The sequence below is a fragment of the Vigna unguiculata genome, chromosome 11 (genome assembly GCF_037176805.1).
Source record: "Vigna unguiculata cultivar grain cowpea cultivar isolate G323 ecotype 2 chromosome 11, ASM3717680v1, whole genome shotgun sequence".
Taxonomy (NCBI): domain Eukaryota; kingdom Viridiplantae; phylum Streptophyta; class Magnoliopsida; order Fabales; family Fabaceae; genus Vigna; species Vigna unguiculata.
The window spans coordinates 25,758,632-25,826,292 of NC_140802.1; the positions used below are offsets into that span (position 1 = coordinate 25,758,632).

A 67,661-nucleotide genomic window follows, 5' to 3' on the forward strand; every position below is an offset into this window, starting at 1 on the left:
CATTTTAATACTTACTTTTGCATTAAATAGAAAAGTGATAAGCATAAAATGAAAGTGCATGTAGAATATTTACATCAATAATCTTATAGACTAAAAAAGTAAAGCCAAGTTATTCTATTTATAGGACTATAATACTAGAAACAGAAAAGAAACTTTACATACACATCTCACTAAGATTAACTACCCTAACTATTTATTACTCCAATTGCAAGTCAGCAATTCAATTGACTTTTCCGGTTCCAATGAATTAATGTGTAGTTGATAGGCTGTCTTAAGTTGCAATGGACTAGGCTATGTTGCTTCTTTCACTTCTAACTTGGCAGCAAGAAGTAGTCTTCACTGGTTCAACAGGTACACGTTCCAAGTGCAACTCCTTTCAATTGGCAATTTCAGCTCTTCAATAATGAATGACTCAACTTACATCTTGAACAAATTATTTCAAGTTAACTACACCATAGAAAAAGGAAAAATAATGGAAGTTGAGTTCTAAGTTCTAAGCTTCCAAATTGAATCTATCTTAACCTGATAATAAACACCACCTAAACTACTCCAATTGCTCTCTTTTACAATTCTTCACCAATTTAGAATACTTAATAGCAGAAAATATCATTTAATATTTCAAAAACCCAAAGCAAACAGTGAAAGAAGAAAACCTGTTGTGTGAATGTTTGTAACTTTAAACTACTTTCCTCCTCTAAGATGCCACACCCTGATTATTTACAACCAAGTCACATAATCAAACCAATGACGACTAAGTAATGACTAAGGAAAACAAAATTAACTAGAAAGAAAACCATAACTGTAACTTAGAGTTAATAAATATTCGCCCCTCCTAATATTCCTTGATATAAAATGCAATTCCGATAACACTTGTATCGTTGTACAAATAGAAAACCTTAGGAACTGAAACTTTGGTATGAGCACTCAATGACTGGAGAACCTATGAATTATAAGGGCACACAATCAATCATTTTCTAATTAATATATTATCCATTGCCCAAACTTCATACACTTAAGTGGGAGCTTGGATGAACATTTACAAAGTTCATTTTGAATTAAAAATAATTTTGAAGTTAAGATAATCTATATTTGAATCTTTTTATTCTAAAAATTAGATTGTAGTAACTAAGTGCCGAATCTCTTATTCATAACAAAAGATATCCAAAGTTGTTGCAATTCAATCATTTGTTGATCGAAAATCAATTTATCATATATGAAATAAAACATATAAGTATTTTCCTAACATCATCTTATTACTACGGTAAATAAAATTTATATATAATGATAATTTTAATAAATGTAACAAAAAAAATGTTTACTAAAACTAATAAATTTGGTAAGGAATGTTATTATATAATTATTAATATAAATTAATAATTTATAATAAATCTAACTAACCAAATGTCATTGTAACTACATTTATTATAGATTATTAACTTATTTTAATAATTATATATATGAAACCAGTGGTCTATATAGTATTTAGTAAGATAAAATAGTAAATCGCATTAAAACTAAAGTAGGAAAATAAACTTATTTAAACTTGATAATGGTTGACAACAAAAACGAGGAATTCATATTTAACAACTATGCATAAATAAAACCATTTGTTTCTTAAATGACATAAATCAATTGAAAGAATGAGATAAAAAGGGTTTCAAAATTCATATACCAAATCAAAACCTTTTGCTTTACCTCTAAAAGCTGCTACCAATTACAGAACTAACACGGGATCATACCTTTCCACATCTTCGAATTTTAATTCCAATTTAAGTTCTGATTCAAGTCCTTTCCAACTCTCAACATTTTCTCCTCCAATTGGTGGAGTGAAGAGAACACCAAGTTCTTTCTGAGACAATAAAGAGAAACCCTCATTCAATATGCATAAACTTACAATTCAGCAGAAAATTTCATAGTCTACTGCAACTCTACATGTACACAACTAGTAGTAGTTATAAATTCCACCTAAGTATGTTAACGCAATCTATATAACATTATAGAATTGATATAGCTTATTCACTTCTAATACTCTAATAATTAGACAAAACACATGAAAATATAGTGGCAGTAGTAGCATCAAAATTTGTTCTTTTGTTCAGGAATAATGTTCAAGTAAACAGAAGCAGAAGCTACAAATTGGTAGCAATAAATCAATATCACAACTCAAATTCTCAATTTTTTTATAACACCACAAAAACTGAAGCAACACTATTTTTCCAATCATTCTTAGGATTGAACATACACTTAGTTGCCCAAATTTGGAAGCATAAACAAGTCATGCATTTCACGAATTATAAGTCCAAATGTAAGCAACAGTGTTGAGTTAAATCTCTAATGGTTTCTCAAAACACATTGAACCACGATACCTGATAAAACTCATCTGCTTACTCTGTGCGAACCATATGAATATGTAGTCCCTTGGGCCCATAAAATGTGAAACAAGTTTTTGGGAGACCCTGAAATTATGAGGACTGCTGAAATTATTTAGAAAAGGAAAGGGAGTAAATTGAAAATTAAATAGTTGTATGGCAAGATGTAAAAGTTGTAAGTGTATAATCAAAACCTTCAATACATCAATTCAAACAAGACCTCCCTAGAAAACTGAAAATGCATTCAAGCCATTCTCCATGGAAGCTACTCGCTCTACGATGTCCGCAGATACAGGGGACCTTTAGCAATAAAAAAAAGGATGAATATTTCTCTTTAGGCTATTAGACATCAAGTTAATAACTAAAGAAAATAAAATAAAATAAACTGATAGAGCTTCATTGATCCCTCTGGGTTGTAGAGAACATAAATGAGCTACAAAAAGGAAGAAAATGAAGTTTCTTAATAAATTTTATTAACAACATGTGGTATTTACTCCGAAAGGAAAACTCCACTATTTCAAACTTCAATGATTCATTACCATTAAAAGAAAACACAGAAAAAACTGGAATTTTTATACACAGTCAATGATAGGTATAATCCTATTAAGTGTAATGCAAATTCTAGAAGAATCTAGAAAATCCTAAGATAAAATTATTGAAATGTAATGAAAGTTCTAGAACAAAGTAGAAAAACCTAAGATATGAAGAAAATATCAAGAACATTCTACATAGGAAAAAATCTAGAACATTTCACACAAGTTGTGACTAGCACTTTCTAGAATACTCTATAGGTCTATAAATACCTGTACTCAATTATTTGATGAATGATAAGAACTACGACCACTTCTAGCACAGCACTCACCGCTACAACTACTACATACTCCTTCCAACTACAACTTCCACATTCTACTATCTCCACAATTTTTTTAGGTTCAACTAAAAAGCAGAGTGGACAAAATGTAAATCATGCTCCCAATTGTTGTAGTAAAGATTCAACCACTAACACAATGATAACATTTTCTTAATGGATCAAATAATACTTGTAGAAATTTTCTAATTGGGTAACATCACAAAAGAATTGGCATTGGACTTGTATATTAGTAATGATAGGTCATAATACATACACAGACCTAAGCTGGAAATTATTGATTATGTAAAAAATCCAAAAATCAAGGAAAAAGAAAAAGAAAGTGAGCAAGATTTACTTAAAGTAGCTAAGAATTGCACTTTGATCGGATATGCTTAGAAGTTGCTCTAGATAGTCAACTCCCAAATCTTCTAACCCTACTACACTTGCTTTGATTTCTCTTTCCCTTTACACTTTTTGGATTTTGATAAGTGTTTTTGCTTGTAGTGCCTCACTTTGAGTGCAAGTGTAGGAGAATGAAGCATTGTTTGAAGATCGAAAATGAACTAACAAACTAAAAATGCCGCTGCAATAGTTGCCCCAACCGATCCTCTGGTACCCGAATCACAAAAACTAAATAAATAAACATCTAAAATCATGAAATTTAATAATCTCGCTTTCGAATTCTTTACTTGAGAAACTAGTTAAAACAGAAACTCGAACCTCACTCAATAAATTAAATCAATGAAAAATAGTTGTGTATTCCAATAGTTCAAGAGAAACTTGTTGCCTGACCCTAGAAGAAGATGGAACGAGAAACCCCAAGTGTGGTGGCAACAACGATGATTGTTGCGACGACGATGTCACCTTTTTCCAAGGGCATTACAAGGTGAACGACGACAACACATGGAGGCTCGTCAGAGATGAAGAACTCGCCACGGCGACTGTTGAAATGGTGGCTACTGGAGGTCAAGGAAGCTTCTCACGATGGTTGTTGCCACTTGTTCTACGTTTGGATTTTTGAAGAAAGTGAAAAAGGGAACATCGCGGGGCGGTCGGCGAAGGCTTTGATGGTGATCGATGTCGTCAGCGACGGACTTGGTCATGTAGAATCAAAACCTTTTTGATCGGAAGTTGAATAACTTCGGTTGGGGGTTTGAGACCGAGAGAAGAGAAATATAAAACCTAAACCTAGGCTGAAATGAAAATATGCAGAAATAGTATTTTTAATTAAAAAATGATATAAATTTTACGTACGAACTTTTGTCGTAGGTAATTTTTTTTTTTAAATATTTTATATATATATATATATATATATATATTATTATTATATTTATTTTTTACATCTATTTTCATAAATAATTTTTTATATCAAAGATTTTGATCATGTTTATTTACGAAATTTTCGTATATAATTTATTTTTGTTTTATCAACGAATTTTAATTTTATTTATGACCAATTTTCATAGATAAAATAAAATTATTTATGAAAAATATTTCGTAGATAATAGCCAATTTTCTTATAATAAGAAACTTTCACAAATATTTGCAAAAAGTAAAAACACAGTTGGTTAAGGAAAAACTCACTAGTTTCCAACTAGTATATTTAGTACTTCCTTCAAGCAAAAAAGTTATTATACATGGAATCTTCAATGTGAGTAATATGTTTATATCGTTGACAACCAAACCAAATCTATGCTTTGTTGATGACCCATACCAAATATAAAGGAGTTTAGGCTGCCATTTGCCATGTATTCATAAACTAGCATTTTTTTCTTGTCCTTGAATGTAAACAACCAAAAAGTTTAACAAGATTTCAATGTTGAAGCTTTGCAATCAATTTGACTTCATTTATGAACTCTATCACTCCTTGCGATGAGCTCTTTACGGAGTCTTTACAACAATCTCTTGCTTATCTACTAATATTTCCTATATATATATATATATATATATATATATATATATATATATATATATATATATATATATATATATATATATATATATATATATATATATATATCAATGTTCTTTTATTTAGTTACTAGGCTCAAAACTATTACCTTGTATACAAGTCCAAAACCACCTTGGCCAATTTTATTTTCATCGAAAAAGTTGTTAGTGGCTGTTGTAATGGTGAATAGATCAAACATTTGGACGTCCAAATTGTCTTCGCATTGTTCTGTCAATGATTTTTCTAAAAACCAATGAAGGCCTTTAGAATAATGTTATAAAATATGAGTAGCAAATTAAAGATACTTAGAATAGAAAAAATACAGTTTACTCAGCTAATTATTAAAAATCTAGAAGTCCAAAGATTGTGATAATATAAAATTTAAGTCCGATGATAATTTATTATTGTCCATGCAAAAAGAGTTTTCATTTGGGATAAAATTGTGAAATTTTGGAGGGAACCAAAGATTAGGGGGAAATAAAAAAAATAAAACTAAAATTAAAATAAAACAAATAGTATAATTAATAATTAAATAATTTAGTAAGTGATTTATTGTAACTAAAAGTTTACTAAATTATAAAAGTAATTTTGGTCACTATAATTGAATTTTTCAAGTATTGATTTCAGTTACTATTTAGCAAATTTCTATTTGTGTGTTTGTCTCCATTTAGCCTATGCAAACGACTTTTGCATCTAGGTAATGGACGTAGTCCATGTTGTCGTTGAACCACGCTCTCATCCAATTATCATTGTTTTTTTGGTAATGACATCCGTTTTTATTCGAAGAAAAGACAGTAAATTCTTGTAGTGAATAAAATCACATACACATGTAACGTTACACAAAACAGTATAAAATACAGCAACAAATTAAAACACGACTACAAAAATAATGTTAAGAGTAATTTAAACATTTTTGCTTGGTAATTTGGCGTTAGTTTTTCAATATCAAAGTAATTGTATAAGCTAAAAGCCCTGGCTTACATAATCTGGTTTCACGTTTACCAAACATTTGAATGAAATCAAAGTGTAAAATGATTATCATTTAAAAGTCTTCATGGTTCGATTGAATTTTTATTTTTAACAGTTTCCTGCGGTTAAATTATTTTTAACTAATTCATGCTATAGTTATAGAAATCTCCATGCTAATTAATTTTAACTAAATCCATGCTAGTTATTCTTAACTAACAGTTTCCTCTCTGTGAATGATTGTCATTATCAATATTTAAAAGTTTCATTCTCTAAGCTTTAAGTTCATTGAACAATTTGTGTAATAAAATTTGCGTTACATATGGTATGTACTTTTCCTCTATTTTCTTTACACTCAATCAGTCGTGTCGCATGCTCAACGAGTTACGAATTGTATCTTACCTCTGCCATTGTAAAGATCCATTCAACTCAAAATGTTAGCCAATAGAAAATTTTAAAAAGTAAATTAGAAGTATTTTAGTATAATTCTACTGCGAGAAAAATAATGAAAATAAGAGGAGTGACCGACAATAAACACCGTTTTGAACTTGGTATAATAGTGACAATTGGTTGGTTGTGTATTGGTTAAGGCATTCATCCTTTCCATCCAAGTGCAATTAAAGTTACACCTTCATACTGCTTCTATAACCGAATCATAAACAACTGTCATTTTAGATTATCAGGTAATAGTGCAAGAATAAGCTTTGGCTACAATCAATGGGAGGCCAATTCTTCAACCTACTTTTAACCGAGTTCCTAAGCTTCAGCGCATAAATTCAAAAATAATGCATGAAATGAGTAATCATAGAATTAGAACCAAGTTCGTCAGTTGTCATGAAAATTATCATAATTCAATCCAAGCATAACTCAAGCTTAGTTCATCATATGTACTTTACTGATTTAAGAATAACCGACATTGTCTTACGAGATTGTTATACGATGAATGTTAGTTTCAAAGTAAAGCATTACACAGTATGAATTTAAATAACAATTTAAAGAACTTGTTCTGTTAGTTCACTCTAGTTAAATTGACAAGGAGTATATGTGAGGATTTCTTGTGGCGATGTAGAAAACAGACAAACCTAGAAGCTTGGTTTTTTTAACCCTACAAAGTTATATAAACAGAATTAACAAGTAAAAGTATTGGAGAAATAACTATTTCTTCGTGATATACTAAACCAAAAACAGCAATACCGATACGTCAAGATGACTTGGAATACATCAGGTTAAGAAAACTGGAGTATACAAGAGCAACATCATTTACAAAACAACAGAATGAATATATATTCCTTTGACTTTTTCTCAGTCAGGCACATAACAAGGAAAGGGAAAAGAAGCAAAACAATTGAACAACCATTACTATAGCACCATTCTCAATAAGATACACATCTTTATATGGAGTTGTATTAGAATATTACTTTTAAATAAAATATATATAATATTACATTGTACTGAAATAATGATATTTAGAAAATCTCCCATAAGCCCGTATGTAGTTACGTAGCATAACAGAAGTAAACAACAAAATCCCAAGATGAAATGATTCTAGTCCGTTCAGGTGTGAATTCTCGTTTCCTCTTCCTTAAATAAATAATAATAAATAACATAAAATAAAACAAAATTTTGTAATCATGTCTTTAGAACTAGAAGGAACATTAATAGGATCCCAAGGAGAAGAGCAGAGAGTAAAATGGTAAAGCAAGAAGCAGAGTAAAACAGTAAAACCTCATTTATTTAGTAAAATCAAGATAAGCACTGAGTTAGGATATGAGTAAGAAAGATGAAATAGAAAGAGAGCAATGACGCAGACCGATGATATCAGGGATACGAAATTGAACTGAGACAAAAATAAAAGTATGGAGATGAAATCGAAAGAATGATGACAAAATTGAAAGCATTGAGACAAAATTAAAAACAAGAACCATGTTTATTACCTTGAGCTTCAAACACACAAGGAGAATGATGAAAGACATGCTGAAATAAAAAGGATGAAATTGAATTAAGACGAAAATGAGCAAACATCTTCTTCCTAGGACACCAGTCAGGTTCTGCTTTGTCTTCTTCCTAGGGAGATGAAATCAAAGAGACTAAAATGAAATCGAAAGCAAGGAGATGATGAAACGAGAGATACACAGTTTACCTTGAGCAAACACTAGTAGTCACGAACCTACTTCTTCCTACCACACCAAGAAAGAGAAAGAGAAAATGTCTATGGCCAAAGTAAAATTTTTAAAATTTTCAAAAAGGAGAAAAAAAAAGTCAAAATAATTTTACTACAACTCCTTAAAAACCATGCTTGATAAGGGTTTCTAAAACCTCTACTATAAAATATATTATTATAATTTCAACTAATAAACTTCACTCGAATTCTATATTTTTGTAGTGGTATAGCTATAAATAATTTTTTTCAACGCTAATTTCATTGCTAATGAATTAGCCACATTTTTTTTTTCTTTTAGGAATGTAGTCTCTCCCTTACGAAGAACTATGTGACCGAGAGTGATTTAGACACAAGAGACGTTAGAACACTGAAATTGAATGAGATGTTGCACATGCTTTTCTTTCACCCTAGAGTAAGTATTTAACTCTTAAATGAGTGAAGACATAATTGTTCACAAATCATAATAACAAATAGGAAAATAATTTTTTAACAGTTAAATTTTGATAATTTCTTTTTATAACTTGAACACTCAGTTTTTAAGTAGTCTCTCATTTTTCATTTTCTATTTTTTAAATTTTTTAAACCAATTAAAAAATATTATTTTAAATAGTAAAAAAAATTGTCAAAAATTTGATTCTCAGACAAATATATATCCATTACAAAATTTAAAAAAGAAACAGTAGCAAAAACTCATTCAAATGTTCGCTCTAGTGGAACAACAGCAAAAACCTCCACATAACTCACCAAAATCACACCAACAAATCACCGAAATCTCACGAGGTTGGGTCAGAACCGTACCGCCGTCGTGCCGGAAATAAACAGCGTTCAAGCGGAGAGAACGCGAAAGTCACAACAATGATGACGATGAAGCCATATTCTCTCATGATAGTAATTCAAGGTTGTGAAAGGGATAGTTGAAGGGATAGAGAAAATGTTGTGTAGATAGTAGAGTGTGAAAGTAGTAGTTGGAGAAGTGTATTTGTAGTTGAGAGTAGTTGTATTGGATGTTGTGTTAGTTGTTCTTGATATTACAAAATGGTAGGATACATGGGTATTTATAGTCCCATAGATTATTCTAGAAACTCCTAGCTAGAACTAATGCAAATACTTCTAGATTTTTCTACATAGTTGAATGTTCTTGATTTTTCTTTCTATCCTAGGCTTTTCTCCAATACTCTAGAAGTTTCTTTACATTTCAATAACTCTATCTTATATTTTTTTAGATTCTTCTAGAATTTGCATTATACTTTAATACTCCTCCTTGATGCAAATTCGGTAACTCCAAGCATAGCGCGTAGTAGTTCAAATCTTGGTCTTGGTAAGGCCTTTGTGAAGATATCTGCAATTTGATCTTCTGTCGGGCAGTACTCAAGTCGTATCTTCATATTTGTTTCCGCTTCTCTGATGAAGTGGTATTTAATTGCTATGTGTTTTGTTCTACTGTGATGTATTGGGTTCTTCGTCATTGCGATAGCTGATTTATTATCACAGTTGATTGTAGTAGGTCCACTTTGTTTCTCTCCCATATCTTTGAATATCTTTCGAAGCCATATAGCTTGACTTGTTGCTTCAGCAGCAGCCACATATTCTGCTTCAGCTGTTGATTGTGCAACAGTTGCTTGCTTCTTTGATGCCCAAGAGAATATTCCCGATCCAAGCGAGAAAGCATAGCCTGAGGTGCTCTTCATGTCATCTTTTGATCCTGCCCAATCACTATCGGTGTAGCCAATGATCCTTGAGTTAGTCATGGTTTTGTACCATATTCCAAACTCCTTTGTGCCTTGTAGATATCTTAAAATTCTTTTCCCTACTCCATAATGAATCTGACTTGGCTTTTGCATGAATCTTGATAGAAGACTTGTGGCATACATAATGTCTGGTCTTGTGGCTGTGAGATATAAGAGACTTCCAATCAAACTTATGTAGTGTGATGCATCTGTTTCTTGTGCTCCATCATCTTTTTGTAGTTTCTCATTTACCACCAATGGAGTAGCGACAGGTTTACAATCATACATCTTGAACTTCTTCAATAGGGCTTCAATATATTTCTTTTGAGAGATAAATATGCCGTCTTCTTGTTGTTTCACCTCTATACCGAGGAAATAGTTCATCAGCCCAAGGTCGGTCATCTCAAATGTCTTCATCATGTCTTCTTTAAATTCTTTCATCATCTCCAAATTGTTTCCTGTATAGATAAGATCATCGACATATAAGGAGACAATGAGGTGATACTGACCTTGTGCTTTAATATATAGTGTTGGCTCACTTTTGCTCCTCCTGGATCCTTGATCGATGAAGTATTGATCAATCTTGCTATACCATGCTCGAGGAGCTTGCTTCAAGCCGTATAAGGCTTTTTTTAGTCTTAGTATTTTGCCTTCATTGCCTTTATTGATGAAGCCTTGAGGTTGTTCAACATAAATCTCTTCTTCGAGCACTCCATTTAGGAAGGCTGATTTGACATCTAGTTGATAGATGTTCCATCCTTTTTGTGCTGCTAGGGCTATTAGAGCTCTTATTGTATCTAGTCGTGCGACTGGAGAAAATGTCTCATTGTAGTCGATTCCTGGTTGTTGTGAGTATCCTTTTGCGACCAATCTGGCCTTATGCTTTTGTATAGTTCCATCAGGATTGAGCTTTGTTTTATATACCCATTTCACTCCAATGATGTATTTTCCTTGAGGACAGTTTACGAGCTCCCAAGTGTTATTCTTCTCAATCATTTTAACCTCTTCTTCCATAGCCTTGACCCATATTTCTTGCTTTGATGCTTCCTCATAGCAGTTAGGCTCAATCATGACCATATTGCAGGTTTCGTATATGTCTACCAAAGATCTTACTCGTCTTGGAGTGGACTCTAGTGAAGAATCTTCTAATAGAGGTGGAGAAGGCGTACCTGAAGCTTCTGCCTCTTCTTGAATTTCTTCTTGATATTGTTGCACTGGAACTAAAGTGGTGCTTTTAACAACTTTTTCTTCTTCCCAATTCCAAGAAGCATTTTCATCAATTTCAACATCTCGACTAATGACGAGCTTTTTTGTTTGTAGGTTGTAAACTCGATAGCCTTTTGATTGTGTGCTATATCCCAAGAATATTCCTCGTATAGTCTTGTCTTCAAGCTTGTGCCTCCTTTGATCAGGAACATGTATGTAGCAGATAGATCCAAATACTCGTAGGTGTTTGGCTGATGGCTTTCTTCCACTCCAAGCTTCAATAGGAGTCTTGTCTTTGACTGCCTTAGTTGGACATCTGTTTAAAATGTAAACTGCAGTGTAGACTGCTTCAGCCCAAAAAGTGTTAGGCATACCTTTCTCTTTTAGCATTGATCTTGCCATCTCCATGACTGTGCGATTTTTTCTTTCTGATACACCGTTTTGTTGTGGAGTATATGCGACTGTGAGTTGTCTCTCTATGCCTTCATCTTCGCAGAATTTGTCAAACTCGCGAGATGTATACTCCTTTCCACGATCACTTCTAAGTACTTTTATTTGTTTTTCACTTTGCTTCTCAACAAGGGCCTTGAATTTCTTGAATATTCCAAAGACTTCTGACTTTGCCTTTAAGAAATAAACCCATGTCATTCTAGAGAAGTCATCAATGAAGAGGATGAAGTACCTGTTGTTGTGATGTGAAGGCGTCCTCATTGGTCCACAAACATCAGTATGGATCAACTCTAGTAAGTCTTTAGCTCTCCATGCTTTGTCGGTCGAGAATGGTAATCGATGTTGTTTACCAAGGAGACATCCTTCGCATGATTCATTATTCTCTTTTAAGCATGGAAGATCTCTCATCATGTTTTTCTTATATAGAAGCTTTAAGGCATATGTGTTGAAGTGGTCAAATCTCCTATGCCAAAGCCACGAGTCATCAACTTCTGCCTTCATGGCAATATTAGTTCCAGGTTTGAAGCTTATGGGAAAGCTTCTATTTCTCTTCTCCATTTTTACTTGGCCAATTTCTGTCTTTCTACTGTCATAAATTTTGCATGTATCTTTCTCAAAGTGGAGAGAATATCCATTCTCCATCATTTGACCAATACTTAAAAGATTCTCTTTAAGATTGGGAACCAATAAAACATCCTTGATGAATTTCATACCTTTCTTTGTCTCCACCATGACAGTTCCTTTGCCTTGAGACTCCACTATGGTACCGTTTCCTAGTCGAACTTTGACATTGACAGATTTATCAATGTCTTTGAAGATGCTTTGATCTTTGGCCATGTGATTGCTGCATCCACTATCCAAGTACCAACTTTCTCCTCCGTTAGGAGATTCTTGATTGGCATAAAATAAACGTTGTTCCTGATTATGTTCTTCAGCAAAGTTTGCTTGATGCTTATTTTTCTTACGACAATACTTTTCTATGTGGCCAAATTTCTTGCAGTATTGACATTGAGGTTTTCCATGATGCCAACAATCTTTTTCCATGTGACTTGTCTTTTTACATATGCCACATGGGGGATATTTTCCTTGACGAGTCATAGGGAAGCTTCTAGAATTTTCTTTATTTCTAGAAATTTCTCCTCTACTTTTATTTCCTTCATATTCTTTATTCTGAGACCGTAATTTTAGTTTTGATTGAAAGGCATTTTCGACTGAGTCTTCTTCATGCCTTTTCAATCTTTGTTCATAAGCTTCAAGAGAGCCCATTAGTTGTGTTACTGACAATGTGGCCAAATCTTTTGTTTGTTCAATCGCAGTTGCGATTGCATCATATTTTTGGGGAATAGAAATTAGAATTTTCTCAACGATTTTTTTGTCAAGAATAGTTTCCCCATAGGCTCTCATCTGACTAACTATTTCCTTTATTCTAGAATAGTAATCTTTAATGGTCTTAGATTCTTTCATTCTTATTAATTCAAACTCTCGTCTTAGAGAATGAAGTTTAACATTGCGTACCTCATCACTTTCTTGAAACTCTTCTTGTATTGTGTTCCAAGCTTGCTTTGCGTTTGTGGCACCTATTATTCTCGGAAAGATTGTGTCATCAACTGCTTGTTGAAGAGAAAATAAAGCCCTTGAATCCTTCTGTTTGTTTTCCTTCAACTCCTTCTTCTGAGCTGCAGTAAGAGTGGAAGTGTCTTCTGGAATAGTGAATCCCTCTTCTATAATGTCCCATAAATCTTGGGAGCGAAAGAATGTCTTCATTTTGACACTCCAAAAATCATAATTTTCTCCTGTGAAAATAGGTACTGGAATTGATGATGTTTGATTGGTAGTGGCCATAGGTTGAGAAAATATTTTGGAAGTAGTATAGAATGAAGTTCTAATTTTTTTGAAGTAGTTGAAAAATTTTATCTACGCCCAGTAGATGACCGAACGTAGCTCTGGTACCACTGATAGTAATTCAAGGTTGTGAAAGGGATAGTTGAAGGGATAGAGAAAATGTGTAGATAGTAGAGTGTGAAAGTAGTAGTTGGAGAAGTGTATTTGTAGTTGAGAGTAGTTGTATTGGATGTTGTGTTAGTTGTTCTTGATATTACAAAATGGTAGGATACATGGGTATTTATAGTCCCATAGATTATTCTAGAAACTCCTAGCTAGAACTAATGCAAATACTTCTAGATTTTTCTACATAGTTGAATGTTCTTGATTTTTCTTTCTATCCTAGGCTTTTCTCCAATACTCTAGAAGTTTCTTTACATTTCAATAACTCTATCTTATATTTTTTTAGATTCTTCTAGAATTTGCATTATACTTTAATATCTCACAAAAAACCCTAAACCCAAGGCGCCAGAAACACACACAATCTCTGCCAAAGGAAACTCAGCATGCCAGATCGCCAATGAAGACCTAAATCTTCTCTTTCACAAAAATCACAATGGGGTCATGCTAACAATAAAACCCAACAGATGGAGTGAGTTTAAAAAAATTGAGCTGGACCAAATTCAAAAAAGCTCACGCATCAACACAAAATTGTCCTTCTATATACCACTGGTGAGACCCACAATGAATTTTAAATAATAAAAAACTGCCACGTCTATGCGTCAAATGAACGTATTTCCCAATAATTTAGCAATAAAGTTCTTGTAAAATTAAGTTGCACCGATAAATTGGAAAAATAAAGTTCAAGATGTAGAAAAGCACGCGGTGAGAAATGTAAACAAAAACCAAAATTGTTCAAATACAAAGAAGCTAAACAGATCCAAAACTGCATTCTTCGGAAGGGCTGTGGATTAAAGCGAGGATGGTACGAGAGTTAAAGCCGGTAGTCAAACGGTGGACGAGAGTTCCATAAGTAGTGGTGTTATCTGCAAAAGTGACAACATCTTCTGGATGAGATTCCTCTGATCCTGATAAGAAAAGCATTCTAAGCAAAGCACTCATGTCTGAGTAGTGGCTGCGAGGAAGTGTGCACAAAAAGTCAGTTGTTGACAAAATCACTTCAACTTTGTAAGTCCACCAAGCAGACCCTTTCCCGATTTCAGCATCCACGGATTTCATCTGTATGCCGAGTTGAAGCAGCGTTGGTACATATGCAAGGTATTCAGCAATTGGTAAATCAACTACAGACCTTCCTTCAAACTGTGTTCCCTCAGGATAGGTTGGTACCATGATTTTGTTCTCCTGCAGTGAATGTGTCCGAAAAGAGCCAAATTCCTGTATTGCAAGGGCAAGGGGGAGAGGCAGTTCAATGTCCTTAGTATAACTAGGATCAGTAGTGTACCTCGTAGCATGTAAACCGTAAGTTTTGTTAGTGTTGTGAAGCTTCGCATAAAGCGCAGACATACACATGTTAACAATGTGCGGGACGTAGGTAGTGATTTCCTCATTAATGACAGATTCGCGCATATGATTAAGTGAATAACGAATCGTGAGCACGCGGGTCATAACGTCAGTGATTGCGGTTCTAAGATACGTGACATTAATATCGAAAGACTTCACCGTCACCTTGTTGGATGCGCCGACTCGCCGATAACCCACACCCATTTCCTTGAAGTCCATAAACTCTCGGTAGGACCAATATGGTGGCGTGTCACACAAATCCCAGGTACAACAACGGAACAAAAATTTGATGGAAAAACAAAGAACTAGAAAAACATCGTAGAAGTGAAAATTAGAAAAAGAGAACTTGATTATAGGTATGGTTTAAATAAAAGAGCACCCTTTATTTATATATATGGACACCTAGAAAATAAATAAATGCGTATGAGATTGATCTCTTTAGCCACCACTTTCGATAAAGAAGAAAATGAATAAATGGGTAATCCACCTCCCTTTATCACCCATTTTGGAAATGTAAAAGTGTCTTATCACTTACTTTGGAAGGATAGGAATATCTTGGAATATGATTCTAAAAATATAAGAAATGTATTCTCATCACTTTGAAAATGTAAAGAATGTTTTGGTATATGAGTCCTTTGATATATATACGAGTAAATTGGAAATATGTAATGTTCCTGCAGAGAACAAATAAGATGAGTTAGGTACAAGCGTCACCTTACCATGTAGTCCGTTATCTCCTCAGTTGGCCTCTTCCTAGTTGATACATGTCAGCGTGAACCCATGAGGGGTTACCTGCAGAAAAGACTCCAAAGCTCAAGTAAGTCAAAGCTCTCTGAAGGTTAAATCTGTGATTAATGAATGCGTACCTTTAATTACTAGGGTCCTCGCGTATTTATAGAGTATTAATGATGTCTGATCATCCCATGGGCGAGGCCTTGACTTAGGCTCTAGCTTGGGCTGTGAGTGGGCCTGGGCCCTAACCCAGGCCCTTAAGGCTTATTGAATGCGGGGGCTTCCATCATACTGAGTTTATTGGAGTGGTCGGCCTAGGCTTTAATCTTACCGGGTTTGTTGGAGTAATCGGTCTAGACCGGCGGCTACTTACCTTGATGGCTTATGTTGGTTATATGAGGTGCAGGTTGTTCCTCTAGATGTTTAGGTTAGAATTGGTAAAACTTAGGCTAAGTCGATCTAGGCTGGGTATTTGACTGCCTTGGTATATGTATTGTTTACTTATTTGGTCAAGTTTGGCTAGGTGTGGTACACCAGTCCCCCAGCCTTGTCCGATATGAGTTGTCGGTCAAGGGTGATATGGGTTGCCATGCTAGCGGAATCGGCTAGGTGTGATACACTAATCCCCCAGCCTTTAAGTGTGATGAACAGTGTTAAGGCTAAAAAATGGTAATCGTCCGAAGGTAGGTGAAGGAGTGTCAGGGGTCAAATCAGGCAGTTTTAGCGCCGTCGTTTTTAAGAGTCATGTCTCTCGCAATGATGGTGTCGATTGGTATGGGTTGTTGTTTTGGCGGGAAGGGGTTTTCGTCGTTTGGGATTCTGGGCTATAAAGATAGGTTTCAAAACGAGTGAGCGATTACTTGGTTCATTTGCGAGAGTTTTGAATTCAGAGGTCCTGTAAGCATTATATTGTCCGACTAGTTCTCAATTTCAGCCGACATCTTCCCGTAAACACGAAAACAGGTATGTCTAGTAGTGATAGTATATCGTTGTCCACATCTAATAGTGAGAGTACGGAGTCGGAGAGAAGTAGGGGTAGGGAATTTGACGAAGAGGGTACAAGTTCTGGAGGCATGGTTAGTGGGATTCCAATGGAGACGGTGCGGGAGGTTCGAGAGGATCCTCTTGAGGAATTGGCCGAAAGTAACTGGACGGCTAAAGGCGGTTATGGGTGGGCGGCTGCCGACGTCCGCAATCAATCATCTTTGTTCCGGTGGTCTCGCCTATTGAACTCGTGGTTAAACTGTACGCCTGTCATCTCAAAGGGTGTAAGTGGGGACATCGTTTCCCTGGAGCGAGTTAGCGCTATTGACCGAGTATGTCATGGGTAGGAGGGTGCTATAGAGAAATTTTTCTACATGTACATGTGTCATTTTTCTCAACTTCACGTGCGACTACCGTTAGACGGTTTTACCATGGGTGTACTGCGCGCACTAAATGTGGCACCTACTCAGTTGCATCCGAATAGTTGGGCCTACTTGCAAGCTTTTCACATTTTGTGCCAATCTTTATACTTGGAGCCCTTTTCCTATGCTTTTTTGTACTTCTACGACACCAGACCCCGCCGACCGACTACTTGGCTGTCTTTGATAAGTCATCCCAGTATCAGTAGATTGGACGCATTTTCCCAGTCTTTCAAGCATTTCAAGGACGGGTACTTCAAGGTTATCGTTAAAGAAGAAGGCAAAGCTCATTTTTTGAACGCAGATGGGAGTACAAAATTCCCATTTAGTTGGACGGGCAGCCATTCTCAGTATAAGAACATGGGGATGGATGAGTTATCGGCGGGTGATAGGGAGGTGGTGGAGATCTTATTGAAGTTTGTTGATAAGTTGCCCACTAAGGGCTTAGTTAGAGTTTATAATTCGGTGCATCCGATAATAGATATTGAATGTATCTATTTATTACTTAAACTGTGTTAATGATTCTAAGTTGTTTTAATCCGAGTTGTAATTTATTATTTTAGGGCACATGGCACAATCAGGAAAGAAAAACTTGGCGCTTTTCCAAACGCTGAGGAAGGAGATGGCCGCTAAGGCTAAGGCAGTTGGGAAGACTGATTTTCCCAACTTGCAGGGGTCTGTGGTGGAGGTGCATGTACACGGCGGGACGAAAAGGAAGGCTGAGTTGTCGCCTCGACACGGCAAGGGGAAAGATGTGAAGAGAGTGAGAGCGGTTTTGCTCGGGACGGGGTCAGCTAGTGGAGCAAGGTCGGCGAGTGGGGAGAAGGGACCAGAATCTGGTTTGATCGAATTGCTGGAAATATCTGTGAGGAAGGATATTGCAATCAACCTCCCAGATACCATTATAAACTCCATTGACGGCATGGATGCGGACCATATCGTGAGGACGATGGTCGAGTTTGGAAGCAAGGCCTTAATACTGAGCCGTCGTATGGGGTCTTTATCCAAGAGGGAGGTGAAGGAGGGGGGCCGGGAAAGAGTGAAGGAGTTGCAGGGGAAGGTTGATAAGTTAGAGGAGGAGAAGGTTGCACTGGAGAAGGCAAAGGAGAGTTGGGAGGTAGAGAGAAAGAGGATGGCGACATGGAGGGTCCGCTGTTTGGATTCTGAGGAAAAATTGAACAAGAGAATAGAGGAACTGGAGGAAGATTATGACAAATTGAAGGAGAAGTATGACGGAGCTATCAATGAGCTTGATGATTTGAAGAATAGCATCATACAAGAACACATGAACGGTTTTGAGAAAGGATTGTGCCAAGCGGCCTTTTTTCATGGGGAGATCGATGTTACGGACGTGAAGTTTGATGTTAATAAGGATGTTATTGATGGGAGGCTTGTGAATGAGGATTAAGGTAGTGCTGGTGAGGAGGCGGAGTTGAGGGCGAAGGAGAAGGCGGCTGAAGGGGTGAATGAAGCGGTTAATGTTGGGGAGGTAGCTCGTGATGCGGTGGAATAGGACCTTATTCTTTATTGATTTGAAAACATTATTGAGCCTATGTTTGTAATAGCTGATACATTATGTTCGTTTATGTTGGGTACATTTCTTTTGTGTTTATGATTAATGTGATTAATGCTTTGTATGTCATTGTGTATGTCAGGTGTTTGATGATTTGTGGTGTATGTTATATTTTGCAAAAATCGATTGTATGTTAAGGGTGTTCGACCCAGACCGCTTACTTGTGGTAAGGGTGGGGAACTTAAATGAATTAATCACGAATTAAGGGTGTTTGACCTAGGCCGCTTACTTGGGGTAAGGGTGGGGAATTTAAACGAATTAAGCAAAAGATAAGGGTGTTCGACCCAAGCCGCTTACTTGGGGTAAGGGTGGGGAACTTAAACGAATTAAACACGAATTAGGGGTGTTCGACCCAGGCCGCTTACTTGGGGTAAGGGTGGGGAACTTAAACGAATTAAGCAAAAGATAAGGGTGTTCGACCCAGGCCGCTTACTTGGGGGTAAGGGTGGGGAACTTAAACGAATTAAGCAAAAGATAAGGGTGTTCGACCCAGGCCGCTTTCTTAAGGTAAGGGTGGGGAACTTAAACGAATTAAGCAAAAGATAAGGGTGTTCGACCCAGGCCGCTTACTTGGGGTAAAGGTGGGGAACTTAAACGAATTAAACAAGAGATAATGGTGTTCGACCCAGGCCGCTTACTTGGGGTATGGGTGGGGAAATTAAATGAATTAAACAAGAGATAAGGGTGTTCGACCCAGGCCGCTTACTTGGGGTAAGGGTGGGGAACTTAAACGAATATAAGAGTAAAAACGTAGAAAAGTTTTATAGTTGAGAACCCTTCATTTTATTTATTGAATAGGGGTACCTCCTTAAAACCTCCCTGGCCAAAACCCTCCTTAGGGAAAAAAGACTAGGTGAGGAAAAAGAGTACACCCAGGGTTACAAGTGTTCGGCTTAGTGCAGCATACATTTAACTGAAATAGAATTTGAGGTGTGGTACATTCTAAGTGTTGGGAATCTCTTCTCCCGATAAGTGTTCCAGGCGATAAGCTCCTCCTCCTGCATCTTCGCGTATGCGGTATGGGCCGTCCCAATTGTCGGAGAACTTGCCATCCTTCTTTCTAGCACTGCTGGCCATTCTCCATACTAGGTCCCCGATGGCGAATGATCGTGGACATAGGTTTGCATTATATTTTCTGGCAGCTCGTTGTTTGGTAGCTAAATTGCGTATCTGGGCTTTTTCTCTGAGTTCGGGTAGAAGGTCGAGATGTATGGCCATGTTTTGGTGGTTGTGGGTTGGGTCGTATAGTTCTCGGTGCAGGGATGGTTCGCCAATTTCAACTGGTATCATGGCGTCTGCGCCGTAGACTAGGCTGAATGGGGATTCGTTTGTTGATGATTGAGGGGTGCACCTGTAAGCCCATAACACTTCTACTAATTCTTCAGGCCATCGGCCTTTGGCGGTATCTAACCTCTTGCGTAGCTCCACGAGGATAACTTTATTTGCCGCCTCTCCTTGTCCATTGGTTTGTGGATGTTCTACAGAACTTGTGATGTGCTTGATGCCTAGGCCAGTGTAGAACTTGGCTAGCTCTTTGTCAATAAATTGTCGGCCATTGTCTATGATGATGGTATGTGGAACACCATATCTGCATATAATATCCTTCCACACAAATTGTTGAACTTGCTGGGTCGTGATGGTAGTTAGCAGCTTGGCTTCTATCCATTTAGTGAAGTAATCGACGGCTACAATTAGGAATTTTACCTACCCCTTGCTGGCTGAGAAGGGGCTTAGAATGTCCATTCCCCACTTAGCGAATGGCCATAGGGATAGTATGTGGTGTAGTTGTTCTTGTTTTTGGTGAATAAGGTTGCCATGTTTCTGGCATGATTTGCACCTTCTGACATAATCCTGGCAGTCTGCTTCTATAGTCGGCCAGAAATATCCGGCTCTAAGAACTCTGGTAGCCATGGTGCGTGCGCCGGAATGATAGCCACAAATGCCTTCGTGTAGCTCTTTAATAATATATTGTGCTTGTTCTGCCATGACACACTTGAGAAGGGGTTGGCCGTATCCGCGTTTGTAGAGGTCATCGCCTATCATGGTGTACCTGGTAGTCTTAGCCAGCCAAGTTTTGTCCGCATCTTGAGGGGGGTTGCCGGTTTTGAGGTACTGGATGTAGGGGGTGGTCCAGTTATGGCTTTGGGAGGGGGTGACATTGTCAGCTGGGGCGTGGGTTAAATTTTGACAAGTGTGTGTGATGGAGGGCGTAGATAGTGTTTGCTGTAATAAGGATCAGTGACGATTTTTTAACTTGGTGCTGGCCAATTTGGAGAGGATATCGGCTCTGATGTTATCGGTCCTTGGGATATGTTCGATGCGGACTTGTTCGAAGGAGGACTGAATGACTACACGAACCAGATGGTAATACTGTAGAAGGATGGGGTCTTTGATCTGGAACTCATCATTTAGATGGCCTACAGTGAGCTTGGAGTCGGTTTTGCACGTTAATTTCTTGAATCCTACCTCGCGGGCGAGGGAAAGGCCAGCGAGGATTGCTTCGTACTCGGCTTGGTTATTAGACGTTTTGAAGGCAAAGTGAAGGGATTTTTCAATGAGGATGTTGTTGGGACCTTATAAGAGGATGTCACCGCCGACACCTTTTGGATTTGAGGAACCATCTACATGAAGCATCCACTGGTCCTCTGTGGGTGTGTGCTGGAGGTCGTTGACGAAGTCTAAAAGACACTGGACTTTAATGGGGCCATGGGGTTCATAGCGGATGTTGAATTTTGACAGCTCGACGACCCATGATGACATGCGTCCGGCTAGATATGGTTTTTGCAATATCTTTTGGATTGGGTAGTCGGTTTTAACGGTTATGTTGTGGTTTTGGAAGTATGGGCGTAGGCGGCGTGCTGCGTGGGCCAAAGATAGGGCCAACTTCTCTACCATTTGATATCAGGGTCTTGCAGCGTTCTGCTCACAAAATAGACAGAGTGCTGCGTGCCTTCTATTTCTTGGATAAGCGCGGCGCTGACGGTGTAGTCGGTGGCTGTGATGTATATGAGTAGGAGTTGATAGGTGTCCGACTTGTGGATGATAGGTGGGGAGGTTAGGGTTGTTTTCAGTTTTTGGAAAATTTATTCACAATCATCGGTCCACGTGAACCGAGTGGATTTCTTTAAGAGTTAGACTATGGGTTGGATTTGTTCGGCTAGTTTGGGTAGGAAGCGAGAAATGGCTATGAGACGGCCTATAAGACGTTGGACCTCTGATATCGTTGTTGTTAGGCGATCAAATTACCACCACTTAACTTTAGCAACTTCAGTATTGCCAAGTTAGTAGTGAACAAAATAGTTAGGGTTAAGATAACCCTGAGTCGTCTCACAACGAATACAGAATTGGTCTCAAGTATTTGATTCTTAAAAATGCAATTAAAACTAGCAACTATAAAAATAGGGGGTTTTGATATGCAAAGAAAATGACACGGAAGATTGTAAACACAATAATAGTAAATAGGCCAATTCCACTACTTTTTCTAAATAAGATTCTTCATTGGTTATCTAGAGATTATTGTTAAATTAATTATTGTTGTTGATTTACAAATCAATCAATGTAAAAACTTAATTCATTTGTTGGCATTCTCACTTTTAATCAAAGTAAAGTCTCAATTAAAAGTGAGAATTGTTAGATTGTCCATAGTAAATTCAATCAAAGTACAGTCTCAATTAATTTTACTATGCCCAATCATGTCTATTCTTTTGTTTCTTCACCAAATAGAAAACTTAATTAATCAAAGTAAAGTCTTGACTAATTTTAGTTAAAGTAATTACCTCTAATCAAAGTAAAGTCTCAATTATTGGCAAAAACTTATTTAATCAAATGAAAGTTTTTAAATAAAATCAAAGTAAAGTCTCAATTTAATTTAAAAACCTTTTGACTTATATGATTAACATGCATGTAGATTTAAAATCATTATTTTCTATTCGATTAAGAAGAAAAGGACATAGATAAACAAAAACCACAACAATAATCAAAATAACAAACACATAAATTCATCTAATCTCAGAATCCAGTTAAGAAATTACAGTGGAATCAACCCTTAAAGCTTAGCCCTCCATGGCTTTGATGGAATACATGATAATATATGATGAAGGAAAGAAAATAAAAGAGAGAATGAGAGATGTTATGGATGACGGTGTTATGCAAAACCAGAGAGTTCTAAGTGTCTCAGTTCTGTCCTTCTCTGCTTCATTAAGTCTCTTTATATAGGCTTCAACTGGACTTTGGGCTTTATCTGTCGGTTGCTAAAATCTTTTATTTTTATTTAATTAATAGCAACTTAATTTCTGCCAAATTTACAATTATGCCCCTCTTATTTAACCATTTTTGCAGTTTTGACCAGAGTTGACTGCTGACTTTGACCAGTTGACCAGTGTTGACCAGTTTTGACCATTTCAGTGTCCATTGAGACGCTGACACGTGGCAGCCTTCTCCTTCTCTCAAAATTAGGGTTTCGTAGATGCTTGTGGTTGTGAATGATGGTTGCGGCTGCCGTTTTCCGGCGACGAAGGCGTAGTGGTGGAGGTTTGTGGACGCTGTCGTTCAGGTTTTGCTCCTCGCTGCTGCTGCGTCAATGGATGACGGTGGTGAGAAGAGGTGGTGCGGTGAGGCAGATTTGCGTCAAAACTGATGAAGGATGGTCATGCCGCCGCTGCTGGTGCATGAAGCTCGCGCTCACGGCTGTGCAAGGTGCCTCGCGTTGGTGGTTCGTTGTTGTCTGCTCCGACGAAGCTCCCGCTGTTGCGTTTTGAATTCACCATGGTTCGCGATCTGGCTGCTGTTGAGCGTGGAATGCGATGGTGGCTCGCGGTGGTCGGAAAAACTTGCTGCCGATTTGCAATGGAGACGGAGAGGCATGGTGGTTGCGCTCGCTACAGCATGGTTGACGGAACTGTGGTGGCCGTGTGCAAACCTGCAGGCGCTGTGATGGTGATGGTGATGCAGTGGTGGCCGGCGAAATGAAGGAGATGGAGGTTGAAACCTGCGCGTTGATGATGAAGAATGGAAGGGAGCTGCCATGACTGCTGTGACTGCTGTGACTGCTGTTGACGGTGGAAGTGGCGGCGCGGTTGACGGCCAGGTCAGTGAATGGTGGCCGGCGGCTGCCATTGTGATGGTAGGTGAGGAGGAAAATTAGGGTTTCTGTTTTGGAGATGAAGATGATGACGTGGCACCCTTCCATTGGACAACTTGTTAGTGCAAGGATTGTGACACGTGGCTTGTTCTAGTTGGCTAATTTTAAAAGGTGGGGATTGCCACATGGCATGATCTGGTTGAGTGGAGTTTAAGTGGTAGGAGGGGTGCAACTTAGTGAAAACTGGGGGTGCAGAACAGGGTTTTTGGTGGTCCACTTTAGAAGGAGTGTGCAAATAAAATCTGGAGGTGCATTTAGCTCCTGATTTATTCTTTTTCAGAATTTCTTGATTTTGGACTTATTTTGTAACTTTGAATATTTCAAAATCACACTATTAATGACCAAAAATAAATTCCAGCTGCATTAACAAACGTTAGAATATCCAATAATATTTTATGCAACTAAAATCAATTTTTACGCCACTTTTACCAAACTTACTCAATAAATCCAATAATCACAAATCCTAATTAAATCAATCTTTAAGCACAGAAAATTCAATTAAATTCCCAAATTTAAATATTAAATGAGGGCAAAAATTTGAACTCATCAACCTCCTTGATAGTAGTGGTGCTGCGCATTTCGATGATGGCCTTGCATTTTTCGGGATTAGCTTCTATGCCGCGCTGGGTTAACATAAAACCAAGGAATTTACCCCAGTCAACGCCGAATACACACTTGTCGGGGTTGAAGCGAAGGTTGTATTGGCGTAGTGCAGAGAAGACTCCTGATAGGTCCCATTAGATGACTGAAAACCTTGTCCATCAGTCGTTGGTAAGTTGCTCCAGCGTTTTTGAGACCAAAAGGCATGACCTTGTAGAAGTAGTTGGCATCGTCCATGATGAAGGCAGTTTGGTGCATGTCAGATGAGGCCATGGGAATTTGGTTGTACTTGGAATATGCATCCAAAAAACTGAGCACCTTGTTTCCTGCTGCGCCGTCAACGAGTCGATCGATGTTGGGTAAGGGGTAGGCATCGCGAGGGCATGCTTTGTTTAGATCTGTGTAGTCTACACACATCCGCCATTTGCCATTGGCTTTCTTCACCAAGACAACATTAGAAAGCCAAGTGGTGTATTGAGCTTCTTCTATGAAGCCTGCGTTTAGTAACTTGTCGGCTTCGACCTTAGCTGCTAGCCGACGTTCTTCGCCAAGTTTGCGTTTTTTCTGGGATATGTAGTGGGCTTCTTTATAGATGGATAGTTTGTGGGATGCCACTAGAGGGTCCACCCCAGGGAGGTCAGCGGCTGACCAGGCGAAAAGATTTGTGTTGTTTATGAGAATGGGTGTGATTATGACACGCTTGTCAGAGTTTAAACCGGTGCCTAGGTTGATAGAGTGGCCGTTGGGAAGCTCTAGAGGGGAGGTTTTCTCAACTGGTTTAAGACGAACATCCCGGCCTACTCTAGGGTCCAGATCTTCGCCGGACAAGGCGATGTTGGAGCCAAGGGTCGTTCATGTGGTTGGTTTGCTGAATTAGGAGTTGTGGTCGTAGGCTGGCCATGTAGCATTCGCGTGCCAAGCGTTGGTCGTAGTGGATGGTAAGGATGTCGCCGGAAGGGGAGGGGAACTTCATGGCCAGGTGAGGGGTGGAGACGACGGTGTCAAGGGTGTTGAGGGAAGGACGACCCAAGAGGATATTGTAGGATGTTGGCGCGTCGACGATAAGGAAGCGGATTGGGATGTTTTTGGTTTGGGTCCCCTCACGAAAGATGGTGTGGAGGTCGATGTAGCCACGGGTGGATACTTGTTCACCAGAAAAGCCATAGATTGGCTCGTCGTATGGGACCATGGCGGTGTCTGGAAGTTGGAGTTTTTGGTAGGTGGCCTAGTAGAGGATATCCACGGAACTGCCCTGATCGACGAGGACTTTCTTAACAACGTAGTTTTTGATTTCAACCGTGATAACCATGGGGTCATCTTGTTGATGGTCGAGGCCATGGAAGTCGTCATCTATGAAGATGATAGGAGGCATGCGACATCTGTGGCGGGAGTGGGTGATATGGTTGATGGATTGGATATGACGGAGGTGTCTCTTTCTGGCAGAAGAGGTGGATCCTCCACTAGCGAAGCCGCCAGAGATGGTGTTGATGGTGCCACGTAGGGCAGGGTTGGCAGGGGTGATGTCGGTGCGGGCCAGTTCATGTTCTTGGTTGGTGGGTTGAGCGGGGCGTCTGTCGTGACGGGAATCATGTGGAGGGCATCTGTGGTCAGGTCGAGGGGGGTTGCGGGATCGAGAGGAAGAGGAATGGTCATCTTTGCGGATGAAACGGCGAAAGTGGCCAGCACAGACCAGTTCTTCTATTTTATCCTGGAGTGCTTTGCATTCTTTTGTAGTGTGGCCATGGTTGCGGTGGTAGCGGCAATATTTGGTCATATCAGCGTTAGGAGGTGTGGTTATCTTACGTGGTGGAGGGATTAGGTCAACTTGTAGGGCCTCGTCGAGGATGCAGGAGTGGGCTACGGTAAAGGGGGCGTATCTAATGAAGCGAGGTTGGCGGGGCTCGCGTGGGCGGGCATCAGGGCGTGGGTTAGGTTGCGGGGTAGGGTTGGCGGTGGTGGTTGCATAGTCATTGCAGAATTTGGTGTGGAGGGTTTGCATTTCCTCCATGCGGACATAATCGGCTGCACGCAATTTGAGTTCGTGCATAAAGGCGGGTGGGTGGAGGTAGACGTTGTTGGCGATGGGGCCGGGTTGTAGGGTGAGGCCCATGCACTGGAGGATCATCTCTTGGTTGAGGTGTGGTGTGCGAAGAGCTGCCTTACTGAAGCGATCTATGAACGCTTTGAGGGGTTCGCCTTGTTCCTGTCTAATGCCTAGGAGGGAGATGGTGGTAGTTTGGTGTGGGCGGCTGCCAGCAAAATGGGTGGAGAACATGTGAGAAAGGACGTCGAAACTATCAATGGAATAAGGTGGAAGGGTTGTGCACCATTCCAGGGCTGGGCCCTTGAGGGTGGTGGGGAAGGCTTTGCAGAATACTGTGTCTTGGGACGTGTACAGGGCAACATGGGTGATGTAGACTTTGAGGTGCTGATCAGGGTCGGTTTCGCCAGTATAGCAGTCTAGGGTGAAGGGTTCCCACTGGGTAAGAAGAGGGGTGTTGGCGATGAAGTCGGTGAAGGGGTGGCGACGTTTGGGCTGGTGGGGAGGGAGCAGATGCGGTGGAACGGGATGGTTGATCATAGTGGGGCAGGTGGAGGTAAGGTTGTGAGGGGAGATGTGGGTTATTGGAAGGTATTGTGGGTTGTATGGTGGAACATGTGTGGTGTGTAGGGTGGTGGGTATGTTGTAGGGGATTTGTGTGGTAGGGAGGGTAGCGACAAGGGTTGGGGGTGCGGTAAGCCCTGGTTGAATAGGGGGGAAGTGAGTGGGATGGGTGGAGGGAATGGGTGTTTGTTGAGTGGTAGTGAAGGTATGAGGAGTGGGGTTGTATTCGCTTTCTTCCTCTGTGGGCTGGAAGGCCGGGGACCTTGCAGCTTCATAGGCTTCCTTGGCTTTTCCCTTCAGGTTGGGATCAACTTCGATCTTTCGCCTAAGGCGAGAGTTCTCTTGTCGTAGCGCCTCCATCTCGTCAGCGCTGCGTTTCTTCAGATCTGCCAGCTCTTGTTGCACCTTCGCTTGGCCGTCTATGATGGCGGCCAGGTCAGGGGTGATGCCAGCAGGTCCTGAGGGACAAGCATCTGCCTGCTTGTTCACTCGAGCTTTGTTACGGGTTAAAACCATCTTCAGAGAAAAGCGGGTACTAAAGGTGTTCGTCTCGTGTCCCACGGTGGGTGCCAATTGTTCCTGTAGAGAACAAATAAGATGAGTTAGGCACAAACGTCACCTAACCATGTAGTCCGTTATCTCCTTAGTTGGCCTCTTCTCGATTGATACATGTTAGCTTGAACCCAGGAGGGGTTACTTGCAGAAGAGACTCCAAAGCTCAAGTAAGTCAAAGCTCTCAGAAGGTCAAATCCGTGATTAATGAATGCGTATAATTACTGGGGTCCACGCGTATTTATAGAGCATTAATGATGTCTGATCATCCCATGGGCTGGGCGTTGACTTGGGCTCTAGCTTGGGCTGTGAGTGGGCATGGGCCCTAACCCAGGCTCTTAATTATTGAACGCGTGGGCTTCCATCATATTGAGTTTATTGGAGTGGTCGACCTAGGCTTTAATCTTATCGGGTCTGCTGGAGTAGTCGGTCTAGGCCGGCTACTTACCTTGACGGCTTATGTTGGTTATATGAGGTGCAGGTTGTTCCTCTAGATGTTTAGGTTAGAATTGGTAAAACTTAGGCTAAGTCGGTCTAGGCTGGGTATTTGACTGCCTTGGTATATGTATTGTTTACTTATTTGGTCGAGTTTGGCTAGGTGTGATACATGTAATGTGAGTAATACTTTCTTGGTTTTTGTAATGCACAGTTACTCGGTTTTTGTAATGCACAGTTACTCACTTAGATTACAATGCTTTGTGATTCTTCAGTTCTAGCCGTTTTCCCCGTCTTGGAGTCTGAAAAGCCACGTGAAGTTGCGCTTGATAATATGAAAAGGATTGGTGATGTGCATGTTTGTAGAATTTTCAAATACTTTTCCTGAAGAACTTCAAAGTGTTCGTCGATGAAGGATTCATGAATCGTACGTTGGCAAGACGGTTCGTCGACGAAGGAGTCGTGAATCGTAAGTTGGCAAGACGGCTCAGCCTCATCGGTGTCCGTATAAAAAATCCTAATCCCCACGAAAAAAGAAGAAGCATGAAGCAGAGACAATAGCCATCAAATTTGGAGAAAAGGATGATGATAGAATGTCCCAGTTTTTCTTAATATTATAACTTTTTAGTTATAATAATAACTATTTTAGTAATTAATAATTTTTAACTTTGTAAATTAGTACGTAAATGAGTCACTATAGTAACTGATTATTTTTTATCACTAAAATTGATTATTATTATTAAGAATTTTTTTTATAATAAGATAACGAAGGATCAAACTTACCAAGTGGGGAACAAATGATGGTGTTTTTGGATAGATTTGCCTAGTGACAATGATGCTATAAATAATATAAAGAAGGAAGATATAGAGAATGCGGAACTCTATATTCATGTAAAACCTGCTTTGAGAGGAACATTTACTGATATTGCTATGAGGGTATGTTTTTCTCCTTCAATGGACCTGGCATACTTCAAGTGAAGTTGGTGAAGATTGAGATGAACAAGATTGGTGAACATGTGGGTGACTGGGAGCATTTCACCCTTCGTGTGAGCAACTTCACAGGAGAACTATGGGATGTATTTTTTTTTTCACATCATAGTGGATGAGGGTGGGTAATTGCATTCAACTTGGACTTTATTGAAGGAACTACTGTTGCAATTAAGAGGCTTACTAGTGAAGGGCAAGAGAGTGACAAAATTTTTTGTTGAGGTTGAGATGCTTATTCGGCTGCATCATCATAACCTTGTAAAACTAGTGGGATACTATAGTAATCGTGACTCATCACAAAATCTACTTTGGTATGAGCTTAATTCGAATGGAAGTTTAGAGGTCTAGCTCCATGTTAATATAACTTCTCATATCAACTTTGTAGACTTGTACATGTTTTCTACAATGATGTTGTTTCTAAAACTATTAGATTATGCTTAATTGAAACTGGCCCAACTTGTCCTAAGTCTCCTGGGAATTAGGGGTGGCCAAAAATTCAATTTTCATGATTCAATCTACTTTTTCTTTGATCCGATCCATTTAAAATCCTTTTTATTGGATGTGGATTTCAATCTGATTTACATTTTATATATTTTATTGATTGGATATCTATTCTCTGAATTTAGATTTTCAAAATGGATAATCCATAATATCCAATCCAAATTTTCAATTTATATTTTTAGTTGAGTTAGACTAAAAGTCGAGATGGATTAGCTCAAATTTGGCCGTATTCGATTGAGTCGACGTGACCCTATACGAAATTTGGTTGTATTTGGCCGAATTCAGTCATGTTGGTTCCAATTGAAATTTGGCCCAGACAGTCTGGACCAAATTTGGAAGTATTCGATCAAGTTGACGCTGACCCAAATTTGATTGCATTGGACTTAGTCGGTCCTAAAAAAAAATTGACCGTATTTGAACGAGTTGGTCACAATCGAAATTTGACCGAAATCAACCGAGTTACCATGATTGAAATTTGGTCGAATTTAGTCGAGTCGGCCCCAGTCAAAATACATTCATGTTGGCATCAACTAAAATTTGGCTGAGTTGGTCTTGGCCCAAATTTAGACGTAATCGGTCGAATCAGCCCAGGATAAAATTTGGTGGTATTCAACTGAGTCGACTATGATCGAAATTTTACCATATTCAGCCGAGTCGACCCCGACCGAGAATTCAGTGGAGTCAACCCTGATTGAAATTTGACCGATCAGACCCTGGCCCAAATGGGGCCATATTTAGCCATGTAGGCTTTGGCCAAAATTTGGTCGTATTAGGAAAAATCGGCCCTGCTTGAACTTCGATCGAATCTAGTCATGTTGATCCCGACCGAAATTTTGTTGAGTTGGCCTTGGTCAAAATTTGGTCACGTCGTCTCCGACCGAAATTCATTCGAATTTGGTGGAGTCGACCCCAACCAAAATTCCGCCGAATTCGACCAAGTCAGACTCGACCAAAATTCGGTCGGCCATGATTGAAAGTAAGTCGAGTCCATTCCATACTGAAATTTGGCCAAGTTGATCCTAACAAATTTTAGAAAATTTAATTTAAATTTATTTTATGAAAAATGAATTTTGAATTTTGAACTTGATCCAAATATTTGGATCTAAATTTTAATAATAACCAATTTATTTCTACCGAAAAAAATGGATTTGGATCAAAAATTCAATCCAATTATATGGATGCAAAATGAATGTGAATTAGATCATTGAAAATCCAATCAATAATCACCCCTAATCTCCACCTGTATTTTCTTGCTTGGCCTCCTATTTGGCTTCAAAAAGTTTGTCAACAATGGTTTTGCAATTGAAGAACTTGTGTCCAATAGGGAAACCATGTTTCCAATAGCAGACATTCCACAAGGAGTGCAAGTACATTTAACAAAGCTCCTAGAATTCTTGTTTTCATGATTTTGAGGAAAACCAATTTTCGTATAGCAGACTCACAATGTTCAGGCTTACCACAATAATTTAAATTCAGTTGGGTATTTGTAGCATTGATTATTATATCAGTTTCAGAATTAAAACTGTTTCCCATGATCTGTCGCTTGTACTATGCTACGTATGAAAAAGTTTTGCTAATGGGAGGAATGGGATCTAAGAAGAGGACATGTGATTTAATATTACTATATTGTTCACTGAGACCCCTAAGAAACCCCATCACCCGATCCTTACCTTTCTTTGACTACTTAAAGCAATCATACCACCAAAACATTTCACATCACAAAAACAAGTATGGTCAGGTTAAAATTGTGAATCTCATCCAAATAATTCTCAGCTTGGTGAAGAACTCAATTACCGTTAATTCACCTTCTCTGATGAACGATGCCTCCATTTGTAATTCTGAAATTCGTATATGATCACCTTGAAAATACCTTGATTTTAAATCATTCCAAATTGCTTCTGCTTTGTCCATCATAAAACACTTTGTCGAGTAGAATCTGAGACAGAGTGAATAAGCCACGAAGCCACCACATCGTTGCATCGATTCCATGCTTGGTATGATGGATCCTTCTTATCAGGTTCAACTGCGATGCCGTCAACGAATTAGAGCTTGTTTTTAGCGCCTAGGGCTGTCATCACAGATAAGCACCATGAGTGATAGTTATTCACGTCAAGAACCTAACAAACCAAGGGAGTAACATGGTTTTCACTAGGGTGCAAATACAAGAAACTGAGAGCAGAAGTATGGATAGGAACAGATTCAGTCATGGTGAAGGAAGATTCAAGAATGAAAGAATCAGGAAGAAAGCAAGACAGTGAAGAGAAGAACAGAAGAACTAGAGCAGCAGCACTTTCAAAAGAAGTGCTTTGATACCATCTGAGATAATTCCAAGAAACGTGATCGTAATGATTGAGGCATTCTTCTCATGTAAAGAAGCATTTGCATAACTATGCATGATGAGAAACAGAGAAACTCGGAGCGTGAAGAAAAGGAAAAGAACTTTATTTCTGAAGAAGAAAGTTACTGGTAAGTCTGGAAAGAAAGAGAAATGGGTATAAAAAAATAATCGAAATGGTTACAACGGTAAAACTGAAAATACGCTCAAGGGTAAGTACGGGTGCTGTGCGTATTAATTATTTTCAATTTTCTGTTCATTCTGAGAAGCTTTTTAGTATAAAAATCCTAAAACCCTGAATACACATATATAATGGAGAATACAACATAAGGCACCACAGATCACCATGTACGTTTCCAAATTGAAATATAAGATAAAATTACAACCCTAATTTCAAACTGGATAGAAGGTGAAGTTACAAAATTTACCAAAAAGGAGTAAAAGTAAGGCATTAATGAAGGAGTAAAACAAAAAGGGGTAACTATTGGATTGAATAAAGATGTTTATCGATTTCTTCGCAATCGTTGAATATGTTAAACTCATTAAGCAGTGAAATGTGTAAATTGAATGGTTTGTCGAAAAAAGAGAAAGTACAAGGCATAAGGAAATCTTAAAATCAAAATACACTAACTATTAAATCAAAAGAGATGAATTTGAAAGTATAAGGCATCAGGAAATCTTAAGATCTTTTATTTATTTTAAAAAAAATTATGAAGCTGACACATGTCCAAGATTTCTATTAATATTCATTTCATTTCTATATTTTATAGATTATTAGATAGATAGATGTCTTACCACTCTTGATTAAAAAAAAATGAGGCTATATTGTAATTATATGGAAAAGTGTAATTATTAATTAACAAGAAAATGCTATATTGTGTAGATAATTGACATAAGATTCTAATTTATAAACTCGTTGCCTTCACGCTAATCAAGAAATGGAGAGGGTCAATACTATATAATAATTATTTTTGGAATATTAGGATAAACAACTTAGAGGTGTCATCAATAAATTTAATTACGAAGCAAGGAGGCAAAATAATTTAAAATGATTGCGCAGGAATATGTCATAAATTAATGCTATTAACTTATGCATATAAGTTGTTGCAAATATCAAGATGTTGTGCATGCCCAACCAAAGTTATATGAGTTTCACTGCGGAGTTGTATCCACCATCACATGGTATTCATGTTTCTTTCATTTCCTATTACCTTATCTAAGCTATGGTAATAAAGTTCTCTCTTTCTCCGTTCCCATCAATCAATTTTTCTCTATCGCCCCTCTAACATGCTAATTGTTACATGGTTGCTTGAACTCGTTTCTTTAGAATTTAACCGTAAATCTTCTTCAGCCAAAACATTTCTCGAAATGAAACCATGTTCTTTGGGCTCAAGCAGTTCCATTTGAGTCTCCAACATTAGAATCACGGACGCCATTGTAGGCCTATCTTTTGGGTATTGCTGCACACACAAAAGACTAACGTGGAGACATCGCAGCACTTCTGCTATAATGCATGACTCCTTCATGCTAGAATCAACCAACTCCAGTGCCTTCCCTGTTTTCCATAACATCCATGCCTGTGTCACAGTAATATAAGAATCGTTTTATATATATATTTCAACTACGCATACATTTATTGAAAGTAGATTCAAACTCTTACATGACCAACTAGGTTAAGACTCTCGTCTGTGTGATAAAGTCCTCGATTTTTCTTTCCACATACAATCTCTAACATTAAAATGCCAAAGCTGAAGACATCTGATTTCACAGAAAATAATCCATCAACAGCGTATTCTGGTGCCATATACCCACTGCAAAAATACACATTACATCAAAAACAATTGTTTATAGAAAAAAGAAATTTGGTGTTGGTTACCGAGACACTCACTAAGTCCCAACTACTCTTCTTGTGTTTCCTTCAATCTGGTCCCCTCCAAAAATTCTGGCCAATCCAAAGTCTGATATTTTTGGGTTCAAATTTTTATCAAGAAGTATGTTGCTTGCTTTGAGATCTCTATGAATAATCCTTAATCGGGAATCTTGATGAAGATACATAAGTCCCCTTGCAATGCCACATATTATGTGGAACCGTTGAGGCCACTCTAGCAAATTACTTTTTCTATCATCTGTTTATTCAAGAAAAAATGTTGTTAAAAACTGAATAATCATTTGACTAACATATGCTTCTATCACTGAAGTCACTAACAACCAAATCTAGGCTTTGTTGATTTTGCATACCAAATATGAAGGAATCTAGGCTGCCATTTGTCATGTATTCATAAACTAGCATTTTTTCTTGTCCCTGAATGCAGCAACCAAGAAGTTTAACAAGATTTCGATGTTGAAGTTTTGCAATCAATTTGACTTCATTTATGAACTCTGTCGCTCCTTGCCACGAGCTCCTTGACAGAGTCTTTACAGCAATTTCTTGCATATCAAGTAATACCCCCTGCATACTCAGGATTATGAGGGGATTCTAGGCACTAATATTTATGTTTCTGCCTTTTTTTTCTTAAGAATTATTACCTTGTACACAGGTCCAAAACCACCTTGTCCAATCTTATTTTCTACGGAGAAGTTGTTAGTGGCAGTTGCAATTGTGAATAGATCAAACAATTGGACCTCAAGATCATCCACTTGGTTTTGATGGAGTTCTCTTGCCAATGATTTCTCTACCAAACGATGGAAGGACTTCATGATGTTAATATAAAATATGTGCCGGTATAATTGAAAATAGTGTTGAATGAAGAAGAAAATATATATTCTTTTCAATATTATATAGAAAGTTGTTAAACTTGATAAATGTCTAATAATAATTAATGAAATACAAAGGCATGTTAAAATGCTACTAGATCTACACTTGTTGCATGAAGTTTAAGTGTTCCCATTGCAGTACTTACAGTTTAAGAGTTTGTAAAGAAACTGAAATTATAAACGAAAATTATACTGTTTATATTCATGTCAATCTTTCAAAATTTATAATATAATACATTTAACATCAGTATAGACTTCTAACACCAAGTATTGTTTCCTTCTTTAAAAAAAATATCATTTCTCACAATTATCTCTAAGTAATTATGTACTCATTGATACCATGAAGTTAAGAGGGTTTCCTTTATTATTGTACATAAATTGTCTTATCACACTTATTAAGGATAGATTCTACGTCTTATCTGCTGTGAAAAAAGCGCAGTCATGTGTTCAAGTAAAAAACTGTGAATAAACAAATTTACCAGATTTGTTCCTGCGGATTCTGCAGAATAAATAGGAGCATAATAGAACACCACAAACGGCTGCAACGGTGGAAACAACTATTGGAAGCGTTTTCATCTTATTGTGGCTATAAACAGGTTCTGGAGGGTTGAAACAGATGAAAGATAAAGTTAAAGAGTGATTTTAGACTTTTCAAAGTTGTAATTTAATGAAAAGATCAAAAGTTAGGTTGATCTTGAGCTTACCTAACTCTGAAGCAGGCATTCTGATATATAGATCTTGTCCTCCTGTTTCAAACTGTCTCATATCAATGAGATCTCCGAACCAAATGACACATCCACTACCTCCATTTCTTATGTCTGAATTAGAATAGGCCATGCAAGAACAATTACTCAAACACTTCACTCTGCATTCCTCTAAACCAATACGCTCATCCAACCAAGTATGTGTAGTATCTGGAACTTTCAGCCCTTCAAATTTGTTAAACCCATCTTCGTCTTTACCTCTGCAACTCAACGGTTCATTACGGACACATCCTCCACGCCAATCAGACAAGTTCCATTTTTGTGGCGACTTTGGTTTGAAACCTTTCAAACATTGACAGACTTGGGTTTGGGTTCTCATGCAGTTCCCATAGGGTCCACAGAGTCCGTAAGTGTCACAAAACTCACTGGGGTAGTATCCAATCGGGCTCCAATTTTGATCATCCTCATTCCACACATAGCGATACGCTTTACCCGTTTCGTTTGTTACTGTAAATGAGATGGTTTCACTATTTGCAAGGGTATATGAGTAGTAAATCTCATTCATATTGATGACCATATTGAAATAGAAAATGGTGTTGTTATATAGACTTGGTGTTCCACTAAAATATAGGCCATTCCAAGGTCCAAACCTGAATAATTTTTGTGTTCCCTTCATTATATAAATCTCTGGATACTTATAGAGTTTTAAAACCCGAGAAAAGTCTCCTGGGGATGGATCATCTGGATTCTTCCAAGAAATATATTTCCATTCGAAACCAGTTCGGAGGTCCCATCCTAACTTCATCCCTGGCAAGAGTGTATCAGATGGATAGTTAAAGCTTTGCCATAAATATTCTTCTTTGTTTGTTTCTCCCTTATTTCTTATCACAAGATTCCCACTTTCCAAGAGTTCTGCCACCGGATTCTGTGCTTGTTTGTGAGAGGTGGTGTTCCAAACAAGAGACCCATTTTGGGTGAGAAGAAGATTGCCAGTGGTGTTGAGTGTTAAGATACCCGAGGAATCATTGATGGGGTTGTCCCTATTAGCAACCCAAAGGACTTTCCGCACTGGGATATTCTTGTACCAAAGTCCCAGGTAACGTTTATGGGAATTACCAGGGCTGAAGAACCCAAGTTCATACTTTCCATCAGTTGACACCAAAGTCTCCCCATCATTTATGGTTTCGGACACTTCGATAGAACTTATTGCTGTGGAAGTTTTGAGAGAAGGGACAAATATGCATGCAACCATAAGCATGAAAAGATGAATGTCCATTGTGTCACAGCTTTTGTGTGTAGATTTAGCTAAGCTTATATTAAACTCAGGATAAGATTAGTGTGGCTGACATGTGTGTTCATTATAACTTGATCTCTTTCGAAAGGTTGAGTATACGTTGGTTCTTCTTTCTAAGTTGACTTTTAAGTCAAGCACAGACTCCATTTATTTTGGGGAAACTATTGAACGACGTGTGTGGTTCTTAATAGTCCTCACTTACAATTTGTATTTATTCTTATTCTTTATCTTAAATTGAAAGACCTAAATACTTGTTACACGTAATGCTGGGTCACTTGATATTTTGTTTTCTCTTTTTCTTTGAGTTTTGTTCGACAATTTTTTTTTGTTATATTTATTAGAATTATAATTTTTTGGTTTATTTCAATTTTCTATACTCTGCAATCCAATAGCATTAAAGAATGTGTACTTACCTTCCATCCATACTAGAAATTAATATTAGATAAATATAATTATATAATAGATATAATAACGAATCATATACAGGATTATGAGTCTAATTACTACAAGAATGTAGCATTGAGTTACGAAGCCAAAACCGACGCTAGGAGGAAGTTCACGTTGGTCCACTGATGGTGTGGTGCACCATGCCATTTTCCTGGACTCAAAGACTATTTGTGTCAATCAAGAGTAATGAAGATTTACGACTCAATTTGCGTCAGTTTAACTGAATAAATTACATTAAAATATAATAATATTTTTTTATGTGTGCCCTAAGCCCACTCAAAATGGAAATAAAAAAAAATGTTTAAAATAGGTTTGAGTGGGTGTAACTTGGGCATAGTCGACACAAACTATTTAAATTAAATTAATGGCGTCGGCTTAACGAGGGTGTGACCGACGCAAATGTATGCGAATTTAGAAAAGAAATATTTGTTTCCAGACACATTCTAGATGCTGTATCTAGTATCGTTTCAAGCATCTTAAAGACTGCATCCAAACACATCCAATAATTAGCAAACAAAGTTAAAAATATTGTGACTTAAATGAGGTCAAATTACAAGTTATACAAAGCCTATAAATCTAAGATCAAAATAAGAAAAGTCTAACGCCAATGTCATTACAGCCACATTACGGTCAACATTTTCCTTTTTTTTTACAATGCACATCACACTCTATCAAAGTAATGCCAAGCATTCACATATCACACTTGGTCAAAAGCAAAAACTAATCAATAACATAATCAACCCAAAGAAAAAACTAAATAATAAATTACTAATTACTCATCCATTTCATTGTTTTTACTTCTACGATCTATCTATATTACAATTTCTTATTTCCCTAAAATATATTACTTAAATTACCTATCATTTAATCACTAAATTTATAAACAAGTTTAATGACTTAATAATTAAGTTACTCAAAGGGACTAAAATAACTAATTAGTCCTAATTATAATTATTTTCTATCCCTAAATTATAAATTTCAGTTTTAAACATCTTATAATTAATTTCAGAGTAGATTTAGTATCAAGGACAAACAATAATTTAATGGAATCGGACACAAGTCTCTGTTGGTATCGCACAGCGGAATGTTTTAGCGTTTGGACAAAAACCAAGAGGAGGGTGAATTGGGTTCTTAATAAAAATTGTGCTTTTAATATTTTCTCTTTTAATGTCAAAGATCAATTAAAATTCTTTCCTTTATTTTCTAATAAACACAATAAAATAAAGAGAGTAGAGAAGAGAAAATTGCACAAAAGTATTTATACTGGTTCGGATCAAAAGACCCTACGTCCAGTTGTTAATCTTTCAAAAACGAGATTAACTAAATCACTAAAATAAACCAAACTTACAATCAATGATAAGAAAGATTAGGGTTTAGAAAACACCTCTCTTGAATCACACAAGAGATGAAGACACCTCCCTTGAAATCCACAAGGGATGAAAACACCTTCCTTGAATCACACAAGGAATGAACACCTCCTTTGAATCCCACAAAGGATGATCGGCTTCTCCTAGCAACAGCAGCAGCACTCAATCACTCAAGATCCCACTTGATGAAAGTTATCGCTCTACCCACACTAGGTTTTTCAAAGCCTTCCCACAGAGAGTTCTCAAGTACTCAGACTTCTCTAACTTCTGTATTTTGATAATGAAAGCCTATCACTCTATTTATAGAAGCCTATTTAGAAATTAGGTTAAGAATATGAAAAGTTAAGTCGCAACTGCCATAGATAATCAATTATCATAAGTGATAATCGATTATCACAGAAACTTTTATGAAAATATTTTTCGTTTTGTGATAATCTATTATCAGTCAGGATAATCTATTATCAACAGTGATAATCGATTACTCCAGAGGCTTTTCTCAAAAATCAGTTTTAATTGAGATAATCGATTATCACTAAGAATAATCGATTATTCCAGTGAGTTTTGCAAATAAATAAAATTCTCTTAGTGCTCTACTCCTTGGGTTTTGCCTTTTGACTCTTGACATACTAATTTAACTATTTCAAATAACATACACATATTACAAGACCTAAATAACTAAACCCCTAAGTCTTCAATGTATCTCTTGAATCAAAGCATTCTTTTAAGTCTTCAACATTTTTCCATGCATCATCATCAAGTCTTCCATACTTCTTCATAAGTCATCATCATCATCAAAACTCCTTATTCGAGGAAGATGTTTATCTTCTTCTTTTTGTCAACAGTCTCCCCCAGCCCCTAAACACACACTATATGACTCATGAGATGAATTGAATTTTATTATGATTAGTTAAAAGTGCTTTATACTCTAGCTATTTCTAATTGATTGAATTTCTTTATGAAAAAGATAGGGAACAATTTTAAAACTTATGAATGTAGGGAAAAGGATATAAAAAGAGACATGGATAAGAAAGAAGAAATAAACCAATGGGAAAAGAAAAAGGATAATTGCACTCAAGTCAATTCAATTAATGTTGACAGTGAATTCAATGTGTATATGGAGTGTGCACTCATCATTATCTCTTATCAAAGGGGTCACAAACCATAACAGAGAAAAAAAGCATTTATGGAAAATAAATTGATAAATATACCTTGAATCAGTTAAATATTTTATGTTTGAGATTGAGCCTATAGATATTTCTGCTTACATGAAAACAAAAAGAGTTTCAGATTTGGTCATGGAAAGGCTTTTGTTGTTGATATGGGAAGTTACAAGAAGATGGATTAGGCAACTAATAACAACACATATGATATTTAGCCTTTAATAGAGATATTTCTTAGTGATGAAAAACATTACAACCTCAATAGTTTCATCCTTGGTCCAAAGCAACTATTCATGAATCAACAATGCAAGGGCTTCAATCACTTACCTCTTCACAAACCCTCCTACCATTGCAAACGAAATCATGAACCCTTCATCTCACCATCCTTTCAATCGCCTCCTAATTGAGCCTCAAAATCACCTTTCCTATCGCATAGAATCAACGCAGAATCACAACGTTGTTCACTTAGAGTGCTGCTTTACAAGCATTGTTTGCAAGCGTAGAGGAAGGAAAAGGAGATAACTTGTGCCATTCAAGCTCGACGTAGAGAAAGGGGAAACAAATTTCTTGCTCACTTGCTAACTTCGTCGTCACCATTGAAGCTCACTTGCTCAAGGAAATGTGGCAGAATTGGAGAAAACGAACTCCAACTCGTGGCAAAAAGGGGGAAAACTAAAACCCTAACTTCGCATAAACACAAAAAAGAGGCTCACTCCGGCACTTAAGGAAGGCTCGCTTTGGCACTCGTTGAGAAGGCAAAAAAGAACCCTCTGGCAGAAACAAAGGAGGCAAAAGTGAAATTGGGAAAGGGGAAATTGGCTGAAGTAAAAGCCACCTGATAACTTAACCTAATAACTTTTTTTCTTTTAATTAAGTGTAGTATGCGTCGGCTATCCGACATTTTTAATTTCGAGTGATGCGCCGGCCAAGCCGACGAAAAGGTCAAAAGAATTTATAAGACTAATTTCCTTTTAATAAATTCAAATGAATTTTGTAGAGTCCGTTGTGCGTTGGTTAAGCCAACGCCCTATGCGTCCCCATGACAACCAGCGCTATTTTTGGAAGCTAAATACCAACATTCTTGTAGTGCAATATATCTCAAATCACACTAAATCAGATAATCGATTCACATTAAATAATAAATATTTTATCAATTTGTTATAAAATAAAGCTAATAATAACGAGAATAAGTAAAGGAAGAATAGAGATGAAAGAATGGGTAGCAACTTTTCTGTATGTCTTATTACTTAGGAAGGGTCCTATTTATAGATACAACATGGTAACCCATAAAGGATACAAATCAAATAATTATTAAAAATATTTTACATAAAAGTAAATCATATAAGTATCAACCATATCAACCATACGAGTAACTGTATCAAATCAATGGATGACTATTAATTCCTAACACTCCCCCTTGGTGTCCATTGATAAGAGAATGTGCCTCATTAAAACCTTACTAGGAAAAACCCTTTGGGATAAAAACTTAGTGAAGGAAAAAGAGTACACCATTCTATATAATATTGTTCTTTACATCTTTCTCCCCCTCGTGTAAACTTACATCATTAAGATGACAAAGTCCAATTTTGTAAACCAATTGCTTAAAAGTTCTCCTTAGCAAAGACTTTGTAAATAAATCCGCTAGATTTTCGCATGAACGAATCTTTTGGATCTCTACATATTGAACAATGCACTATTGTCTTCATATATGGTTGTTGATTCCATTCTTCTCAAGGATAGACCACAAATTTGTCACACGTGTTGAATTATAGACCTTAACTAAACATATTCATGACTTAACTCATGTAATGCTAAAAATTATGCATGATTTTGACGATGTTGTTGTTATGGTCTCTTTCACATATCGTCATGAAATAATTTTGCTACCACATGTGAATAAATATTTTGTTTATGATCAACCATTTGTGATATTGTAAGAATATAATAAATAACATGCATATGCATAATCCATTAGATCCAAATTTGAATCATTTGGATAAAATAATTCCATATTCGTAGTACCCCTTAAGGTAACAAAGTATATATTTTTTACTCCAATCCATTGTCTTCTTGTAGGTTATATCTTACTTAACAAATTTACAGCAAATGCAATATCACGTCAAATATAATTAGTAAGATACATTAGTGCTCTTATTACACTAAGATATGGTACTTCTAGACCAAGAAGATCTTCATCATTTTCTTGAGGTCTAAGAAGAGCCTTTATCAACATCAAACGACCTCACAACTATTAGAGCGCATAATGGATGTGACTCGTCCATTTAGAACATTTTACGCATCTTAATTATATAAGTCTCTTGATCTATAAAAAACACCTTTGTTTAAATACTCAATATGTAATCTCAAACAAAAATTTTTCCTTTTCAAGATCCTTATATCAAATTCTTTCTTTAAGCAATCAATTGCCTTTATGAATTCATTAGGAGTTCCAACGATGTTTATGTCATTTACATAAACAATAATTATGGCAAATTCATTTTTGGATCTTTTCATATAAATACAAGAACAAATAGAATCATTTCTATATGCTTCTTTTAATAAGTACCCAATAAGACAGTTATGCCATACACGTCCTAATTGCTTTAATCAATAAAAGGGCTTGTTCAATTTTATTGAATAACCCTCTTTAGAATTTGCCTTGATAGGTAAATAAAATCCTTCGGAGATTTTCATATAAATATGATTCTCAAGAGAACCGTACAAATAGGTTGTAACATCATCCATTAGATGTAAATGCAAACATTGTTGTGCAACTAAGATAATCAAATATTGAAATGTTGTTGCATCCAATATTAGTGAATATATCTTTTCACAAATCAATATAAGATTTTGTGAAAAACCTTGAGCAACCAATTGTGCTTTGTATCTAACAATTTCATCATTCTTAATTTGATTTTTGCGCAAAAATTCATATGTACCCGATGCGTTTCATACCTTCAGGTGTGCGAACTATAGGTCCAAAAACCTTTCGTTTAGCAAGTAAATCTCACTACAAGTCATTGACCAAAAACCAACTACATAATAGAGTATTTGTGATAACTTGTTGGTTTGATGCGAATCAATAATGCAACATGGATAACATAGTAGTGGCCATGTGGTATGAAATCAAAAGATAAAGTTCCTTTGACTTATGCTTGCATATATTGACTGATATTTATATATATGTATATCTAGCTCACCCTGTCTGTTTGTGATTGGTGATGATCGTGTAATTCGTTACACAAGAGCATACGATGTTACAGGTGGACCTATTGAGGCATACAGCCAGAGCGTGGGCTATCTTGGCAATTTTCTATAGAGTTTTATCACTTTATTGATTTTAAGGATTTTGTAAACATTTTATTTCCATCAGAGTTGGAACTTGTAGTTGATATTTATAATTTGTGGATTTTGGAATTTATGGAGATTTAATAAAGGTTTTAATTTTCCCCCATTTTTAGGAAAAGGTAGTTTTAATTAATCCCTTTACCTTATCTATTTTATTTTATTTATTTAAAATTCGCAATATTCGATCGGGATGTTACACCATGAACGAAAAAAATTGTCCAAACCAATCACCAAAAAAATCACATACTAACACAAATAACACAACAATAAATCCCTCACTTGGAATCACACAAACATATATATATATTACATTTACTGATTTCAAACCGTACAGCGACTAACCCACTATGGGTTCAACAAGTTATTCAAAACAAGGGGTCCAAAACGAGCAGGGCTTTAAATAATACCACTTTTAACAACATCAACAACATTCAACAAAACATCATCCAATTAGGGGTTTCATTAAAGGTTTGAACATAGAGAAGAACACAAAGGCGTTGTCGCGCTTGTGTGTCGCATTTTTTAATTTTCAAGAAATTTAAGTTAAGATCAATAACAAATATATAATTAATTTTTAAAATAGTTTTTAAATGTAAAATTAAAAAAAAAAGATATGTACAATTTTTTTAAAAGAATGATTTAAAACAAAAAAGGTTTTTAGAATAACAGTTAAAAATAAATTATTTATAAAATAATTAAAGGTAAAACTGGTATTATAAAATGTGGATACAAAAGAGGAAATCCTCTTTATATATTACTAGCTTAAGCACAAGCGCTATCCCGCTGTGTGTACGCATTTTTTTAATATGTATGATATTATATTAGTAGTTGATGATATTATAATGTTATTAAGGTAATAATCAAAATAAAATTATATTTATAAAAAATAAAGTGATATGTATAGAGAAAATATGAGAAAATAACTATTGATGAATGAGAAAAAAAGAAGAACAAGTCAAGTAAATAGTTTTATAAAAACTTGTAAAAGTAATAGTTAATTTTTAAAGGTTTAACAAATAATTACATTGTAAAAAGTAAAATTTGAATTATATTATAGAGGATAAAATTGGAATTATGAAATGTGGACATAAAAGAGGGAATCCTCTTTATATATACTTATAGATTATAGATATTAAAACTAAGAAGTGAATCACTTTCCCTAAATAATTTTTCATTTCCCCCATTTCTCAGTGCCACGAATCCACACTTTTAAACTTTCCCTTCAACATTTGAAACCTCCAATTTTCTCAACCTTCTTTTTCTTCAATTGAGCCCTAGTCGCAACCCTCCTCTTCTCCTCGATTGATTTTGCGTGCTGCTGCTTCGGATTGGAGGAGTAACATATACTGTTGGAAAAAACTCACACACGCTAAAAGAATATGCAATGTAACTCACTGTGGTATTTTTCATTGATGGAGAATGGGCTATTATATAGCCAATTACAAACCAAATATTAACAAATCAAACTAAATCTTAATCTAATATAATCTTATCTAATATCCCATATTATCAAACTAAATCTTAGATACTCCAACTAACTAAAATAACAACTAACTTAAATCTAATTCACCAAATATAAAATACCCTATCACTTTGCTAAATAAAAACAACTCCATAATCTAAAACATAATCTAAATATTATCTAACAAAATTAAAGATTATCCAACAAAACTCCTCCATAATCTTAAATTTTTTCTTCTCTCATCCCGAACAATCTTTTATTTCCATAGCTGACTTGTTTTTCTCTTTAACCGACGTGATCTTCTCTTTGTCCAACTTGATCTTCTCTTTGACCAGCTTCATCTTAACCTTGATTGATTTACACTTTGTTCGGAAAATTTCCATGCCTTCTTCACACCAAACTTATCATCCATTCCAAGTCGCTACTTCTCATCTTGCACCTCTAGTACAACTCTCATATCCTTCTCGGCATGCAACTGCTCTTCTTGTTCAAGATCTGAGCTATCCACAATCCACGCCAAGCTATCCGAGCTAACTAGACGCTCTACCAAGCTACTTAGGCTCCTTGCTAAGCTTTTCAAGGTGATCACTTGCTCCCCCAAACGATCTAGGCACTCCACTTGCTCCACCAAGCTATTCAAACTTCCTATCAAGCTAACTAAGTTGGCATCATGCTCCACCAAGCTCTCCACATGCTCCATCGAGTTCTCCACATGCTCCACTAAGCTCCCCAAGTCCCTTTTCAACTTATCTAAGATCTCCACAATCTTTGCCAAGCTTTTCGAGCTATTTGCAGGTCTTGACGACCTCTCCATGCTAGTAGACTGATTTATGACACTCAACCTTATTGCTAACTTCTCCACTTGTTTGTGCTCATCTATTCTCTTTCATTTTCATATCGCATTGCTTTAATTTGCTTACCAGACTCTTTCTTCACCACACCGTTCCGAACAAATCCCGCATCGCCTTCAATGTCCACACGTTTCAAACACCTTTTCTACAAGATGTTCAACTCCAATTTGTACACCCGAATTTTCTTTTTTTCTACATGGGCTGCTAGCCAACTGTGTTTGTCCTTCAAGTATAGTACCTGGTTCTTTATCATAATTGAGTTTCCTTTCTCCACTATCTAACCTATGCTCAAAATATTACTCTTCAGCTCGGGAATATAGTAGTCCCTGATTTCTCCAACCTGTCCATCCTTCTACATGTGCCGAATTGTTCCACGCCCTCTTATTACCATCTTGGAATCATCTCCACATGACACTAATCTGGCCTCCACCTTGGTGAGTTCGTTGAAGAAACTCTTATCTCAACACATGTGATTGCTCGCTCTAGTGTCCAGAAACCAAATCAAGTTTAAACAACCTGGACTAAGCTCCTCATCTGATCTCCTTTCCTTCACACGGCCTGAATGCCACTCAGCTTCCAATTCACCGCTCTTGAGTTCGGCATCTGAGTTTTGCATCATCATTAAAATCCCTATCTCTTCATCGTCATCTTCCTCTGTGAGAAGATTTTTCTCCTTTTTTTCCGACTGACAATATTTTGCTATATGACCGACCTTGCCACAGTTGTAGCAACTTGCCGATCAACATTCTCTTGCATAATGGCCATACTTGCCACACCTGAAGCATTTCACTTCTAACTTGGACCAATCTCCTTGGCCCCTTTCTTGACCACGACCATGCCAATTCTGCTGCCTGGTCTGATCTGTGCTCTCTTCAACATCATCTCGGTCACGTCCACGTCGACCTCGGCTATCTCGTCCTCTGTCACCTCGTCTACCACCTCATCCTCTACCTCCAGGACCTCGGCTCTAAGTATTCCGAGTTTCATCCAAATCAAGTTGTGCCTTTAGTGCTTGATCACGCAGTTCGTGCTTCTTCCCTCTCCTTTGTTCATGGGCCTCTAGTGACTCGACAAGTTCTTCCATTGAGAGAACTGACAGGTCCTTCGACTCCTCAATGGCGCATACGATGCTCTCGAAACCATCTATTAGTGATCTCAAGATTTTCTCCATAACCCAGCTTGCTGGCATTGGCTCTCCATTCTTGCCGAGTTGGTTGGCCACCTTCTCTACCCGAGTTATGTACTTGGTTATCTACTCTTTATCTTCCATCTTCAGCCCTTCAAACTCTCCTCGTAGAGCTTAAAGTCGGACTTGGCTAACCCAGTCGTTCCCTTTGTGTGCAACCTCCAGAATATCCCATGCTTCCTTTGAAGATGCAACGTTTGCAATCTTCTCGAAGCCTGACTCATCCAACACATTGTACAAGAAATACCAAGCTGACTTGTCTTTCACTCACATCTTCTTCAACGCTGTAATTTGGGCCGCCGTTTGATTTGCGTGTTATTCGTATCCGCTCTCCACTATATCCCAAATGTCTTGGGATCCCAGAAGGGTCTTCATCTGTAGACACTAATTATCATAATTGGTTTTCTTCGTTAATTGTGGCACCGTCATACCATTCACAACTTTTACCATCTCTCCTCTTTTATTTTTCAAAGCACTCAAGCGCACACTTTTTTCACTCCCTCTCTCTCTTCCCTCGGTACTCAGAGCATAAAGCTCTTATACCACTTTGTTGGAAAAAACTCACACACGCTAAAAGAATATGCAATGTAACTCACTATGGTATTTTTCATTGATGGAGAATGGGCTATTATATAGCCAATTACAAACCAAATATTAATAAATCAAACTAAATCTTAATCTAATATAATATTATCTAATATCCCATATTATCAAACTAAATCTTAGATACTCCAACTAACTTAAATCTAATTCACCAAATATAAAATACCCTAAATAAAAACAACTACATAATCTAAAACATAATCTAAATATTATCTAACAAAATTAAAGATTATCCAACAGATACGACGATGGTTGTCACGGTGGGCGTCGATAATGGAGCGTCATGTTCTTCTTCAAACTCTTCGTCCTCTTGGATATCGGCTTCCTCACACTCTCTATGGTGGTAGTGGTGTAGCGACACCAAGCCAGAATCAACCCCATTGTGTGTCCCCTGCATACTTCCTGCCATAAATGCCCCACTTGGGATAATTTTCAGGCATTGATTTGGGATTCCCATATTCTTAGGGTTTGATTATTCCTTTTCTCTTTTAGTATTCTCATATTCTCATTCTCTTCTGATTTGGTGATTTTGAATTCTTAGATTTAGGGTTTCATTTTATCTTTGTTTTTGTTTGGTTGAAATCAATTTTATTCTTGATGATTGCTAGCTATTGAACACAAGTAGTTTTATTTCAGCTTGAGAGTTGTAACACTTGGTGTATTTCGCGTATATAACATAGGGGTTGTGTTATGTATTTGTTTGGATTATTTATGGCTTGGATGGATTTTGTTGTTTGTTTGACCGATTTGTATAGTTCTGGATGAGTTATATATTGAATAAATCTTTCCAGTTTGGGTAAAATAATTTTAAATCTTTTATTATATTTCTATTATGCTTAGGCTAAGCCGATGCATACTAAACTGATAATTATAATTTTTTTTTGTCAGTAGCCAACGAGAATCAAGTAGCTACCTTTCGTTCTCATTTGGTCGACGCAAAAAGAAGCTTTGCATTTTTGATTTTGGCGTGGTTTACGTCCCCTCTCTAAACCGAAGCAATCTACTTATTTGCCTGCGCTTAACCTTGTAGCATCCCATTTTGGTCGACATATTTGCCAACATTCTTGTATACTCACTAATAACAAGAAGTTATTTGGATTTCTTTTTCTATTATACATAAATAGTCCTATCGCACTTACTAAGAATGTTGTCTTACTTTTGTGTAAAAGATAAATAAGTTTCTTACCCATCTTTCACTACAAGAATACGCTTGATTAGAGTCGAAAATACTGTGTGGGTTTATCGTCGGACGTTATTTGAGTGGGTTAAAACAACGTTACACTTACGAAAAAAATTATTTAAATACTATCGTCGGTTTAGCCGATGCAAAGGTAAATATTTTTCATAAAAAAATAATGAAAGTTATAAAAATCTATCAGAGAGAGAAGATAAAAATTTTATAGTACGCAACTTAAATATAGAAAAATGCAAAAAACATTAAAATATTATTATATCTTACGCTAAAGAAAAAAAAAATCAATATCAAAACAAAATTTTTAAAGGAGATTGTTTTAACTTTTCCCCTTCTCTCAGCAACCCTTCTCACTTTACCCTTTTCCGTTCAAACCCTCTCCTTCCCATTTTCTCAACCCTCTTCTTCAATCAAACCTAGATCCAGTCACAACTCAACTTTTTTTTTTCAATTTGTCGAGCCATAAACAAGTTCCAAGCAATGCCCTGCTGATTGAGCCTTAGGTGGCGGCTTCTTCTCCTCAATTAGCTTTGTGTGCTACTGCTTTGGATTCGAGGAGTCACTGATAACAATGGTGGTGGCGGTGGTGGGCGTCGATAGTGGAGTAGCTCAGCTGTTTGAGATCGCAATATTAACGACAAGAGCGGGAGAGGGAGAGGGCTCATTTTCTTCTTCGACGCCTTCGTCTTCCTGGATATCTGCATCCTAATGCTTTGTATGGTGGAGTTACTGCGGCATCAACGTCAATGTTGTTGTGTATGCCCTACATACCTCCTGCCATATATATGCACCGTTGGGGATGATTCTCAAGCACTAATTTGGGATTTTGAGATTCTTAGGGTTTGATTATTCCTCTTCTCTTGTTATATGTTCTCTTGTGATTTGGGATTTTTAAATTTAGGGTTTGATTCTATATGTGTCTTTATTGTTGAAATTGATTTTATCTTTGATGATTCTTGGCTTTTGAACGGGAGTAGTTTTATTTCGATTTAGTGTTATAATTGGTGTGTATTTCTGCTTAGTATGTGAAACGTCAATTTTTGCTTATGACATCAAGTGTTTTGTGTTTGTTGTTCTCCTATTTGTGGTTTGTGGCATGAATCTGTTTTTTCCTTTGATTAAGTTGTATAATTTAGAATTAAATGACACTACTGGATGCGTTATATATTTGCACAATTCTTCCTTGTTTGTGTAAAAGAATTTTATTTTTTTTATTACACGCAGTTTAAATTCTTCATTGTGTTTTTTTCTTTAGCGTCGGCTAAGCCGACAATAACTAAGAAGCTACACTTCGTTCCCGTTCAACCGACGCAAGAAGGCATTGCATCGATATTTTTGGCGTGGTGCATGTTCCATCTCTGGACCGACGCAAATTAACTATTTGAGTGGACTTTCAATTTGGGGCATCCCATTTTAGCCGACGCAATTTGCCAACATTCTTGTAGTGTTTGATTACTTTTGTGTAAAAGATAAATAAGTATCTTACCCATCTTTTATTATTAAGTTTCTTTTAGCTTACATACTTTTCAGTCGAATAAAATAAATTGATCTTGAAATCCAAATTCATATGAAATTACTTTGGACTTTTTTCATGTATAGTATATACTTCTATCCATTTAAATCTATTTTCATTTTTTTTTTCTGAACCCCTAGTCTAGTTTTTAGATTTCTCTATTTTCTGTGCCTCATGATTCACTACTAAAATCTCGTATATTTTGTAGGAATGTTTTTCGAAAGTTACATTAAATTTATAAAATTCAGGCTAAAAAAGTTCATGCGCGCGAACTCCCATCTCTTTATAGCTAGCCACTTTAAAATCCTTCAAACAAGTTGACTTTTAAACAATTCAGACAAGTTAAATCTTAACTAATATGGACTCTTGCAGTTTGCAACACTACCAATATGACATCACTAGGAAATTATGGGTTTCATTCAAGTCCAATGGTTTTGTTTCTGGCACCGTGATAAAGAAAATATTCAAACAAGAATGAATAGATTTACTTGAAAAAATTTAGCTGGATGGAACATTGTTCAGTGATAAAGATTGAATGAAGATCGACCAATTGTGAACCAAAGACATGGAAGGGAGAGACTTGACAATAAAGACTACATGCAAGAAGATGGAAAATATCCCTAAACAAATTATTCCTACTTTACGACTAATATCTATTAAATTTTTAAATTAAAAAATAAAATAAATATTATTATATTAAGTTAGGTATTAAAAATCCTAGAAGATAAGAGCAGGAGGCTAAATTTTTCTTGTAATAAAGTCCAAACTCGTGCCTCACCCTAATCCAACTTTTACTGAAAATATTCGTTTTGACAATGATTAGGTTTGATTTTTCTTTTGTCTTGTATTAAGCGGGTATGGAGTAGTTCGGATGGGTTTTCTCATTCTAGGGGATATTAAACGATAATGGTCGAATAGTTTGAATTATTACAGTTAAAATGGTGTACGCAATTAATAAATTGGAATTTGATTTTTCAGAAATTTTGAATTTGTAATTTGTTTGCTAGTTTTTTATTTTTATATAAGATTTAGACTAAAAAATAATGCATAAGTAAATGTTAGATTAATTTTAGGTTTAATTACTCGGAACATATTCAGTTTGGTTCCAAAATTTCAAAATGATACCCTCTTAAGTTTGTCTCAATTTAGTACCCAAATTCGTAATGTGCATAAATGTAGTACCCTCCGTTAAGTTTTCGTAAACACCGTTAAGTACCTTGCCACGTCCTCTGGTTTTTTGAATTTTTTTGAATTTTAAAAAAATGTCACGTGTCAAATCCTTGATGTGACACGTGGCATTGTTAGTGACATGTGGCAACGTAGCTGCTAAGTGTCATTATCTTTGTCTTGCTTTCAATTTAGTCCCCACATGTGTCTATTTGTTTCAATTTAGTACCTATATATGTTTATTTGTTTCAATTTAGTTTTACTCTATTTGTTTAAATTTTGTTCAAATATATATATTTTTTAAATAGAGAAATATTGTATCTCTTTTAAGACAAAATTTATTATTTATATAAATGTTATATTGATATTTACTAAAAATGACTTATAAAATTAAGTATTGAAATTTATATTAAAGTTAATGGTAAAAGTCATGAATAACATATTTATGTTTTGTTACATTTATATTTGTTATACTCATGAATAACAAAGTTTTGATAAATTTGTTATTCATGGCTTTTACTATTAACTTTAATATAAATTTCAATACTTAATTTTATAAGTCATATTTAATAACCAATATAAATATAAAATATATATAAATAATAAATTTGGTCTTAAGTAGGAATGGCAATATGGGTCTGGCGTGTCGGGCCGGTCCGCAGACCCGCAAAAAAAAACACGAGACGGGCCAAGAGAGTGACGCCTCCATCGTCACTAGATCGTCGAATTGCTTCTCTCTTGCTGCCTCCATCGTCGCAGACTTGCAGACGCAGTGGTTCATCGATTTTCTTCTCTCCCTACTGCCTCCATCACACCGCCATGACAAGTTGGTGCCACCGGAACAACAAGGATCGCGTCACCAGACCAGATCTTCAAATTTCTTCTCACTTGTTGGCTCCATCGTCGCAGCTCGCAGACGTAGTGGTTTGTCGATTTTCTTCTCTTTCTGCTGCCTCGATCGCACCACCGTGACGAGTTGGTGCCTCCATCGCACGCGCACCGGTGACGACGGTGCTGGACTACAACTCGCGATTTCCCTCGTAGACGCAATGTTTCTTTCCCTCGCAGACACATAGTTTCTTTCCCTCACATCTGGACTGCAACTCGCTATTTCCAAACACCATTGCATCAAATCCTTTCCGATTGACAGTAAATTGAGCGGGGTTTTACCGGAGTAGGGTTTTTCTTCCAAATTGGGGATTCAAATTTGTGGCTAACGGGCTTTTGCGAAATTGAGAGGTATGGCAGCAACTTGTTAATTGAATTGCTTTGAAATTGTATCTTGAATTGGTTTTATGTTTTCTAAAATTGTCACTGAATTGGTTTGACGTTTTCTGAATTTGTGGCTGAATGATTTGTTGATTGTTGTTTTGGTTTTCTACTGGTTTTGATGTTTTGATCTGCTTCCTGGCGTCACCACCATTGCAGGGCATTTCTATTGTAGTCATTTGTTGTTTGTTACCTGCTTTCTTTGCCGCTCTGTGCATCATTTCTACTGTAGTGATTTGTGGTGCCCACCCACTGCTAAAATTGGTATTTGTTGTAGTGATTTGTGGTCTACTATAAGAATGGATGATAATGATGTTCATATACCCCTTTGCGAAAATGAAATTGAGGATGATGATGTTACTGAAAAACAATCTGAAACTGTTGAGAATGATAAAAGGAAAATTAAAGCTAACACATCTGATTGTTGGAGATATTTTACTAAGCTTGAGGTGGATAAGGATGAAAAAGAAAGAGCAAAGTGTAATAGTTGCAACAAGATATTTATGTGTGGTGGAAGAAAATATGGAACTTCACATTTGAATCGTCATGTTATGAAATGTGATAAAATAAAAAGTGAAGATATTGGTCAAATGATGTTAAATATACAAGGAAAATTGAAGGGAAAGAAAATAGATCAATCAGTACATCGTCAATTGTTGTGTGATCTAATTGTTAGGCACAATTTGCCTTATAGTTTTGTTGAGTATCCTAAACTTAGGAATTGGATTAGCTACTTGTGTCCTTATGCAATTATGGTTACTAGAAACACTATTAAGGCAAATATTGGGAGAATGTATGACAAAGAAAAGTCAGTGCTTAAGAATCTGCTTGTTTCTATTCCTAGTAGGATTTGCTTGACTTCTGATTTGTGGACATCAATTAATACTGAGGGATTTATAGCTTTGACTGCCCATTTTATGGACTTGATTTGGAAATTAAATAGCAAGCTTCTAAACTTTTGTCACATGCCCCCTCCCCACACAGGTTTTGAGTTGTCTAAGAAAGTTTATGAACTTTTGCAAGATTGGGGATTAGAGAAAAAAGTATTTTCTATCACTTTGGATAGTGCTTCTGCTAATGATGTGCTTCAAAATTCCTTAAGAACTCAACTTAATCTACATAATGGCTTGATATGTGGGGAAATTTGATTGTGCAAGAAGGTTTAAAGGTGCTAGGAAATTCTTTGGATCTAATTAGAAATAGCATCAAATATGTTAGGGGTTCAGAGACTAGAATGATCAAATTTAAACAATGTATTGACAAATTTGATGATATTGAATATTCACATGGGTTGTCTCTTGATGTCCCTACACGATGGAACTCGACATACTTGATGCTCAAAGGTGCATTAAAATATCGGTGTGTTTTTGGAAGCTTGTCATTGGTTGACTAATGTTACAAATATTGCCCATTAGAGGAAGATTGGGACAGGGTTGAAAAAATTTGTAAGTTTTTATTGCCTTTCTATGACATGACAAACTTAATTTCTGCCACAAGTTATCCTACTGCGAACTTGTATTTCTTACAAGTTTGGAATTTAAAGTTTGTTGCTGGAGAATCTTAAGGATGGGGATGAAGTAATAAAGAATATGGCTGAGTTGATGATGGTAAAATTTCAACAGTATTGGGATGAATATAGTATTGTGCTTGCTTTTGGGGCAATTTTAGACCCAAGAATGAAACTCCAAACATTGGCCTATTGCTTTGAAAAAATTGATCCATTCACTTCTAAATCCAAGTTGGCAAGAATCAAGGAAAAATTGTACAACTTTTTTGCTGAATATAGTAAAAGTTTTCCAACAACAACATCATCAAATCCTCTAAAGCGCAAACAAGGAAAATCTTCTTCCTCATCCGTTTCTCTTCCACATCTAAGCCTATTTTATGTAAGTTTATGGTTTCATTTCATTTCAAGTTATTTTTTATACAATTCTTAATTAGGATTTTACAAACTTATTTGTTCAATGTTGTAATAGGAATTAAAAGAGTGCAATAATGAATTAGGCGATAGATTTGGAAAGAACCAAGTAGAGACATATTTGGAGGAACCAAATCTAGGTTTTCGATTTTTGGAGCATATGGATGTGCTATAATTGTGAAAAAATAATAGTCTAAGGTTTTCTGAACTATCCATTAAGGCTAGAAACCTTTTAAGCATTCCAATAACAACCGTGGCATCTGAATCTTCTTTCAGCATTGGATCTCGGATCGTTAACAAATATAGGAGTCGACTTTTGCCCGAGAATGTGGAATCCAATATTTGCATTTCTAGTTGGAAGCATGGTTTTGTTGAGGGTAATTATTTGATTCTTACTTGATATTACTTTTATTGTGATTTCATTCATACATATTAATTACTGTTTTTGTTTATATGTATGCACATATGACGTAGAAGAAATTGTCAACTTCCAAAATGTGGAGCTAAATGAAGGGTCCTCTGTTGTTGTTGCATCAAATGTTATAACCGTGGGAGCTGAAGAACAATAGAATACCACCATCTTTCTTGGATTGTTTTTTTTATTTGCACCATCTTTCTTGGACTATTTTTTTAATTTGGACTATTGTGTTGTTGTTTTGATGTTTTTTATTGAACTTGATACTCCAAGACTTGATTTTATAGAGTGTTTTGTTATGTTATTTATTGTAATTGTCCAGGACCTATTTTTTTATGATTTTATGATGTCCAAGATCTATTTTAAAATGTCCAGGATGTGTGTTTTTTTTTCTGTAAATCAAGCTGCCCAATTCATGCGGGCCAGCCCGCAGGCCCGCGAGCTAACAGATCTACGGGACAGGCCGTGTGTTCCCAGCCCGCCTTGCCATCCCTAGGCTTAAAGGAGACACAATATTTCTCTATTTTGTAAAAAAATATTTGGATAAAATTGAAACAAATAGAACGGGTACTAAATTGAAACAAATAAACATATATGGGTACTAAATTGAAATAAATAGACATATATGAGGACTAAGTTGAAATCAAGACAATGACACTTGGCAGGTACCTTACCACGTGGTGATACCTTGTCACGTGTCACTAACAATGCCACGTGTCATATCAAGGATTTGACACGTGCCATTTTAAAAAAAAATTAGAAAAATTAAAAATTAAAAATTAAATTAAAAAAATTAAAAAACACATGGCAAGGTGCTTAACGACGTTTGCGAAAACTTAATAGAGGGTACTACATTGATGCACATTACGAATTTGGGTACTAAATTGAGACTAACTTTAAAGTGGATACCATTTTGAGATTTTTTAACCAAACTGGGTATGTTCCAAGTAATTAAGCCTTAATTTTAAAAGATGTAAAAAATTCAAATTTAATAAAGATGTTGGATTTACCCTAGTCAACAAAAATGATGTTGTGTTTACATTTTTATTTCCCGTATTTTGTAAAATCTACCATATTGAGACTAGACATTAGAGATAGTGAAAACAAATCCAAGAAATGTAGTAAACAATAAATTAGGTTACCCATATTCAATGTAACGTCTTATTTTAATAGATAAATTTATTCAAATAAAACATCGTACATATTATAATATCTAAAGGTACGAGACTTAAAGTATAAGAGATAATACAATCACCCCAATATATCAAAAGAAAAACAAGGTACTACATGATGCCAGGAACCAAATACAAGAGTTTCAATAAATGACCAAGAGTTTGCCCATGAGCATAGGATTAGAATATAATAATAACTCTTCAATGTGGGCTCGACAACGGCCCAACACTAAACCATGTCCAACTAAGTTGCAGCATCCCCATTGCCACTATGATCCCTAGGATTTCCCACATCTGTTCACATCAATAATTTGATGATCTTCGCAAAAGGGAAAAACCACACACGAGACACACAAGCAAATAAAAAGGGTAAGCTAGAGTATAAAGATTTTGAACATACAATTGAGCATGAAATTTAAAGGTCAAGAATACAGAAATCAACCAAGCATGTGGTAGCAACAAAGCAAGACTCTAAGACTCAAATATTCGGATAGATATAATGAGACACCACCACAAAACCTTACCAAGAGAGTCATGAAATTACATCCTAAACCATGAGGCACCACCATGAGATATCACCAAGAGATTCATGGACTTATGTCCTAAACCATGAGGCACACCATGAGATCTCACCAAGAGATTCATAGAATTACGTCCTAAATCATAAGGCACCACCATGAGATCTCACTAAGAGATACATGGAATTACGTCCTAAACCATGAGGCACCACCATGAGATCTCACTAAGAGATTCATGGAATTATGTCCTAAACCATGAGGCACAACCATGAGATCTCACTAAGAGATTAACTGAATTACACCCTAAACCATGAGGCACCACCATGAGATCTCACTGAGAGATTCGTGGAATTACGTCCAAAACCATACCATAATCATGTCTCACCAACCAAACATAGAATTATCATGCATACCAAACCTTATGCTCATATTCAACCATCCATCCAATCATACTTCATACAAATAATCATGCTAAGCTAATGACAATACTAATCCAACCAGCCAAAATAATGATTCATGCATTTGCTCATACTAAGCCTATCAATTCTCGTCCCATCGTGTCATATAAAATACATACCAGGCATCATACATAACCTTTTTTAAAGTAACAGACCAACCAATCATTAGAAACATGCATTTATCCAATCCACATGGTCAATCTCACTCAGGCTAAGGAGCTCTCGCTCAGGCGAGAGGAACCCCTCGCTCAAGCTACTAACTCTCGTTTGGGCGAGATTACAAACAGAGTGTATGTCGAGGTCTCGCCCAAGCGAGACTACTCTCGCTCAGGTGAGTGGCCATCGCTTAGGCAAGTCCTCGAAAAAGAGAGGGAGATGAGCTGTTGTTGTTCTCGCTCAGGCGAGAGCTCCTCACTTAAGCGAAAACTTCTGTTTTGAGCGACCAACCCGCTCACCTAGGCGAGTTTTGCAGAACTCACCAGCTCTCACGCATGCCATGCCAGATTCAAACAAGGAATATACACCATACAATGTTCATACCATCACGAAAACAATTTAAACATGCAAGAACACAAGGATAGTCCAATAATAGGAAAAATAATCATAAATATGCGAGACCCTAGCTGATGGGCTGAAAATAAAAGAGAGGTTTGGGCTGGGATCCCCTTTGAGTTCAACTAGTTTTTCATGCCAAGAGAATCTCATGTATGGACCATTATAATCCATGATATAAGAGTTAACCATGGAAAACCAATGAACTCCCAAAACCATATTTTTTCTAGACAAGTCCAATGGATACAAATCAACAGAAAAATGTTGGATATCCAAGGTGAGATTAACATTAGGACAGAAAGGAAGAGCAAGGTAAAAATTCATTGTTACCTATCATTACACATACTGGGTGTGGTATTAGTAGGTGGGTGAAGAAACTAGGCCACTCTATGTTGGATGGAATTATGGGTTGCCTCACTATCAACCAAGATCTAGATTGCATAGCCTCTGATGGACCTTGTAACCCGAAAGGTTCGTTGGTCCATTCACTAGAGAAGGCATGGAGACTAATGAGACTTGCTTCCTGCTGTGCATCTTCAACGATTTCGCTGTCCGCCGGAGATATGTTCACATCAAGACCCTTTGAGTCAAAACTAGTGAGAAGTAAGAATTGAGGTTTATAGTGGCTCTCTCTTGTATATCGTTTATCACAATTAAAACAAAGATTCTTCTCGTGTCATGTCTGTATTTCTGCTTCTTAGAGATGTTTAATTGGGAGTTTGGTTGAGGGTGTTGGGAGAAGCGGAGGGAGAGGTTTAAGGGGGTGGCTGCACTATTAATGGTAGGTGAAAAGCAAGGGAGTCTGGGTTAGTTTGCAGAAAGATGCTATGAGATCGTCAAAATTGGATGGAGCAAACATAAGCTCTAAAGCACGGAGAAAAGTGTCCCAAGAAGTGACTAAATTGTTGTTGGACATCCATTGGAACAAAGCGAGAGTCGGACCATCACGGTAGAGGAAAAGATTAGAGTTCTATGGGCAATAGGCATTTGATGATAATAAAAAAATTGGATGACCTTAAAGATTTAACCTAGTGCATGAAAGCCATTGAAGGTAGGGAGGTTGATGAAGGATTGACCCCAACCAAGGATGGAGACACATGCTTAAGAAGACAAAACATATTTAGAAAGGAAGTTCACTAATCCTTCATCCCTTTCATTTGTGTTTGTTATTTTTTATTCCCTAAGTTGACTTAGTTGAATCAACTTTAGTTGACTTGTTGACCTTTGACTAGGTTTAACTTGTTGACTATAGTTGACTTGACTTAAGCCAACATGCTAATCTATGTTTATTTGCTTTGTAGGTCAATTAGGAGTAAGAAAGCAATGCTAGGTGGCACATGATGATTGGGGAGCATAAATGATGTGGATGAGAGAGTAAAGCAAAGGCATAAAGCATAAAGTAAAATGCATAAAACAAGTGTACCTGTGTACCTTTGGTGTCCTTTATTTTTAGCACACTTTGGCCACTTTTTGGAGACATATGAGACACATTCTTTGTCACCTTTTGTGCTAGAACGAAATTAGCCTTGCACACACCATAGTTAGCTCTTTTGTCTCTTATTTTTGTAACTTTATTTGACCTAGTTTCTAGAAGCTAGGGTTAGGTTTTTGTAGAGACATCCTTAGGTATCTTTTATTTGTTTAGAGGCCCCTAAACTCTTCTATATAAGGGGTGCTCCTAGACATGTAAAAAGGTTGAACATTTTGAAGTAAAAACACTCTTGTGTCTCAAACATTTGTGAGAGTTTCATCCCTTGGGAGTGAATACTTTTAAGCCTTATCTTGCATAGCAAGTGGTGGCACACATCCACTCATCTTCAAGGTTGCCATGGCTTCTAGCCTAGCCTTGTAGTGGCGTGCTTCTCACATTTTTACCATTTCTTTCCTTTCCATTTTATGTTTTCTTCTTCCTTTAATTGTTCTTGGTTTTCTATGATTTATGTGCTTTCCATTTCCTTTTTGTTTTGAATCAATCCATCATCTTCTTCTCTTGAGCTTTGTGAAAGGAACCTTCACATCTAGATAGCTTGCTATCTTAATGTCCACTAGAGATTTCACTTAGCTTTCTTAATCACCTCACACCATATTCAATAATCTTAAAAAGGAACAAGATAATCCTTCATCAGAGGTCAAATTTTAAAGGTCGAGATGGAAAAGTTGTCTCAAGGATGGAGGTGTAGTTGGCAAGGTCATGGAGTGTATTAGAAAGGTTGGCATAAGAGAGGACTAATTGTTCAAGTTTAGTGTGTAATTTGGTGTGTTCATAATAAATAGAAGATCCGGCCACAGAGTAGGGTCAATGAAAGCACCAAATGAAAGGTGTTGCAAAAGACAAAAGCAGAATAACAGAAAGAGAGAAGAATTTTTCAGAAAGGAAGGAAATACTTTTTCTATTTTGTTCCCCTTTCTTGTATTACATCATTGTGCTATATATGCACTTTGTCAACCACCTTGTAGTAAGCATAAGCAATTAATAATAAAAGAAATACACAAAATATTATCATTCATTCCTTCCCCATTTTACGGGTAGTGGAACCAGTGACCACATAATCCTTAAGATAATGTGGTTTGTGTTAGATTCTTTTTGTGCCCCCTCGTACCCTTCCTGTGAGGTAGGCAAGGAAACAAAATTTTCATTTGGGCTTATGGACGAATTAAGGGAAATAGGCCTCGTAGTCCTTATAGTCTCTCTCAATGCATTGTCGCCATAACATAAGTATCTCTTTCTCCCTTGTTTTAATTAACTTAGTTGAGGTTTCTTCTGCACTCAATTCCCTTAACTCACCATGAAGAGACCAGGACAACACATTGGACATCAAAAAGTCTTACATTGATCGTAGTTTTGGTTATGATAATTTGAAAAGGATTGGCGATGTGCATGTTTGTAGAATTTTCAAATAGATTTCCTGAAGAACTTCAGAGGGTTCATCGATGAAGAATTCGAGAATGGTAAGTTAGCAAGACGGCTTAGCTTCATCGGTGTTTGCCATATAAAAAACCATAGTCCACACAAAAAAGGTGTATGATGCAAAGACAATAGCCATCAAATTTGCGAAAATGGTAATGATACAATGACCTAATTTTTCTTACACACTTTTGACTCAGTTACGTGACAGTTAAAGTGTAATTTCTTTTTTCATTTACAATTATATTGGATTGGTTGATGGTGGAGAATTGAATGCACAATAAATGAAGAGAAATGAAAGGGCACATGATATGCAGAGAAGAGATAACTAGGTTTCACGCTTCCGTGCTTTCTTGCTCACTCAAACGAAACCGCTTCCCTAAAGTCGGTGAGTGCATGATAACACTATCGTTGACATGACCAAATTAATACTACTAAACTATAGCAATGTCAGTATTGCTAAGATAGTAGCCAAAAAAATAGAAAGGGTAAAGTCAACTCTTAAGTCGTCTCCCAACAAACACGAAATTGATTATTGACAAATTAGTTCTTATAAAAAGTATACAAAAAGGGTTAGTTAAATAAAATAGTATTGGGAAAAGACAAAACGATATAAAAATAATTTTAAAGAAAATAAATTCATTCCACTTCTTTTTTAAAATAGATTTATCATTGGTTATCTAAAGATTATTGCTCAATAATTTTTTGTTGTATATTTGCAAATTAATCAATGTAAAATCTCAATTAATTTGTTAGCGTTCTCACTTTTAATTTTTGTCGATTTTTAGTTAGAGTAATTACATTTAACCAAAATAAAGTCTCAATTATTGGTAAAAACTCATTTAATCACATTAAAGTTTATAAATAAAATAAAAATAAAGTCTCAATTAAATCTAAAAACCCTTGGAATCATACGATTAACATGCATATAGATTTAAACAGCTCGCTAATTAACTAGCACGTAAGTGAATGAAAATCACAACAATACTAAAAAGAACAAAGAAATTATTTCAGTTTAACCTTAGAATCCATAATAAAATTACACTAGAACCAACACTCAAAGCTTAACACTTCATGGAATGAATATAAAATAAAAATAAAAGAAGAGAATGCAGAGACAAAGAATGAAATTAGGCCCCCTAAAAGGTTCCTAGACTACGATGTTCCAAGCCTTTTTTTTTTCTACCTCCCCTTGGTATCTTTATATAGGACTTGAATTGAACTTTTCTGTTTCTAAAATCTCTCAAATATCATTAAAATAATCATAAATATAATTTATCTTTATAGTTGTTATGAATATCTAAAAATATTTTGACAAATATATCTTTATGTCACATACACCTCATTATTATAATTAACCCAACAAGGGCAAGGTTAAATTAGCCATAGAAATTTTTTCAAAAGCTTAAATCCCCTTTTCTTTGAATCATTTAGACCAGAAAATTAGAATGTGAAACTTACAAGACTATAGACTTTCAATCGGTATTAAATAAAAATAATAGATTAATTTGTTTATACACTATGAATCAACAAATTAAAATTACAAAACAACCAGTTAAAACACCGAGAAATTTTGCAGAATGCAAAATTCACAAATCTCACTCAAACAACATGTTTTCTCACACAAGATTGGTTCAAAACATTATTTCCAACAAGATTATACTATTAGATTACATAAAAACACATGCCAAGACAATAAAGATTGATTTGCTTGATTTTCTTAAGATTTTAAAGTGGGCAAGATGAGGGAAGAGAATTGGACAATAATTTTTATGCTGGTTCACTCAATCACAAAGGTACATCCTATTTAGTAGGGCAACCTGAGTCTGGTTTCCACTATTCACTAGTGCAGAATCACATTTTGAAGTCGTCTTATAGGCTTCGGTTACTACGAAACCGGAGACTATAAGGACGCGGTGGCATTTTTGAAATTTTTTGAACCTTTTTGCCTCGGGTCCATATCCAACCGAAGCCTATAAGAGATTTTATGCTTCAATTATCACTCAACCGAGGCCTATAACTCGTCAGTGTTCCCCAAAATTTCAAAATTACCACTGACAGCAGAGGCTTTGGCCTCGGTTGGAATATGATCGAGGCCTATACGACTTTATGCCTCGGTCATTAGTGGAACCGAGGCCATAGACCTTATTTAGGGTTCCAAATTCGTGAACCCTGCACTTGTTCATCTTCTCTACGCCAACCCAAATTTTTCTCCTATCCGTGAGCGTGGTGCAGATCTGTTTCGTTGCTGCAGATCTATTTCTGGCTCACGGGTGGAGGCTGGCGGTGAAGCTTCAACAATGGTGGTTCGCTGCCTTTGTTAGCCAATGGAGGTGCTGCTGCTGTGAAGCTGCTGCGCGAGATAAACTGGGGCAGATCTGCTCCAAGTGCGGTGATGAATGGATCTGTTGTGGTGGTTGCGTCATGGAGGTCTGGTGTGGTTGCTGCTGCGTGGTTCGTGTTGGTTGCAGATCTGGAGCTTTCGTAGTGGCAGAGATGGTGGTGTCCGCAAGGTTGGATGCGCGAATGGTGGTTGGTGCGTGAATCTGCCATGGTTGGATGTGTGAATGGATCTGTTGTGGTGGTTCCATCGCAGAGGCGTGGTGTGGTTGCTGCTGCGTGGTTCGTTTTGGTTGCAGGTCTAGAGCTTTCGCAGTGGTAGAGATGGTGGTGTCCGCAAGGTTGGATGCGCAAATGGTGGCTGGTGCGTGAATCTGCCATGGTTGGATGCGTGAAGATGGCTTCGGTTCTCATATACCCAAAACAAAAAAGTCTCTCTATGGCTCCGGTTCCTTTGCATTCGAGACCAAACTTTTGGTCTCGTCCCAATATACCTCGGGTCTAAAACCGAGGCAAAATGACGAAAATAACAAGGGCAAAAAGCCCTTACTGCACTAGTGATTATCAAAAGTTTTACAAATCACAAACCAAGATTACACTTTTGAACAATAGAAACACCAAGATCTTTTATTCACACAAAAATCTTAACCACACTACTATAAAAAACACACTTACAGACCTAGAATCGCACTAGGAACACAAGAAGAGCCACAAGAACTACAAAATCACTCTCCCTAGCTAACCAAACTCGAGTTCTTCAAGCTCCAACCAAGCCAAAATACCTCCAAGATCAACCAAGATCTTTAATCTAACACTTTCAATTGTGTGATTAAAGAGAAAGAGAGGTTTGCCTTGATGAATGGCTTTTTTCGCACTCAAAAACTTAAAATCCTTCCTCAACTCTTTGAAAGACAGCTTTTATAGTTTGGTCTTAAGTGAATTCAACAAGTTGATTTGTCCATACAATTTGTTGATTTCACTCAACTTAAATGAAATCAGTTGATTGAAAAATAATTCAACTAATTGAATACATTCATACCAGAAACTATATACAACAAGCCTTTTAACCTATTAAAACTCATTTTAACATATTAAAAAGGATATGCTAAGACTAACAAGACATCTAACATATGTCATATAGCCTACGAATATGGTACAAGATGTAAATATCATATTCTACACTTCATTTTCAGATTTAACATTATAGAAACATGATCATCAATTGGATCTTCATTCATGAACCACATGTGATCTCATGTACTTTTTTTTATAAAATCTTTGCGCCAAGGTTGTTTGTGCGAAGACTCACTTGGTTAGTCAAATATCAATATGCAACAACACTTTTCATTATCATTACCCTTACCAAAGTCATCCTCGACCCTTCATCTTTAATGTCCCCACTCTTTGACATCTCCCCTTTCTACACCCATAACCTATGCCAGACCAATCTTCCCCAAACCCAACCCCACACACCTCATGTTCCCTTTTCATGGCTCATCATAACTATTATTGTAAATCCCATCACCATATATAAATGAGGTACACACATACATATACTAATAACTTTTTTTTATCTTTAATATTTATCAATTTCAGAGTAATAACCACGTACTTACATTAGTCTTCAAACACCATCTTTTTAATTATTTCTATGTCAGTATCATGTTCTTTTTAAGTCTCTTAGCTATAATTATCATTACATCTTAACCAAATTCCCACATTTACAACTACCTTAAATGTTTAGAGTTTGAACTCATTCCCTCTCATAGTACAATAATTTTAGTTTTATAAAAAGAAGTTTCATAAATGAGAGAGGTTCATAGATTTTCCTCAAGTTTACAAATAAAATATCAGTTACAAATTTCTATAAAATGGGCTTCTAGTTACAGTGACCCTACTGGATATTCTTGTTGTTGGTCGATTTAAAGCTAAATAACAATATTTCTTTCTATTGTCTACACTTTTGATAAAGGAAACCAAATAGCTTCTTGCAACACAACTTTTTTACTCAAAATTACTCCCAAAACTACCCCTGGTGGTGAAGCCTTAGCCTTTATCTTAACATGAGATAGGATCTTAGAAAATAGTGATGGAGAATGGTTTTGTATGTAAATGCTACTTCCAATGGAACTTTATTGGTTGGTATAGCGGTTGAGTTTGACACAAGACACAATTTCACAAAAGATGGCCCTAACAATTACATATAACTAAGGTCAAGTAGTTTTGTAGTATTACAACCATAACCCTATTTCTAAAACCACAAAGAAGCAGTGTTATTGAATATCGGCCATGGCGCTGCCATGGTGGTAATCGGTACCGGTTTCCGAGCCTGCCGCCACAATAAGGCGGAGGCAAAAATATCGGACTGCCATGGTGGCCGCTTCGTACATGGCAGGTTGCGGTGGCGAAACGGTGGAGGCAAAAATATCGAACTGAAAAAAAATGAGTGAAAGAGAAGAGAAGAACGGTCAGACTTGCAGCATCAAAGAGAGAAAGGAGTTGCAGCAACGGTGCATGTAAGGAAGACAGGAAACACGTGAAAGAAACCCTAAACGCATGAGTTGGACTATTTTAAATAGTTGGGCCTGGCCCACACCCACTCAATTATTATTTAAACAAATCTCGCATACATTTTTTCTTCATTCTTAATTTTTTTACCCTAACTCCCTTCAGCCATTTAGCCAACAACAGCAGTAAATTATGTCCTCCCCACAGTCAATTCTCTTTTTTATTCAAAATCAATTCAGCAGCAATAATTCGTTTTTTCAACGCTGCATTATTGCGCAGCACATCACTGTAGCAGCACCCAACAACCACCACCTTCGTCGGCCGCCACCACCACCGCCAAGTTTGCTTTTTTTTTAATATTTTTTTTTTTATTTTTTCTATTTGTCTAATTTCAGTATAATTATTTTTAAAAAAATATACCTATTTTTCCACGTGTCAAGCTAATATCATGCCACGTGTCAGAATTAGATTTTTATATTCAATTTGGTCATAATATTCGTTATTTGTTTTCAATTTGGTCCTAATTTTTTTTAATTTAGTATTTTTGTTCCTTTCCAAAGACAAAATATAATTTGTATATAAATGTTATATGGATATTCTTATTAAAATACATATTTTTATTAAATAATTTTAATTTAAAATTAGAGTTGGTTTAAAATTAAATATTTTTAACCTTTTAAAATTTTAAATTAATGGTGTTCTTGCTTTTTTTCGTTTTAATTTTAAACTAACTCTAATTCTAAATTAAAAATATTTAACAAAACTATGCATTTTAATATATACAAATTAAATTTTGTCTCAATTTGGAGAGGAACAAAAATGTTAAATTTTAAAAAGAAATTAGGACCAAATTGAAATAATTAACGAATAATGGGACCAAATTGAATATAAAAAACTGACTCTGACACGTGGCATGATATTAGCTTTACAAGTGCATTTTTTTTAAATTAAAAAAAAAATTAAAAAAATTAAAAAATCACAAAAATGACACGTTGCTTGATATGGGCTTGACATATGTACATTTTTTTTAAATAAAAAAAATTACAAAAAATTACAAAAAAACTAAAAAAAATAAAAAAAAATCACAAAATGACACGTGGCGGTTACCGTTCACATCCGTTAACTATTTTAACGGTGTTAGCGAAAAGGACCAAATTGAAAAAAGTTTACCAATATTAGGATCAAATTGAAAAAAAAAAAAATCAACAGTTGAATTACATTGAAAAAATCGAACAAAAACTAGGACTAAAGTACTATTTAAGCCTAAAATATATTTACTGGAATATGGTATAAAACTATGTTATTTTTCTGAGGTTTAAAAAAAAAAACAATTTGGTACTTAACAGCTTTAAGAATCTCCGTTACTTAAATTTTTTATTAAGGTTATATTAACAAATATCTTTTGTTATGCGATATGACATTCATTGAGGTTTATTGAAGGATGTAAACCTCCTAAGGTAGTATGACATGCCTAATATAGAGAGTCATATAGAGAGTCAACATAACTAGATAAGAGCCCAAAATAATGAGGTATATAAAGATCTTACTTTTTTAGGTAAGGTATCTTAGAAAATCAACATATTATTGGATTGCCTTCTTTACATCAGCCGACTTGAATATCAAAGTGTTTACATCTATTCACCACTATCGATTTACTCACTCATCACTATCAATCAATACATTATTTGTAAAAAAATGGGTTAGAAAATTAAACACTCAATCACATGAATACATTACTAGTTGTGGAAAAACTACCTTCAGACATAAATTTTCCATTGGGTTGGATCAGTTGACTGATACTATGTAATCGCTATCAAGTTTAAAATATATATAAATATAAAAATGAATTCTACCATGCATGATACCCTAAGGAGCTAATGGTAATACACATTCCTGTTTTAAAGTTCAATTTCTAAATTTTAAATATAAAAATTTTTACCGTTCGAGAAAGGCAGGAAATCTCTCTATGTTTTAATTTAATCATTCCACAGCGACACTCAGGATTTACAAATTTTGATTCTTTTATTAGAGAGTCATACTTAACCCTATATAATATTATATAATATATATACATAATCATATATATATATATATATATATATATATATATATATATATTCCTTTATGATTGCAATGTTTCTGTTTTCCTTTTCGAATCATAGATGCAAAGTGAAGCATATTTGTGATTAGTTTATTATGGTCATGACATACTCATTTGTTACAAATATAATTTGACGGGTTACTTTCTGATGTTTATTTATCATTTATTACTTTTTAAAATTAAAATGAATTTCTTCATATAAATATGATAAGATGAACAATTTAGTAACTATGGAGTAAATTTTTGGGATTCATTTTGTAGAGTGAATTTATTGTGATTATGAACTATTCACTCTGATAATATGTAATGCCTTCTCTATAGTAGTAACAAAACTTATGAAATGCTCTCTAAGCCATTAGCACCGATACTCTCTCATAATAGCAGAGACTATAGAATGTGCCCTAAGAGTACATACCAAAGTCAAAGAGTGGAAAAACAGTGGGGATAGAGAGGAGAAGTTTGAAAATAATAACAATGAGATAAACGTTGGAAGGATTTTCCGCCTTACTCATTCAAAAATAAAAATCTTATTGAAATTTTTTGTACGTTGAAACTAGACACTAGATTTCTAT

The 67,661-nt window shown here is 36.4% G+C and overlaps 1 protein-coding gene, 2 long non-coding RNA genes and 1 pseudogene across 6 annotated transcripts; 1 reads left to right on the plus strand and 3 right to left on the minus strand.

Annotated features, from left to right (window-relative positions):
- Positions 1–40: 40 nt before the first annotated feature.
- On the minus strand, positions 41–4,417 carry LOC114168540 (uncharacterized). Of its 4 annotated transcripts, XR_003600692.2 has the most exons (6): positions 4,012–4,417; positions 2,564–2,669; positions 2,367–2,456; positions 1,740–1,849; positions 654–709; positions 41–447 (listed from the first exon to the last, which is right to left on the minus strand). It is a non-coding gene; the product is annotated as an uncharacterized LOC114168540 (long non-coding RNA). The 4 variants fall into 4 exon arrangements; XR_003600689.2 differs by having other exon boundaries at positions 41–709; XR_003600690.2 differs by having other exon boundaries at positions 41–709; positions 2,367–2,471.
- Positions 4,418–32,952: 28,535 nt separating this feature from the next.
- On the minus strand, positions 32,953–36,664 carry LOC114169619 (G-type lectin S-receptor-like serine/threonine-protein kinase At4g27290). Its single transcript, XM_028054856.2, has 7 exons — positions 35,344–36,664; positions 35,119–35,238; positions 34,412–34,557; positions 34,124–34,334; positions 33,774–34,011; positions 33,546–33,696; positions 32,953–33,462 (listed from the first exon to the last, which is right to left on the minus strand). The coding sequence occupies exons 1-7, from the start codon at positions 36,617–36,619 to the stop codon at positions 33,157–33,159; spliced, it is 2,448 nt and encodes an 815-aa protein (XP_027910657.1). The 5' UTR covers positions 36,620–36,664; the 3' UTR covers positions 32,953–33,156.
- An 8,633-nt stretch (positions 36,665–45,297) lies between these two features.
- LOC146881653 (uncharacterized) lies at positions 45,298–46,908 on the minus strand (annotated as a pseudogene).
- Positions 46,909–51,548: 4,640 nt separating this feature from the next.
- LOC114169621 (uncharacterized) lies at positions 51,549–54,843 on the plus strand. The gene is made up of 2 exons (XR_003600972.2): positions 51,549–52,172; positions 54,397–54,843. It is a non-coding gene; the product is annotated as an uncharacterized LOC114169621 (long non-coding RNA).
- Positions 54,844–67,661: the final 12,818 nt, after the last annotated feature.

What these genes read in the sequence shown, in the direction of transcription:
- LOC114169619 (XM_028054856.2), bottom strand. Translation starts at nt 36,619, where the DNA reads ATGGACATTCATCTTTTCATGCTTATGGTTGCATGCATATTTGTCCCT. An exon ending in AATCCGCAGGAACAAATCTG is followed by an intron (nt 34,558 to 35,118) that starts GTAAATTTGTTT and finishes ATCGTTTGGTAG; the next exon opens with AGAAATCATTGGCAAGAGAA. An exon ending in GTTTTGGACCTGTGTACAAG is followed by an intron (nt 34,335 to 34,411) that starts GTAATAATTCTT and finishes CTGAGTATGCAG; the next exon opens with GGGGTATTACTTGATATGCA.